General features: G+C 44.8%; 1 protein-coding gene across 1 annotated transcript; it reads left to right on the forward strand.

Moving 5' to 3' along the window:
• The first annotated feature begins 21,493 nt into the window (after window positions 1-21,493).
• Window positions 21,494-23,236, forward strand: LOC308250339 (C2 calcium-dependent domain-containing protein 4A-like). The gene is made up of 2 exons (XM_080672811.1): window positions 21,494-21,586; window positions 21,776-23,236. The coding sequence occupies exon 2, from the start codon at window positions 21,816-21,818 to the stop codon at window positions 22,908-22,910; it is 1,095 nt and encodes a 364-aa protein (XP_080528937.1). The 5' UTR covers window positions 21,494-21,586; window positions 21,776-21,815; the 3' UTR covers window positions 22,911-23,236.
• The last annotated feature ends 48,853 nt before the right edge of the window (window positions 23,237-72,089 follow it).

Raw genomic sequence — 72,089 nt, forward strand, 5'->3', positions numbered from 1 at the left:
AGTACCCCCGAGACCCATAGAGAAAGCCCTCTTTTCTTCTTGTTTATCTCTGCACCTCTTCCAATGGAACAGAAAAGCCGGGATGGGGTCTTTGAAAGTATATGACATTACAAAGGGTACCAGCATATTGCAGGGAGAGACCATGCCCAGATAGAGGAATAATAATAACAACAGCTAACACAAATAGATATATAACAGCTAACTGCACTAAGCATTCCATATATATATATATATATATATATATATATATATATATATATATTGAATTCATTTTACGTGCCCCACATAGGTAGGTACCATTATTTTATTCCCATTTTACAGTTGAGGAAACTAAGAAACATATTTTAAGTAACTTGCCCAATGTCACACAGCTGGTGTGATAGCAAGCCTTGAACTCTGGCAGTCTAGCTATAGACTCTGAGCTCTAATGCCTGCAACTCTCCATGGTGACCGGGAATTTCTCTGACAAGACTTGATACCCATCCGTTTTTTTCTTCATTTTTTTCTTCCATGGCATTAGTTTAGCCGCTGAAGGCCACCCTCAATCCTGGGACAAAATTTTCTCTCACTTTTCCATCCCTGGTTTATTCAGTCAATTCCTTTTTACTTGGCCTTTACTCTGCTTTCTCCCCAAACGTGAAGCCTTGCAAGCATCTTTCTCCCCCCTTTCTTTGGAGAGTTGAGAAAATGTCTGGTGTGACAAGACAGCCCACGCACAAGGTCAGAGAGCCCCTGTGTGGTCAGCAGGGTCTGAGCTTTACTGCCTGAATTTGCTCATGCCTCTGGCTTCTTGGAGGGCAGGGAGGGCTCTCTGATATTCTCTCCCCTCACCTCTCACTCTTTGATCACACTGTCTTTCATTGCTCTTTGTATTTACCCTGTTAAAGCATGAGCATGTGTATTGCATGTGCCTGTTTATACGTCTCCCTGATTAGACTTAGCTCCCTGAAGGCAAAGATTTACTTTCAGACGCACTTCCTTTTCAACAGAACACAGTAAAAAAAGTTTGCTTTTGGCATCCTTCCCTACCAACTATTCTCTGCCCACATCATGCTGTGAAATGTTGCCTACTTTCTGCTCAATTTGGGGATGCCACAGTCACAAGCACTATCTGCTTCCTCCTTCAAATCTCAAGAAACTTGGGTCCCTTGGAGATGTTTCTTCTGGGGCTTCTCATGACAAACTCTGTTTTTAGTAATCCTGGAGGAAAGTGAGGTTGGGAGAGGTTTTGTGGAGTCTTTCTGATAACCATCTTGGTAGGAAACTTAGATGAAACCAATCACGTCAGTAACCCTTCCCTCCAAGTGGCACCATATCTCATTCTTGTCCTTCCTCTCCCAGTGCCCGGAAAACATACTTGTTGAAATGTTTCATTCATATCTATGTGTATATGTTTGTATGTGTGTGTATATGCATATATGCACATTATCTAAATGTATCTACAGATACTTCTTATACATACACGCATTTCATTTGTATGTATATATGTATAGGAATTACAGGGTAGGGATGGGGCTATGAGTCCTGGACTACAGACAGTCCTCTGGCTTTTTCTGGCTACATCTGAGCGGTGGTGAGTTTGGGCCATGGGCTCGGTTCTGAGAGGACCCAAACAAGTTCTAAACTTCTTCACATCTGAGCTGTGAAGTTTGGATATCCTCTTAAAGGAACCTGTCTGCTCTAGCAGCTGTAGCCAAAGAAACACTACATTTCCTGGCAGAAGTGTTACCCCAATACCCTGTCTGTAGTTTGTTTTTTAAAATTAATATTTGAACACCGTCAGTCAGTTCATATTTCTTTATTTCTTTGCCACCATGTACTTCGACATTTCTGCTGCTGGCTTCACCAATAACCAAAGCCTTCAGCAGGGCCCACTCTGCCCCGGTCTCCCAGCTGGCAGAGGCAGCTTCCTGCAGCTGACCCTGCAACACCTGTCCAGCAGCTGAGCACTCAGGCTCCCCCTCTCCCTTCTGGCAGAGCCGCACCCCGGCTGAGTTGTCCCAGGGACCTCCCTGGGCTGCAGGCCTTTGTTTTCAGAAGCTCTCTTGAACAACTATATGCCACATCTCATGAAGTCAGGTTCCTCATTAAAGTCTTCCTTTATATGATTCTCTTAGCTTTTCTGGACCTTTACTCTCCCACATGAATACTAAGACCATCTTATCTAATTTTGAAACAAACAAAAGGGTTCATGATGAGTAGGTATTTTCAAATCTCCCACCATATTTGTATTTTTAGATCAAGTTCTCCTTGCATGGCGAATAGTTTTTTGGCTCGATACACTTAGCTGCTATGTTGCTAGCTGTATATACAGTTTTTATTTTTTATAATGTACTCAACCTAGCTCATAGTAATACTGCTATTTCTGCTTCCTGGCATATATATATGCAGTTCTTTATTTTCAAGCTTTTGGGAAGCATTTTAAGAGTATTTCTTGTTCAATACCATGTAATAGATTTAAAAGCACATACGTCAATCACATAGTCTTCCTTCAACAGGAAAATTCAGCCCATTCACACTTTATAGTAACTGGGGGGAGGCAGGCAAGCAAAGTGGGCTCAGGTCTGAGTGGGACTCCAGGGGCCCCATAAAGTCCATGGACAGACTGGATCGACAGTTCCCAGTTACCAATATCCGAAACCCCACTTATAAAGATGAAGATGCCTCTTTTAAATGAGTTTCATAAAACAGCACACAAGACAAAACAGAAAGTGGTGAGCACTGCTTCCCATGAGCAGAAGCCCCGTGGACCTGAAGGAACCGCATCGTAAAGGATGTGTGGTAAGGAGACCTGGGAGAGGCAGATGCAAGGATGGCCTAGAAAATGCCAGAGAGACCTCGGAGGGGCCAGGCCCATGGAATTGAAATCAGAACAAATGCCTCAGGATGCTTCAAGCACGGGGCCACACGCTCTGCCAGAGCCTCCTAGTCCCCAGATGAGGGCGAGAGGGACGGCTGGGGTCAGGGGCAGGAACACGCATGGAGGGCCTCTGAATGGAAGAGGGGAAGGGAGAGATTCTTTCATTTCCTGGGAGGACTCAGAGGTGCGAAATGGGCGCATGCCCCGACCCCCTTGATCCGGAAAGTCTGAGGCTGTCCAACCAATTTTAGATTAAGACAGCGAGGCTGGAGGGCTGGTGGGGGTAGGAGAAGGATGTGCAAGTCTGCCTCCCAGTGTTCAAGTTGGAGCTAATCTGGCATCCAGTGGGCCCACGCAGGGCCGTGGGGCTGCCTAGGGAGATACGGAGGAAGCAGCGTGGGAAGACACAGCAGCGGGACAGAGTCCTTGGCTGCCACCCGTCAGCGTCACAGGCACACCAACGTCTGCACCGCGAGGTACCAGAATCCAACTGCAAAGGCGCGTGGGCGGTGGTGGGGGGAGGGGGCTGCAAGTCATTGGCCCGGCCCAGCCCCAAAGCCCCGCCCCCTCGTCATCCCGGGATGCGCCTGCCCAGTTGCCTGGGAAACCGGGCGCCGAAGGTCTGGGTGCGGTTGGAAAGCGTTGGCCACTCCCGCCCTGGCTCCCTCCGTTTGGGCTCCTTGTCACCCAAGGGTGGCCAGAGTCAAGGTCCAGGTGCCCTCACACTGCAGCAGGCCTGCTGGGAGGCTCTGGAGGGTTGGAAACCCCAAAACCTAAACTGTTGCCCGGGACTTGAACTGTAGCAGAGCCATATATTCTTGTGGTGACAGTGGCCTTAGGAGAAAAATTCTGTCTCTAGGAGGATTAGATCAGAGCTACACAAACCCCAAGTAATGTGACTGGCCTATGTGGTGGCCTTCGAGGGGCCCTCTACAAAATGTCAAACTTTAACCTTGGAAGGGGGTGGGGTTATTCAATGGAAATTAAACTGGATGCCGCTTGTAATTACACCCATAGATGCTGAGCTTGGGCTGCCAACGGAACAGATCACTTTAGCTCAAGGCTGAGGAATTTTAGCCAGACTTTCTGATGAGAGGAAAGGAGCAGGCATGCTTTCTACCCTTGGAGGGTCTCCTTGGGAGCCAGAATCAATTCACTGAAGCCTAATATGGCTCACAGATTCCTGTCAGCACCAGACAAACCCAAAGGTTTCTACCATCCAGGACATAACTGTTCCCCTTCTGTTCCTTTTCCCTATCAAAGCCCTCTCACCTCATCTCTTAGGACATAACATTGTTCCTCCCACCCTTCTTACTAGGTAGGAGGAGAATGAATTCCCAAAATGACTTTGAAGTTACTTTGATGTCACTGGAGAAGTCACTTAACAGTTAAGAGTGCTGTTAGGATCAAGGGATTAAACAAAACAAAAGAATATTGCCTTCAGTAAGTTCCCTTTCTAGTGGAAGAATTCACTTTGCTCTCTAATTAGGGCAGGAGTCTGGCTAATAGGTGAAGCCCATAACCTATTAGCTGCATAAGGCTCTAAGGTTTGTGAACGAGACAAATATTTGTGGTGATCCTAAGTTGAAACCCTGGAATGATATTAGACTGAATCTGGGTGTGTGCTCACCAGCGTTGCTGGGCATCATGGGGATGGGGGCCTGTTACTGAAGATGTGGTAATTTCCAGAAGACCAAGTGGGGTGGGACACTCTTAAAACCCCTTTTAAAATAGGTTAAGTTTATATGTGAATGTTGCATCCATGGCAGTAGTAGTAGAGAAGACTTACCACAGTCATTAGGGACCCAAAGGAAAAGGAGGTGGGACAGCACTGGATGGCATTTCTGACTAAGGGACACGTGTGAAATTGGAAACTCCCTTCGCCCTTTCTCCCGAGTTAGTGCCCTCCCTCTGTAAGTGGGCCTGGAAGAGAAACAATCCCGCAGAGATAACTAAACAGCTGGCGTGTAATGTTAAGGGCTGTTAAGAATTTGGGCTCCAATCCTGAGATTAATTACCCTCCTTCTGTACTCAGGCTGGAGAGAGATGTCAGCGCAGAGGAGTCTTAGGCAGGTAGTCACCGTAAACGGCATCTCCATATTCTGTTTAAATCCTCTTCCTAATAGAAAAGATTCTAGATGGAAAATGTCAGTTACACATCTTTGTGCTAAAACGCAAACACTGTTTTTGGTGCTTTGCTTCTTTCTGTACCTTAGCTCACATCACCAAAGTGCTTAAAGTGAGCATGAGCCATTTTGTTCCTAAAGTGAAAACCTGCCCCCTGGTTACGAAACTAGGTGTAAAGAGTGCTGGATTCCAGTGGGAACCTGGGGTTGAATGCAAGTTTTGTCCTTTGGAAACACCAATTGTGAGAGAATCTGGGGAGGCCCCAAACCTTTGGAATACAGATTAGAGCTGGGAAGAGAGGCCTTGCAGAGGTGCCAGGAGATTTTGATTAGATTTTTTTATTAGATAAGGGGGGGAGGGACATGAGGAATGTGTGGTTAGATAAGGGGAGGGGGTATGAGGAATGTGTGGTTAGATAAGGGGAGAGGGATATGAGGAATGTGTGGTAATGCTGTGCAGCAAGGACGCTCTTCCCCAGCCTTGGGGTGCTCGGTGGGGCCTTTGCTGTCACTCATAACAGGACCCGAAGCTGCCTTTTTGGAGCAGTGTGCTGAAAGACAAAGCACCCGTTGTTCCCAGGGTTGGGTAAGGATACATACACACCCTTGAAAGTGTCAGTTCCTATGTTGATGGTAACTGGAAGAACTTTTGGAGTGACCTTGGAGAAGCCAGAGAATGGGTTAGAAAACACATGAATGGAAATTTCTCATCCTTTGGGATAAGACAAGGAGGAACGAGAGTTAATTCTGTTTACTGGGCCCTTGTGCCCTGCCGCTATGGGTGGTCAGATGATACTCTTCTTAGCTATTGTTTCGCCTTTAACTTAACCTTAGATCTATTGAGCCTCGCACTAAAGGAAATATTAGATAGATCTCTGAAATTCAGGAAGCCCCAGGACCTGAAAACAAATACCCTTCTTGTAGGTGAAGAGACTGCCCGTGTCTAAGGGTGAATTAGGGTCTTTGTCGAGGCTGAGTCTGGGACAGAACAAAAACCTTCCAGTTTTTCCCCCTTTGATGAGAGAGCCTCTTTGGGGGAGGTGCTTTTGTGCAAGCCCAGTGTGAGCTGCATAAGGCTCTAAGGTTTGTGAACAAGACAAATGTTTGTGGTAATCCTAAATTGGAATCCTGAAATGATAGACTGAATCTGGGTGTGTTTAAAAACATCCATAGGTCCCGAGTACAGAAAGTTCCCAGATGTGGGCCATCTAAAGGACTTAAGTTTTGTTATACACTAAGTGGCCAGGTTATTATGATCTCTGAACACATAATAATCTGGCCACTCAGTGTATATCCTATATAATAAAAGGCTAATATGCAAATTGTCCCCTCGACTAGAGGTTCGACCAGCAGGCAGGCCGGCCGGCCGCCCATGTCCCCTCCCCCTGGCCAGACCCTACCCATGCACAAATTCATGCACCAGACATTATGATGTGTTCAGAGATCATAATAATCTGGCCACTCAGTGTGTATCTAGGTTTGGGCGTTGTAAAGCAGAAATGGAAGAAATAGCTGTTTTTCTCTATAGTTTGAGGGGAACAAGGTTGATAGTTTAGGACTGGGTCTGGGGACCTTCTCTTTCATAGTTCCTTTCGAAGTCTTTTTCAACTGTTGAAGCTAATTAATGGGAAGGGGGGATGGAGAGCTGGAGGGGGTGTTAAAGTTGCCTGGCCAGAGCCCAAAATAATCTGGAACTAAGTCACTAGCTAGATAGATGCTCTAACCCACAGAGACAAAGCCAGGTGAAGGACATTTGCTCTATTTCTGTTATTTTACCAAACATTTTGAAGAGTGTTTGGTTTGCCAAGGTCCTGTAATGATGAACAGTGCTTTAAGTTGGATAGATATCTTTACTAAAATAATAGTACCACCACTGAAACTGACAAAATTGCCACAGTCCTTGGGTAGCATTTAATTTCTACTGATCTAGCCCAGCTCTGCCACCTCTGCAACAATAGCATGAAGTCACAGAGCTTGCCCATCTTTGTTCTTTACCCAGATGGCCAAGGAGGAGTTGGGAGACATCAAGGATATGGTCAGAAACTCTGTGCAGATTCTGAAATCGCTGGCTGATCAATTGATTAGGGGTCCTCACCCTGCTCTCCCCTACTGGAGGTGTTTCTCTATGACCATTTAACGAACTTCCCAGCATCTTAATCTTTTATCAAGTTTGGAAGTTTGCCTTTCTCCCTCTCACATTTCTCTATAGGTATATGCTCTGCCTTTTCCTATTTTTGGTTCTGCTCCCAACTAACTTGCAGCTTTTTATTTTTTTTACAAGGCCAGATAATTCACAACTATGCTGAAAATAAAAAACCAACATCAACATTTTACAAACTTGTAGGTCTACTACTTTGGGCATCTGGTTTGGTTTGGTTTTCCTTTAAATGGTGTCTAACTTCTGGACCCAAAGCCTGCCATTCTAATGACATGCTTTCTGGTGTCCTTGCCTGGAAGTAATGCTTGGAGAACGAAACTGTAAATAGCATGATAGACTCCAATCTCTCATCTCCCCTAGTCCCCTCACTTGGTTGTCCAACTTTAAAAAGAACTACTTGCTGAAAGGGCTTGCCGTTGAATTTCCCTTGGGTAGCTAGCAAAGACCCTGGTTCCAAAACTGGAGACATCCCATGTAAAGATGTTTTGAAAAAGGGACAAAGACCCTGTGTTCTAATTCTGGTACTGCCATTATTAGCTGTGTAAACTTGGGCAAATCTCCAGATTTCTTTGGGTTGTGGGTAAAATTGGGATATATACCTACCTCCCAGGGTTGTTGTGAGGATTAAATATGCTCTGTAATCTGTCTTGCTATATACTAAATATTTGCAAGTTTTTAGGATTTAAGAGCTATTTTTAAATATTCCCTGTCCACATAGCAGATAATGCTGACATTTCTACCACCAGATCAAGGGATTTTCACTGTCATATACTACATAGTTAAATTGCTGGAGCAAAATTTTCTGTTTCTATGTATATACTTTTGTGGGGAGAGAGTCCCCATAGCTTTCATCAATTTCCTAAAAAGAGGTTCATTATCCTAAAAAGTTAAAAGTGCTTCAGAATTGAAAAGTTGGATTCAGTAACAGGAATAAATGTATTGCTTCCAGAAGGCCCTTCTTAACATGTCTATAGTGGTACTTTCAATGTTTTTAGATACTGAAATTGTTAATGTGGCCTGATGACTGTGGAGAACATTTGAGATTGGGACTGAGAATCTTGGACATATGGTCACAGTAGCCATTAAGATTATCCAATTGCCTACAGTGTGAATGTAGGTGCAAAATGATTAACTATATGGCCCTATGAAAGTCACCTTACCTCATGGAGTCTGTTTCCTCATTTGTAAAGTGAGGGATTTGACCTTGAACAATTCCAAAGTTACTAGTTGGAATTCTGTAGGAAAGTGAGATTAAAGCTGGACTTGGATGGAAATCTATTGTGACAAAAATGAATCGGGCTTTTCTGTGAAGGAGGGAAAAGAGGGAATGTCAAGAGTGAGGAGGAGGGGCGGAGATCCAAGGAGCTCCATCCTCGGTAAAGATGGGAAACTCCATAAAGCCTGCTGAAGTGAAGAGCCAGGTCAGTCAGGTCAGAAAGAGAGCTGGTGGGCTCCTTAAGATCCAAGACGCCGATGGCCCAGAGATACAACCTCCTCCATTCACCAGGGGACTGACTTGCCAGAACACAAGCGGATTCCCTCAGTGAGCAAACACCTCTTCTTCCCCGCACTCACAGAACTTCAGTTCAACTTCCAGTTGTCACAGGAGCGACTCCTGCAGCCTTCCCACTTCCCAGAGCGGGTGGTTTGGCTCCTTCCGAAACTGGCGGCCCTACAAAAGCCTCGAGACACAAGTAAGTTGTAGGGATGGTGAAGAGGCTTTTTGGAGAGGTTAAGAGAATCTCCGAACTCTATTTTAGGGTGGATTGGAATCCCCACCCTCACATGAGGAATTTTTTTTATTTTTTAAATACACAACTACTATTGATAAATTATTGTTAACTAAAGTCCATAGTTTACATTAATGTTCAGTGTATGTTAAATGCTTTTCTGCATCCTCTGAGATGGTTATATGTGTAATCATCGTCGTTTTGAAAAAACAAAACAAAACCAACAACACTAGTTCTGTGGATTAGAGAAAATGGGAACAGAGGGTTACATCTTAAAAATATATGTATTTTTTTATTGATTTCAGAGAAAGGGAGGGAAAGGTAGAGAGAGAAACATCAATGAGGAGAATCATTGTTTGACTGCCTCCTGCATACTCCCTGCTAGGGATCGAGCCCACAACCTGGGCATGTGCCCTGACCGGGAGTCAAACCCTGACCTCCTGGTTCATGGGTTGACACACTCAACCACTGAGCAACACTGGCTGGGCCAGTGGGTTACATTTTTCAGAATAATAATAGCTTTATTTTGTGATTCTCTAGAATAAGGGTCAGTAAATATTTTTGTGGTAAATTTTTCTGACATTTTAGTCTTTGCAGGACACAGAGTGTCACTCTTTTTTTTTTTTTTAACATTTTTTAAAAATATAAACTATCTTTGGCTTACATTAAAAAATTTTGGTGTAGCCACCTGAACTGAAATGATTAAATTGCTTTGTTACGAAGTTGGCTATACAGCTTTAAAAAGAAGTAGCCGCAACAGCGACAAAGACATAAGTGGCCAGAAAACTCAAATTATGTACTACTGGCCCTTTACACAAAACAAAACAAAGCAAAAATAAATAAAAAACTTTGCCAACTCTTATTCTAGAATATTGTTATGAAATATTTTAAAAGGAACATTATATTTTCATATACTGTATATAGCGCAGATTAAATTAAGCCAAAAATGGCAGCTTCTCCTCATCTCTAATACTACTCCCTAAAAGGAATTTTTTTAAAAAAACAAGAGTACAATTATTAAAACAGGTAGCATGAAGAAGCAGCTGAGGATGTCAAGTCTGGAAATTAATTGATGGCAACTATTCTTGATTTCTCAGAGATTGGAAGACTTGGCTCCTTGGTTTGGAAGCAGCGCTGGCTGAGACTTGGTTCTTCTGAAATAAACAAGGTATAGTCTTGCTTGGCTAGGTGTTGTCTTTAAGTCCCCCTTTTAAGTGCATTTAACTGTCGCTTAGATAGCAGTAGTTACAGTCCGAGCCTTATTCTAACGGTTTTATCCTCTGGGGATAATAGTACCTAATAATGACACTATTATAATAATGTCACTAACAGTACCTTCCTCATAGGATCGCTGAAGGGGTTACATGTGGTTAATTAACCTATTGAAGATGTTCATGGAGTGTTAGAGCCAGAATCTGGCTCTTATCTCTGTATCATGCTATTTCTCTCGTACATTGAGTTCTTTCTCCGTTTTCTCTCTCTCCCATCTGGTCGTCTTCTCTAGGTCTTCCAGATTGCCACAATGACTGATGGAAATGAGATGTGAATGGAAAGTCCTATTTCACATCCCCTTCAGTGAACGATGAGATTTAAAGCTGTGTTCCATTTTTTTCTTTTTAATCCTCGCTGAGGATACTCTCTCCATTGCTTTCCAGAAGAGTGGAAGTGGAGAGGGAGGGAGGGAAGGAAGAAGGAAAGGGAGGGAGGGAGGGAGGGAGAGAGAGAAAGAGACATAGATGTGAGAGAGACACATAGACTGGCTGCCTCCCCCTCCTGCTAGTGCCATGTCTGATGGCTGGGAGTGAATCTGCAGCCCAGGTACCTGCCCCTGACCAGGAATCAAACCTGAGACCCTTCAGAGCATGGGCCGAGACTCTACCACTGAAAAACACCAGCCAGGGCAGCTGTGTTCCATTTTCAATTTGTGGTTCAAAACAATGTTGTATTAATCTTCATTTAATATCTCTTCAAGAGGAGGGCCAGAATGTTTTGGAGAGGCAGAGAAAGACAAGAAGCATAAAACCACAGAAACTAAGAATTAGGAAAGCTTCCACCCTTTTCTTTTCCTCTGACCTGAAAACATTTTAAATTTAGAGGTAGTCAAAGAGCTTTCCCTAGTTTAGCTTCATTTGAATCAATATTAACCTTTTTTTTTTTTCAAACGAACCTCTCTGGGGTAATCATTTACAACATGTTATGACACTGATGATTTTTAAAGGTCAAAAAACAACCAAAATCAAAATGGCATGTCACTCATTGTAAAATACCTCCCAAATGTATTATCTTAATGTGCACATCACCAGGGTCATTGGTGTTCTTCCTAGGGAATGGGCACGGATGCGTCTGTCCAAGGCTCAGTTCCACACAGGTCCACACTACTGAGTCCCTCCTGTGCTTGGTTCCTGTGCAGTGACCTGGGCCAGGCCTGGTTTGGTTCTCCCGTAGGTTCATGGTTCTTGGTTTTCCCTTTCTACTTAAATGCATTACTTTCCTATCAAACCCCTAGTTGTATGGCTTTACACAGAAACCAGGTAGTGTTGGTTTCTTTTTGCCTGGTAAGGGGCCCAGTGTTTGACATACAAGGTCAGCAGGGAAAACTACCCTGTTACCAGGCTACAGACTTCACTTTTTCTTGAGTTTTTAGGGAATTCGTGTGCCCTGTGGGGTGTCTGAAGCCTTTTTCTTTTACCCAGATATATCCTTTCCCAAGTACCCAGGCTCTGAAGTGGCAACTTTTAATACACTAACTTCATTTAAAACCTCCATCCTTGTGTCTTCAGCTAATGATGATTCAAATTTATTGTCCATTTAAAGTAGCTTTAGTTCTAACGCTCACCAGAAGTATCTATTTCTTGAGGGGGAGGTATTCTACAGAAATAACACATCTTCATTTTAGTAAATCTGGAAAATACAAATAAGGATTAGAATCATCTATAATCCAACCATCTAGATTCAACTTGCTGCTAACATTTTAGTGGATAGCCTCACAGTGTTCGCCGTATATACATTTTTCTCCCCAGAAATAGGATCACTTAATACAATCCTGTCTTTATAGCCTTTAAATTTTTTTCTAAGTTTATAGTCTTTTATAACATCAATCTTAATGATCTATCACATAGGTATGCTTCAATTTATTCAATCTGCCTTTGTCCACAGATCCCATTCCAGGAGGATTTTAAGGTAGAAGATGCATGATCACCAACTAGAGACACTGGGATCAAGGGCCCTGTGATACGATGTTTGGCTGACTCTTGATGGGGAGGACAAATACGCTTTTGTGGTCAAGTATGGGGTAGATGGGTTCTGTCATATGGAGATTTCTTTGAAATTGTTCATTTCCACTCATGGAACAAAGGGTGCCATTATTTGCCCAGCACCAAGGTATACAAATGTTGAATTAAAAGCTTCTTGAGGTATCTGCTGTCTCAAAATGTATATACTTCAAAGTGATACTAGGGCATTATAATAAAAACTAGGAGCCCAGTGCACGATTCGAAATCGCGTGGTGCCGCCCACCCTCGAGTCGCCTTGGATATTTTCCCATTGATTTTTAGAGAGCATGGAAGAGAGAGGGAAAGACAAAGAGAAACATCAATGTGAGAGGAACACATCAATTGGTTGCCTCCTGCATGAGCCCTGACCTGGGCCCACAGCGCAGTAGCCCCTGCAGCCGCTGCCAGTCTCGCTCCCCAGGCCCTGCAGCCTGCTGGTCCCACCCTGCCTCGCTCCCTGTACCCCACAGCCTGCTGGTCCCACCCTGCCTCGCTCTCTGTACCCCACAGCCTGCTGGTCCCGCCCTGCTTCGCTCCCCAGGCCCCGCAGCCTGCGGGTCTGGCCCTGCCTCCCTTTCCCGCCCTTGAAGCAGCTGCAGCTGCTGCTGATCAGGCCCTCCCCCAGTGCAGGCATGGGGAGGTCCCTGCTGCCCCAACCCTGACGCTGCACACGCAACCTCCTCCTGTCCGGTCTACCTGTTATGGCGTCCTGGCCTAATTTGCATATTATCTCTCTCTCTCTCTCTCTCTCTCTCTCTCTCTCTCTCTCTATATATATATATATATATATATATATACATACATACATACATACACACACACTAGAGGCCCGGTGCACGAAATTCGTGCACGGGGGGGGGGGGTTGTCCCTCAGCCCAGCCTGCACCCTCTCCAATTTGGGACTGCTGTCTCCCAACCACTCGCCTGCCTGCCTGCCTGATTGCCCCTAACCACTTCTGCCTGCCAGCCTGATCACCCCCTAATCACTCCCCTGCCAGCCTGATCGACACCTAACTGCTCCCCTGCCAGCCCGATTGCCCCTAACTGCCCTCCCCTGGCCAGCTGGTCACCCCCAACTGCCCTCCCTTGCAGGCCTGGTCCTTCCCAACTGCCCTCCCCTGCTGGCCATCTTGTGTCCACATGGGGGCAGCCATCTTGTGTGTTGGAGTGATGGTCAATTTGCATATTAGGCTTTTATTATATAGGATAGATGTGCTTTTGATGACATATGAACTGAGAAGGCATTTATTTGCCTGAAACATCTTTCAAAGACAATACAAATTAAATAATATTGAGTTCTATTTGTAACAGATAAGGATTTATTCATGCTACCTTGCCAGGGGATAGGGGAAATGCAAAAATGTCATATTATTTGGAAACCTCATAAAGGGCAGCAAGAAGAGTTCTATATTAATCACTAGAGGGTCTTCCACTATTTAGACTGTATCAGGGCTCTGAGTAAGAGTTCAGGGGAATGTGGGTAACTTTGTTATTTACTCCATTGGTTTGCTTTGAAGATGGATCTGAGCCCCTGTTCAGGGCCTAAAATTTTAAATTTGGGCAAATCTTCTGTGGATCCACTTACCCTGCTGCTCTCAATAACGTGCACAGTTGTGCCTGGTACACAGACTCCCATGAGGACCATGTGTTTTCTCCTTTCCAAGAAAATCCTGAGTAGAGTGATATTAGCCACTCTCTGAAATGGAAATCCCAGCTACCCCAGTAAATCCAGAATCCATCTTTTATTCAACTTGGACAGCTCAACCTTATACCCTTGTTGGGTCTCAGTCATACAATCAAACACACTGACAAAGAAGGGGGGGCCTTCAAACTGGTTTGTCCGCCCTGATCGGTTTGGCTCAGTGGATAGAGCGTCGCCTGCGGACTGAAGGGTCCCAGGTTCGATTCCGGTCAAGGGCACGTACCTTGGTTGTGGGCACATCCTCAGTGGGAGGTGTGCAGGAGGCAGCTGATCGATGTTTCTAACTCTCTATCCCTCTCCCTTCCTCTCTATAAAAAAAAAAAAAAAAAAAAAAAAACTGGTTTGTCCCCACTTGGCTTGGAACATACAAATGGTATCAACTTTCAACCGAGCAGGAAAATATGACTCAAATGTCAAACTACACTCTATAAAGAAAGGGGATGTTTAAGGTGAAGTATCCAGCCCAGCTCAGGGTGATCAGGCGTTGGGGACATATCCATGAATTTGTTTAAGCCTCAAGCAATTTCTAAAAAGCAATGTTAACATCACCAACTTCAGGCTTTTGCATCAGCATTTAGAATCTAACTCTTTAGTTACAGACCAACCATGTAACATTAGGAGGAGTTAAACTCTTTGAGCCAAAATTTATCTTTAAAAATTATGTAGGTGTAACTATGCAGGATTGGTAAAGTATTAGATAAGGGATCTTTTGTAAAGGGCTTGGTTTAGAATAAGTGTCCACTAAAGTTGTCTTTCTTCCATTTTTTCCTTAAGTTCTCACCTGTGTCTAAACATTTTAACCTGAGATATTAACAATGAATGTGGTTACAAAATACTACTGTTACTTTACTACTACTAGCAAAATATAAATAAGATTTACTAAATAAATGCCAGATGCTGTCTTATAATGACTTTACATGGATTACTAATCAGCATACCCTACGATGTAGTTCTATTATCTTCACAGAATAGATGAAAAAAACTGAGGCTTACATAAGTTAAGAAATTTCCCCAGGCTCATGCAGCTGGCTGATGGAGCTGGAATGAGAGAGAACCGAGGCAGTCTGTGTTTTCTGTGACTAATAATGAAGAATCAAAATGAGTAACATTTAGTCCCCAGTGTCCACTATGAAATTAGAGCACAGTTATGTTGCAAGGCAGATAACTATAGGTTTACATCTAATTCTCCAGTTATCAACAGGTGACAAAGTTTGTCAATGTACAGCATTTGTTGACTTGCCCATAATCTTAAATAGAGTTGACTATGGCTTTCAAATAAGGATCAGTCAGTCAAGTGTAGCCAAGAGAGGGCAACCTCTGAAATATTTTAAAGGTTGGGTTATTTTCTAGCGATACCGTATTGTACTTAAGTGGCCAAACAGATAATATGGTTTAAACGTCCATATGATCCTTGAATCCACTTTATAGTATCCCTGCCTCATGATGGTCCAGACTACTTGAATGCCTCCAAAGATGGGGCGGGGCGCACGCTTCTTAAGGAAGCGCTTTTCACCTTTGGAGAACACTGACTGAATATTCTGCTCATTGGTGTATTAATGACCTAAATGTGAATAAGCAAAACTTTTAGTTTAAAACATCAGAAGAAAATAGAGAAAAATATCTTTATGGCCTTGAGGCAGAGGATTATTTCTTAAGCAAGATCACAAAAAACAAACCTGATACATCTGATTACATTTAAATTTTAAAACTATTTTTTAAAAGACTTCATAAAAATATGAAAAGCAAGTCAAGGGAGATGATATTTATAGCACTTCAAAATTACCAAGAAGTACTGTCTAAGGAGTATGTGTCTGAGTATAAACAACACACAAAAAAAAACAATTAGGAGCATCTGGACACTCCTCAGGAAGAAAAATGAAGAGTGTTTTAATTGAGTTTCATTTGTTAGCTTGATAAACATTTAATTGTAATAATATTAGTCTGAAACTCTTTGAATCTCTTTTAGTGTGGACAAGGAACAAGTTTGGTGGTGTTTTTTAAGTTGTTTCATGTTTTTCACAAACTGTTGTCAAAAGCTATCCCTTCAAATGTAAATAGAGATTTAATGTGATTTAGCAAACTAAGCAATTTTGGAAGTATAACATGGGAAACTAAAGTCAAGGAAATTATTTTAGTAATAATAAAATTTACTGAGTCCTATTATGTATCTTGTGCTTTCTATGTCCAATCTGTAATAATCACAAAATGGAAGTAATAGATACTATTACTCTCACTTAATAGGTAACATTGGAGCTCAAAGGGTTTTACTAACTGGGCCAAGGTCACACATAGAAAGTGGTAGAGCAGGATTGTGAACCCAAATTTGAGACTTCCAAATCCACTGCCTTACCTTCACTCTGAAGCAAGATCACAGAAAAAGGGCACATAACCAAGCCTGGGCAGTCATAGAGGGCTTTCAGGAGGAAGTGATGTTTGAATGTAGTCCAAGAAAGATGAATAGGAGTCATGAAGGCAGGTGTGTGTGTGTGTGTGTGTGTGTATGTGTGTGTGTGTGTGTGTGTGTGAGACCGGGGAGTGGGGGACTGGATCATGTGAAAGGGATGAAGTGAGGGAATATATTGCTTCAAGGAACAGCAAGTAAAGGATCAATGGCACTTTACTAATATGACAAAGTACTTGCATGTGAAAGTTCCCATTCTCTCTTCAGAAAGGAATAATCATCTTTCCTATTTTATAGATGAACTAGAGGCCCAGAGCATGAAATTTGTGCACTTGGTGGGGGGGAGCCCTCAGGGAATGTCCGACTGGTGGCTTTGACCCTCTCCCCGCGGACATCTTTAGCACTGCCGTGGAGGTGGGAGAGGCTCACGCCACCACCACTGCACTCACCAGCTGTGAGCCCAACTTCTGGTCGAGCTGTGCTCTCCCTGTGGGAGTGCACTGGCAGCTCCTGCATTGAGCTTCTGCCCCCTGGTGGTCAATGCACATCATAGCAACCAGTCGTTCTGCCATCCGGTCGATTTGCATATTAGCCTTTTATTATATAGGACACAAGACATACTGGAGATGCAATAACTTGTAAAAGGATGCAGAAAAAGTAAGTTGCTGAGTGTCAGCTTTTCTGATGCCAGATCCTGGGCTCCTTCCATAGTGCTGTGGCAGTTACAAATCTTCACTGTATGTTTTCAATTCTAACCTCATTTTTTATTTTATCACATCTACTGTTGCTTTCCTTCTGTTGCAATTATTTCACCTACTTTTTTATTTTATCTGATCATTCTGCATATATTTTTGTAAGCTTGCTCAAACTGACTTTCAATGACCCAGGACATAAGTTGATAAAAACTTCAATACCCACAAAATAGAAATTGTTGCAACATTTTATATTCTTTTCCATTCTTTTTTTTTTTTTTTTAATCCTCACTGGAGGTTATTTTTCCCATTGATTTCTAGAAAGAGTGGAAAGGAGGAAGGAGGGGGAGAGAGAGAGAGAAAAAAATCAATGAGAGAGACACATCAATTGGTTGCCTCCCACATGTGCCGCTACCAGGTCTGGGGAACCTGCAATCGAGGTATGTGCCCTTGACCAGGAATTGAACCTGAGACCCTAAGGTCCGTGGGCCAATGCTCTAACTACTGATCGAATCTGGCTGGGGCTTCTCTTCCATTCTTGACCTTAGGAATCCACATCATTACCAATTGTGATCTTAAGGAATATATACTTTTGTACATTGCTAGTTTCATCAAATGTTTCATCAGACACATGTTTCTGTGTTGTATGGTCTTCTTAATGATGACTTCCCATGACTTTTTCTATAAAGGGGATGTGGCCGTTCCCTCACCACCGGACACTTGGACTGGTTCTGCACTGGTTTTCCACAGCTAATGGAACCTGAGGCTCCTGTGGGACTTCTCATTATTCCAGTCTTCCCACTGGAGCCTCTGGAATGACCTTTACATCGTGTTCTTTCCATTCTAGGGGCATAAGTATTGATATGTGTCAATTTTTTTATTGAGGTAACATTGGTTTATAACATGTTACAACAGGTATACAACATTATAACTTGATATCTGTATACACTATATTATGCTCACCACCAAGTCTACTTCATTCAGGGTTGTTTACTCACCTAATTACAAGTCTCTTCCATTTTCACCATGTCAGGATCTGGCCTTTGGTACATCCCCTGAGTCTTCGTTATGTAAATCACTTTTTGGAACAATCCTATGTTGGAACATGGGATAAAGAGAATGGAGTGTACTTCCGGGGAGGACAAGGATTCTGTTTACAAATGATACTGAGATAGGCCTCTCTTAGATGGATAGCAATGTCCTTTAGTTACTTCTTGAGCCTCTTCAAGATTAGGTTTCCCTCCCAGTACTCCTGGAATCAATGCCTCTGCAGCTATGCCAGTCAATGCCAGCCCAGAGCAGGAACCTGGAGAACAAAGAGATCCACTGTGCGCCTGCTCCAGGAACAACCCCACCCCACCCCCCACTTCTGGCAGATGCCAGTAGCAGTTTGGGGAGCCATACTCTGTAATTGTGTGCTCCCTTGATGCATCAGGCTCCCTCCTTCTCTCTTTTCTTCTCACCCTGTATTTAGTAAACCTCTCCTCTTCTGAATCTGCTTTGCCTCTTCTCTTGATTTCTATTCTGGGGGGGCGGGAGAGAGACAAGGACTCCTCCTCAGGTGACAGCACTGCACTAACATCAATAACTAGTGACTTCCTGCTTATGATAATCACATGCTTTAATCAATTAGATGGGTGTGTAAACAACAAGGTGTATAGTTTCAACTCAAGGCCTTGGGAAAAGGTTCCCTTTCTTATCCAGCTGCCTGGAGAGGAAATGGTTCAGGATAAACAACTTTGAAGGAGGCTCTATCAGAAAGTGGTTATAAGCACAGAAGATGAGGAGCCACGTGGCTCTGGGTTTGAGCCCCAGTTTTGTTCTTACTGGACGTGAGACAAGTTGTTTATTTTCTATAAGCCATAGTTTTTACATCCTGACCTTCTTTAGAGGGTTGTTTAGCAATTAATTTAGACCCATTATATAATGAGTGTTCAGGAAAAATTATTGGGGTAGGTTTTTTGAAATAATTTCAGAGCTTTGAATACAAGATGATGGTGGACCTCATGTGGTCATAAGACACAAAACAATGAAACAACTCAAGTGATCAGAGTTTTCCCATGAAGGGGTTGTTTTTCACTTCTCCCAATGTGATTTCAGAATCAGGAAGGAAACCAGGCCTCTGACTATGGATATGGCCTGCAGCTATGAGTTTGAATGAATGAATGACTGCAGCATAGCCGTGGGTAAGTAATTTTCTGTATCTTACTTTCTCTTCTGTGGAATATTGATTCACGGAAAACTAATGGTTTTGGAAAACCCTCTAGATCGAGACTGTGTTTGTAGCCATGCTCATGTTGTTCTAGGAACATGGAAGTGCTCATAGCACAATAATTCATGTCCCATGTGCTGTGTTCAGTGGTATTTACCCACCAACGAAATGTTATTTGTTCACGACACAAAGACCTTTGGGAGCGTGAAAGCCATTTTCATTGAGATCTAATTTGAAGTGAGCTGGCACATTCAGGACAATGCAGGTGGGCTCTGCTTTAGAGAAGACCATTCTGCCCACTAATTTGCAGACTGGTCTGAAGAATCAAAGAGAAATGATTGGGTCAGAACCCCAGGGACTTCTCTGCTTCCAAGTGAGGCTTCAGCAGGAATGGTTGCTGCTCCTCGGCTGCATATTGATTCAGGCTTGTGCCATCACAAAAGCATATACTAAAGTAAAAGCATTGATTACTAACGCAGGGAAAACATTCATTCTCCTTAAGAGTTTGGAAATAATAATACTTATTCCAAAGCAAGGACAATGGGGAATATTTAATAGCAGACTAGGTTGCTTTAAGAATTAAGATTCTGGTGTAAAGTACAACACTAGTCACACACACAATGCTTGGCACAACAGACAGAAAGAAAAGGGCTAGCCTTGCAATAGACAGTGACTTGCAATGAACTGAGTGAATGGTGGAAGGAAGGGAGGGAGGGAGGGAGCGAGGGAGGGAGGGAGGGAGGAAGGAGCAGAAAACTAGGACTTAATATAGTGCGCTATGATTCATAGTTTGAATGACCCTAAACAAGTCTCTTAACTGAGCCTGTTTCTCATCTGATCAACAGAAGCAATGTCCACCTTACTGGCTTGTAAGAAAAAAATGGAATAACACAGAGATATTTAGTTACACGCGCCTGACAGTCATAAGACCTGGATTGTAGATCAGGCTCAATACAATATAATCCATCAAATGTTTACTGAGCACTTATTCTTTGCCTGGCATTGTATCCCCAGGTGCTGAAATTGGATAAGAGATAAATAAGACAACCTTGCTTGTCCTTAGGTAAGGAAACTGGGTTGGAAGCAAATTCAGGTTCTGGATCAGAACATTTATATATTTTACATATATTCATAATAGGTCCCCCAAACTCCACTCTGGTTGAATTGCCCCAGTCCTTGCCCTCAAGAAACTTGTAGTCTATTAGGAAAGACAAGCTTGTAAACCAAAAAATTCTAAAGCAACATGCTAAATGCAGCAGGTGAAGCATAGACTGTGTGTGTATAGAGGGAATAAGGAGGGGCTGATGAACTGTGGTGGGGCAGTTGAGTAAAGTGTCCCAAAGGGATGATGTCTGGCTGAATTATGGAAAATAAACGAATTCCTGCAGAAAGAAAAAGCAGAGAAAGGGCATTTCAGGTAACAGGAAGTATCACACACAAAGCCAAACAGGAAATTGCTAGTTCCAGGTTCTGCCATTAACTAGCTTTATTTAACCTTTATGGAATTTCCTCAAGTCCCTCTGGACTTCCAGTTTTCTCAACTTAGAAAATAAAGGTTACGGGTGGAAAGAGGCAGCCTAGATTTTCTGTAAGATGCTTTCTAACTGGATACCTCCATGCTGGAGCAGAGGGAAAAGGGCTAGCTTTGCAAAAAAATAAAAATAAAAAATTAAGTGTTATTTTTAGAGCATGAGCCAGAAGCCCCCTCTTTTGTGACAATCAAGATGACAGGCAGAGCCTGTAGTCATTGAGAAAAATTTGCATACTCTAATTCACCCGCTTCACCAATATTTATGCATTGTCTGAGCCTGGAGCTAGGCTATTAAGGAAGCCATCGTCCAGCAGAGGGAGACGGGTAAATAACTAATACAGGAATCCCCTGGAAACCATATTGGTCTATACATGGCAGGTGCAGGGGGGGGGGGGCACTAAAATAGAAATCCCTGGGGCATGTAAGTCACGTTCAGGGTAACAGAATTTAGCTCTTAGCAAAAAGGAATTTCCTGTTTCCTCATCCTGCTTCACCTTCTCCAAGAGGCCGCCTTCGTTTTCAGCTGCCAATTGTCCCTTGGCAGGACTGTGAGGCGCCCTCTTTTCACCTACCGGGCTTGGTGAGGGGCTCGGGGAACGCAGAGCGGATCAGTTCCCAAGGCTGACTACACGGTGCCAGTTCCCGCAACAGCTTCGCTCACGCCCCAGCGCCCGCTGCAGGGCCGCTCTGCGTCTCCGGGAAGGGGTGGCCTAGAAGGCGGGCTGTCCAGGGCCTCCAGGAGTTGGGCTTCCAGCCAGGGGGCGGGACTCAGGCTACCGGTATAAGAGAGGAGCGCCACTGTCCTGGCCACAGTGCTGAAGCTGGCGTCTCAGCCAGGACCTGGAGGCAACGGACACTGAACTTGCAACTCTTGCCCCAGAGTGACTGAGGAATAAGAAAAGGTCTGATTTCCATATGGTCGTTTATTTAGTACCAATGAATGAAAGGCGGGGCTGGTTTGTGAGCTCCACTCAGACTGGCCATGGTGGTAGGCGCGTTGGTTGGAACCCTCCGAGGGTCCGGGGGAGGGGGTCCAGCCATGTCTCCAGGGACCCCAGATGCCCAAACCCAGCATCTTCTCTCTCCTGCAGGAGCGCTTCTTCCCGCCACTCGCAGCCACAGACTCGGAAAATGCGGCTCCTCGGGAAACTCCGCGCCTCGGCCGCGGGCAGCGCAGCTTCGGAGCCGGCCTTCTCCAACGTGCTCACCCCGGGCCGAATCCCCGAGTTCTGCATCCCGCCGCGGCTGTCCGCGCCCTGCGCGCCCGACTCCCCGCCGCCGGCCGCCGCTGTGCCCCGGCGGTGCGCGGCCGAGCCTGACCTGTGGCCCCGAGGAGCCGACGACGGCGCGGGGCGCACGGACTGGGACCCCCGCTCACAGGCCGCGCTCTCGCTGCCTCACCTGCCCCGCGCGCGCACCGCCTACGGCTTCTGCGCACTGCTCGAGAGCCCGCACACCCGCCGCAAGGAGTCGCTCTTCCTCGGGGGCCCCGGGGCCGACGCGCTCCTGCAGCCGCCCGTGCTCCGCCCGCGGGCCCACACCTACGGCGGCGGCGGAGGAGACGTTCCCCTCGGATACCCTGGCGGAGCCCCCGCCCCCGCGGCCTCCGAAGACACCCTCCCGTCCCGGAACACGCTGGCCCCGCGGCCCCGCGGCCACCGCCTCCTGCGCGCCCCCGAAGGGCTGCTGAGCCGCGCGCTGCAGGCCCGGAGGAGTCGTGGCCTGGCCCGCGCCCGCTCGGTGTCCAGCGAGGACGAGGAACGCTGCGCCAGCTCGGGGTCCCCGACCCGGACCCGCTCCGCGTCCCCTCCGTCGTACCCCGGCCCGCGACCCGAGCTCCTGGAGGCCGAGGGCACCGTGGCTCTGGGTCGCGCCGGCAGCGCCCTGCGCCTAGCCGCCGAGTACAGTCCGGCCAGCGGGCACCTCCGCCTCCGGCTGCTCCGCCCCGAGGGCCCGACCGGAGGAGCCTCAGATCCCTGCGCCGTGGGCTGCCGCGTCAGCCTGGTCCTGCAGCCGCCCGGCAAGACGCGCCAGCTGCGCAGCGCCGTGGTCCGGCGGAGCCGCAAGGCCGTCTTTGACCAGGACTTCTGCTTCGACGGGCTGTCGGAGGACGAGGTGCGCCGCCTGGCCGTGCGCGTCAAGGCCGAGGCCAAGGGCCGCGGCCTGAAGCGGGGCCGCCTGCTGGGCCAGGGCGAGCTGCTGCTGGGCTCCCTGCTGCTGCTCTGAGGGCGCTCAGGCCCTGCCCGCGGGGCGCTTTCTGCCCGCTGGGGACTCTCGGACACTTGACAGCCGTTTTGTACCAAATAAATGTTATTTATTCGTTTTTCTATTTATGATCTTTTTTGTTTTTTAGATGTTTGCTTTTGTCATTGTTTATTGGTAGGGAAGTAAAAAATAATGATTCCCTCCTCTATTCACAACATCCAACCCCCTTTTCCAGGCTGGAAGAGAGAAAGGAATTACACCACACCTGCATTTTTTTTTTTCTCCCTGCTTTATATCAATGCCAAATGGTCTGTGGGTTTGAAAATAAAAGGTACTCCTTCAGAATCATGCCCAACGCTAAGATTCATTTGTAGTTTTGCATATTTGTTGAGACATAGGTTCATATCTTCACTCATGGACTCACATGCACTAGAGCGACAGACCTATGATAAGGTTACCTTATTGGGAAAAGAATTCCTTTCCAATTAAGAACAAGATTCTTTTGAAAGTGAATCTTCAAAAGTTGCGGAGGAAAGGGGAAACGAAGTGAAGGATCTTACAATGGATGGCATTGTAGGGAATACATATTCCTGGCATCCCCTCTTCCTTCTCCAGAAGGAGCCCTGGGAAATCTTGCTATTTCAGAACAGAAATCTTTTCTTGCCTCCATAAGCAAGTTGATATTTTTGTGGCATTATTTCCACCTACCTATGTATCTCAATTACATAGTAATTAATGGCTTTGCTATAGCATTTCCCAGATTAGTTGAAATGTAAACTCTGTTTTTCAAACACTGAGTTCTAAGAAAGTGTTTTTAAATCCAACTTACTTTCATTTGTTGATTCAACAGATAGACCCAAGTCCACTAGAAATTGATTACACTCCAGAGGGGTTGCCCTTGACTATAGGCATCTATGAGTGGTGTGGTGGAAAGCCCAATGGGTGTATGGGTGTAGGTGGGGAAATATGGACTCCAATCTTTTTTCTGCCACTTGCCATTGTTTGAACTAGGGAAAATCAATTAATCTCCCAAACCTCACTTCCTTACATCAGTGAAATGGGAGTATTAATACCCACCTCACAGGGTTTTGTGAAAATATGCCTTAATAGTCAAATAACCCTAAATACATATGAAATATAACAGTATACCTCAAAAGGCTTGAACTATACTGGTGAATAGGTGCTCAATCATGTTCCAGAAAATGAACTCCCTCACTTCTTCATTTCCAATTGTTTCTTCCTGCTCCTACCGTGGATCCTGGCATAATGGACGGTTTTAGAGACTGAGGATTTAGGGGGGATAGGAGTGGGAATATAGAACTCTGTAGGATATCTGTGGTAAATGTCCTCCTAAAAGATAATTTGCACTCATTCTGCATCAGAAAGGCCTTCAACAGTGTTATTACTGGAGTGAGATTTTGGGTTCAAATTTGGTTAAGACAAATTAAAATCCTGAATTTTAAACATATAAAATGGACAAATGAACTCGTAGAAATCATCTAATCAAACAGCTTCTGAAATTGAGAAAATACCACAGAGGTGACTTGCCCGAAGCCATATAGCTGGTGGCTGGCTGAGCTCAGGCAAGAACCAGCTATCCTAACTTCTCCAGAGGACTGGCCTACCCTTTGTTCTCTCAGTCAGCAATTATTTGTTGAGCCCTTACCCTGTGCCAGGCACAATACTACGCCCAGGGGATGCAGCTATGAACAAGACAGTCCCTGCTTTCCCAGATCTTTATAGTGGGAATAGCTAAACAATAGCCAAGCTTTGTTATTATAGAATGTGGTGACCAGCATGAAGACAGTAAACTAAGGAAGGTGACAGAGACTCTCTGGGCAGAGGAAGTGGCAGGTGGGATGCTCTCAGGGATCAGAAAAGGTCTCCCTAAGACCTGAGGAAGGAATATTCACAAGAGGAACTTAATTTATCCAAGCAACCACTTTAATGTGCCCAGGTGACTCCTTAATTCAAACCAGAATTCTTGATTTTCCCCTCCCAAATCTCCTCCTCCCTTCGTCTTCCTTATTTCCGTAAATGGCACTATCATTCTTCCTTTTATGCAATCCAAAAATCTGGAATTATCCTTAACTTTTCTCTCACACGCTCCTCTTTTCTCAGATGTAAATGTCTCCTCCTTAGAGAATCTTTCCCTGACCATCCTATCCAAAAACAGGATCATTGTCACTATCACTGCTTTAGTCCTCTTCATAGCACTTATCACTACCTGACATGATATTATCCACTTATTTTGTTGTTTTTTCTTTGTTTATTTTTCTCTTCCACTAGAATGTATGCTTCATGCAAATAGGAACTCAAATATTGATTGAGTGTTGAATGAGTATAAGAAGAGATGAAATAAATAGAGAAGAGTAGGGGACCTAGGACCAAGCCTTGGGACAAACCAGCCTTTAGGAATTCAAGACTAGAGGGAAAGTCAGTGTAGGAGACAGGGAAGCAGCAGACAGTGGGGCAGGGGAAAGGCCAGGGGAGTGTGAGTCATGGCAGCCAAGATAGGAAAGTATCTGAGAAAGAGGGGATGTTCTACCCACTTAAATCCTGCAGGGAAGTCAAGAAACATGAGAAGAAATACCTACTGGCACGGGTAAGATGAAGGTTGGCAGTGGACCTGTGCAGAGCAGTTCTATGAGAGTAGTGACAACAGCAGCCAGACTAGAATGAGTTAAAATGTGAATGGAAGGTGAGCAGGTATAGACAGAAAGTTTTGAAAAGGGGAAGATGGGGAAAGGGCTGTAGCTCGAAGAGAAGACTAAGTGAAAGAGATTTATTTTGTTTTAATGTAAAAGAATCCAACCTATGTTTGGAATAGCCAGTATAGAGGGAGATATTGATAACGAAGAGAACGAAAACCAGCAATAACTGTAGGAGTGGAGCCTTTGGGAAAGCAAAAGAGTGTCCAGAACATATTCTTGCAGGAACATGGGTAGAAGCAATGATCAAGAACCCATGTTCCTAATCCGTATCTTGTTCCATATCTCTACATATCATCCACAGCATCATTCCATCCTGAGGTGGGTCCCTCTTGTAGTCTACGATGTTGGCCAGCAACAGCTGTGACTATCCTATGACTTCTCCTTAGAGTCTAAGCTGGAGAAAAGGCTTTGTTTCTGCAAGTACTCCTATGAGATTGAGGAAGAACTTACCCAGAAGGCCCAGCAAATTTCTCTATATACAGTAGTCCCTACTTATCTGTGATTTTAGTTACCCAGGGTCAACCATAGTCTGAAAGTATTAAATGGAAAATTCCAGAAATAAACAATTCATAAGTTTTAAGTTGCATGCCATTTTGAGCAGAGAGCGTGATGAAATCTCCCATTGTCCTGCTCTATCCTGCCCAGGATGTGAGTGAATCATCCCTTTGTCCAGCATTTGCATGATGTAGATGCTACCTGCCCATTAGACATTTGGTAGCTGTCTTGGTTATCAGATCCACTGTCACAATAATGAAGTGCTTGTGTTCAAGTAACACTTATTTTACTCAAACATGGCCCCAAAGCACCAGAGTAGTGAGGCTGGCAAAGACAAGCCTTAAAGTACTTCTTTTAAGTGTAAAGGTATGCCTGTATAGGGAAAAAACATCATATATATATATATAGTTCAGTACTATCCACAGTTTTAGGCTTCCACTGGGGGATCTTGGAACATATCTCTTTGCAGATAAGAGGACTACTATATTTTATTGGCTCAAATTGGGCTCAAATTGGGCTCAATCACGAACCATTCCCTGCAAGGGGAACAGTGCTAGTCTTACAGTATGGGGCCTATCTGTAACTGAGTGCAAGATCAGTGTCTACTGAGGCAGATGCTTCTTAGGAAAAAAAGGGAAATGAGATGGAGTTTCAGAAAGAGCAGGAAGTCTGAAATAAACAGGACCTAATTTCAAATCTAGACTCTGCTATCAAGTATGATCTTAGGGCAAATGCTTAACTCCTTTGAACTTCAGTTTTGCTTTTTCTAAAACACTAGGTGTGAAGATGGCAAGAGTTAAATAAGATAATTGCATTTAATCAAAGCAAGATTCATAGTAACAGGAGTAGGCACCCTTTTGTTTTCAAATATAAATTGAACATCCCCTCTTCCGCTCATGCAGATGAGTATAATTTTGCTGAATGGCTTCTATGTACATCTGTGGTTCTTGTCTTAAGCCTGTACAAAGGGCACTCTACTGGGAACATGTTTGGGTGACTGCACTAAATGACACAAACACAAAGAATTGCATCTTTCCATTCCACTGGTTGGACAACTTCGGACTCCATCTGCCATGTTCCAGAAAGAGGAGAACAACAGCTCAGCTGATGTGTGCTTCTAAAACCCAACCATTGCTATGAGAAGTTTTTCATCATTTGTGAACATTAAGGCCTTGATAAGATATCCTTATGTGACCAGACGCTAATATTTATTCTCACAGGGAAAATCCATATTTTATTTGGCAAAAAGAATAGGGTTTCTTTTCTTTTTTCTTTTTTATTTTTTTGGGCGGAGTGGGGGGGTTGGTGTGTGTTTGTTTGTTTCCCAGATTGGTCACAGTTCATGATTTTAAAAAGAACCAGTGTCTCCTTTCTCCATCTATTTGCCAGGAGGTGGTGCTTCATTTGTCTGAACTGTCGGAGCAGCAGCTGGATCTTTGTCTCTTCCTCCTCCTGGTCACCTGGACCAGAACCACCATATCTTCCTCCTTTATTCAGTCTGCTCTGCACTTCCCTCTTCAACATGATCAAGTTTTATTACTTTTAAATAACCTGAGATTCATAGAACAGTTTTCAAATCAGTACAAATACCCTTCACCCAGAATCTATAAATGTTAACATTTTACATAGTTGTTTATATTATAAAGTTCCTTTATTTAGCAATAAAAGGGGCACTTCAATGTGTTCTTCTAAAAATAAAGATATTCTCTTCCATAATCCTATATAATAAAAGCCTAATATGCAAATCGATCGAACTGTGGAATGACCGGTCACTATGACATGCACTAACCACCAGGGGGCAGACGCTCAATGCAGGAGCTGCCCCCTGGTGGTCAGTGCGCTCCCACAGAGAGAGCGCCAGTCAGCCAGAAGCTGGGGTCATGGCTGGCGAGCACAGCAGTAGTGGTGGGAGCCTCTCCCATCTTCGCTGCAGGCAGGTGGTAAGGAGTGAGGGGTCCCGAATTGCAAGAGCCCCAGACTGCAAGAGGGGGGATCAGGCCTAAGCCAGCAGGCGGACATCCCCCGAGGGGTTCCAGACTGCGAGAGGGTACAGGCCAGGCGGAGAGACCCCCTGAGTGCATGAATCTCATGCACTGGGCTTCTAGTTCCCTAATAAAAATTGGGGAATTAGACGAGGATCCAAGATGGTGGCATAGGTAAACACATAAACTGCTGCCTCGCACAACAATTTCAAAACTACAACTAAAAGACAAAACGTCTATCATCCAGAACCACGGGAAAGCTGGCTGAGTGGAAGTTCTACAACTAGAAGGAAAGAGAAAAGAGCAGTGAGACGTGCACAAGCGCTGAAAAGCTGAGGTACGGAGGTGCGCGAATCGGGCTGGCGGCGGGCGACTGGGAGCGCTGCTTTTTTCAACCCGAAGGGAGACAAGACCCGATTACTCTGAAATCCAGTTTCTGGGGAGACGCGGGGGACCAAAACTCCTACAGGGAGAAGCTGGACTGTCTGCCATCAGGTCGGAAAGGGAGGGTGGCTTGCTTGCAGGGCTGCATGTAGGAATAATTGTTTACTGTGCTGGGGGGTGTCGAAGATGCAGAGCCGGCTAACAGGCAGCCATCGCTGTTTGCCACGCCCTAGCCTAGTGACACCCTGAGACTCTGCCCCGCACAATCTACAAACCCACCCAATCTCCAAGCAGCGGCTTTAGCAGATGAATGGCCTGCCCTATCGCAGCTTAACATAGCAAACTTGCAGCCCCGGTCAGACAGCTCCAAAACCTCCAAACCCCAAGCAAAGAGAAGAAAACTGTAGTTCTTGCTGCAGCTCCTGCTGGTGGCCTCAGACAGTAGCTGACCTGCACCCCATTGGAGATCCAGAAGCCAGTGTACCTAGTGGTCAGTGTGAGACACCAGATTTCAACTCCTCACATCCATAAGTGACACATTCAAGAGGCAGACTCAGTGAGCACCAAAGTCCCACTGAAACAAGTCCTGCACCATAAGCATGTCTCCAGCGCAGCAGTTCTTCCATTATAGACACAGCGGGTCCTCACAGCCAATTGGCCTGGAGGTCAATTCCTCCCAGTGTACCAACAGCAATCAAGGCTTAACTATAGCAAGACTTTGCACTCAGCCCACAAAGGGGTGTACCAAGAACATCCACCTCAGGTGATTGGGGAGGCTGAGCTACTGGCCCTTATTGGTCACCTACCACACAAAGCCACTCCATCAACACAGGGAAGCAGCAAAATGAGGAGACAAAGAAACATGTCATGAATGAAAGAAATGGAGGAAAGCAAACTACTGGACGACATAGAGTTCAGAACCACATTTATAAGGTTACTCAAGAATCTTCTAAAAACCGCCGAGAAACTTGATGAGACCTCCGAGGAGCTTAGTGAGACCTTCAAGGACCTTAATGAGAATGCCAAAAAAATGGAAAAGGACCAGTCAGAAATTAAGCATACACTGTCTAAAATAAAGAATATACAGAAACTCAACTGTAGATCAACGTACCCCAAGAATCAAACCAAAGATCTGAAATATGAGAAAACAAAAAACACCCAACCAGAAAAACAAAAAGAAAAAAAAGAATCCAAAAATATGAAGATAGTGTAAGGAGCCTCTGGGACAACTTTAAGCGTACCAACATCCGAATTTTGGGGGTGCCAGAAGAAGACAGTAAGCAAAATATTGAAAACCTATTAGAAGAAATAATGACAGCAAACTTGCCCTACCTGGTGAAAGAAGTAGACTTACAAGTTTAGGAAGTGCACAGAACCCCATACAAGAGGAATCCAAAGAGGACCACACCAAGACACATCATAATTAAAATGCCAAGGGCAAAAGACAAAGAGAGAATGTTAAAAGCAGCAAGAGAAAAATGGTTAGTTACCTACAAGGGAGTACCCATACAACTGTCAGCTGATTTCTCAACTGAAACTATGCAGGCCAGAAGGGAGTGGCAAGAAATATTCAAAGTGATGAACAGCAAGAACCTACAACCAAGATTACTCTACCCAGCAAAGCTATCATTCAGAGTTGAAGGTCAGATAAAGAGCTTCACAGACAAGAAAAAGCTAAAGGAGTTCATCACCACCAAACCAGGATTACATGAAATGCTGAAGGGTATTCTTTAAGAAGAGGAAGAAGAAGAAAAAGGTAAAGATAAAAATTATGAACAACAAAATGACATCAAATACATACCTACCAACAAGTGAATCTAAAAATCAAGTGAATAAAAAATCTGAAGAACAGAATGGACTGGTGAATATAATAGAATCAGGGACATAGAAAGGGAGTGGACTGACAATTCTCAGGGGGAAGCGGGTGTGAGGGGTGAGGGAAGAGATTGGACAAAAATCTTACACCTATGGATGAAGACAGTGGCGGTGGGTAAGGGCATGGGGTGGGGTGGGGAATCAGTTGGAGGGGAGCTATGGGGGGGGAAAAAAGAGGAACACCTGTAATAATCTGAACAATAAAGATTTATTTGAAGACATTGGGGAATTAATATTGATTTAATACTATTAGATAATCTACAGATTCTATTCAAATTTGTTTAATTGGCCAATAAAATTTTGGCCTTTTTTTTAGGAAAAGAAAATCCTCGATCACAAGTTGCAATTAATTGATTTATGTCTCTTTAATCTTCTTTAATCTCAAGCTTTTGTGAACTTGACTTTACATGCATGAATTCCGTTCATCCCCACAACAATCCTGTCCTTATGAAGTGGGCATGGAAAGAAAAATAAGGCTCAGAAAATCAAAGACTAGATTTTCAAGTGAGCAACTGCAGAGCTAGACCTATAACCCAGGTTGTTCAAAGCCATGGTTAAGAGCATGAATTTTGCAATCCAATTGTCTTTCCTCTGTTTATGAGCCAGGTGACCCTCATAGATTTACTTTTTTCTCTGTGCCTCCATTTCCTTTTGGAAATAGAGATGACATATCATCTACTTTGGAGAATAGTTAATTCTTGTGAGGTTCAAGTCAATTAATGTGTAAAGTAATAGCCTATTCCAGGCCTTTTTATAGATATCAAATACCTGGTCATACTATTCCCATTACAACAGGATTGAGATGAAAAGATCTTTGAGGAACCCAGAGCCAGAGTAGGAACTCATTTTTAGCTGGAAGTCTAGATGCCCAGCTCTTCTGGATGACCTGGCCCAAGATGGACTCCTGTTCTGGTCCCTGACCTTGTCCCAGTGTTGACCCCCACCCTGATTGAGGTAACTCCAGATCTGCTCTGCCTGATCCTGCCTGCTGTGGAGAAGTTGAGCACCTAATTCTGTGCACCTGGCCCTGGAGTGATCACCTGTGACACGGACTGCAGGTCTTAATTACATGAGTGAGTTATGAGGAAAAAGCCGCCATGTGCTCCTGAAGCTGTTTGCATCAGTACCTCAGGTGACAGGGGTGGGGAGCCATGCTGGGAGAAGAGAGGGGGTTGCTGGAAAAAAACCCTGAGCTAGGTGAGGGGGCAGATTTCCATCTATGGAGGGTGTGATTTAGAGATAAGAGACCATATTTGCCCCTCCTCAGAGCAAATAAAGAAGAATCAGTGATGGGGGAACTCATGTACTGACATGAGCTGGTTTCTCCCCGGCATCTCAACAAGGAAGTCTTGGACTCTGTCCCATGTGGTAAAAAGGCCAAAGCTTTTTCTGGAAGTGAGGTCCTCTGAGAAAGAGAGCAAGGGCAGTGCAGGGTCTCTCAGATTCCCAGAGCAGAACCAGCCCTGGCTTCAGAGGATCAGGCTTACAGTGTATCTCACTCCCCTGTGCCAGGTAGGAAGCCTCTATTGAGGTCTTGTCAAATCCCCCTGGGGCTGAAGGCCTTAGGTGGTAGGCATCTTTCGGGATGGGCTGTAGGCTTCCTAGTGAGCTGGGCAGGGAAGGCCACGCTGCAGCTGGTACATGTAAACTATACGCAGAGCTGTTTGGGATCAAAGAAAGGCAAGGGAGCAAGGGAGCCAAGGGCACTGACAAAGGAGTGGGTGGTCAAGTGGACAGGGGAGTGAAAAGAGGAGGGTGACAGGCAAAGTGAAGGAGCCTAGGGGCAGCTTTGTCTGCCTGAGACTGTCAAACGAGGTAATTGGAGTAAGGGATGAGAACAGGAAGGAAAGGGAAGTGTGATCAGGGATAAGATCAGGACTCTGTTGAAATGGACAGTTATTGGCACTGCTTTTGGAGGTATGATCTGGGTGGGGTGCTGCAATTTAAAAAAGTATCATTATTATTTATCAATTCATTCTGAGTACAAGGCATTGTTATAAATGCTCTGAATTTATTAAGATAGTTCTTCCTCATGGCAACCTATCCCTACTTTGCAAATGAGCAAATTGAATGATAGTGAAATCTAGTAACTTGCTCAAGGTCACATGACTAGGAAGGGGCAGAGCTTAGGTTTGAAACCAGGCATGCTGGCATGAGAGATCAAGCTCTTAATACCAGCTCATCTCTGTAGAAGACCAGATGGGAGGGCTGGGGTCCTGCAGCTGGCCAGAACAGGTGAGTTGGGGAGTTGAGAGACAATGAGATGATAAAAGAGAGGGAATTTGAAAACAAACTCCATCCATCTCACAACCTTTTTCCAAGCACAAGCCTGAACAAGTGAATCCTGCACAAATCAGGCCTAAGAGAGACTGTCCTAATGCAGTTTACTCTGCACCGGGAACCAAATAGAATCTTTTCTGAAGATGGATATCTTAAGGGCACTTTAACATCAAATAAGAAGAAGCTACATTCTTTGAAAGGGGACAAATAACACACCAGTGAGCAGAAGAAGAGTAAAAAAAACTTGAAGAGCCCTGAATGGAACATCTGATGTGAGGTTGTTTCCATGTTGATCACGTGACAGGAAACTCCAAACAGCTTAATCAGTTTTGTTCTTTGTGTTTCCATTCAGCATAATGTGGTCATGGTCATAATGTCAGTTTTGTTCCAATGAAAAGAAATACAGAAAGGGAAAGGTGAGGAAAATAGGAGAGGGTGGAGGAAGGGGAGGAGGGGAGGTTTTCTGATGTTCTCAGCCTCCCACAAAGTGTGCTATAGCCTGTACTGCAACAGGCCACTGCTGGGTTCCTACTCTCCAATAGAGGAGAAAATGGGGTTCCTCCTCTTTTAAAAAAGGCGGGAATGTTTATGGAGCATTAGAGAAGGTTTATGGGGCACTTACTCTGTGCTGCCTTCAAGGAACTTAGAATCTTATAGGAGAAAAGGCATATCTACAAGGCAAGATGAAATGGAAGCTGTCCAATGAGGCAGATGTGAAGATGAGGAAGGCTGATTAGCTCTGATTTTTAAGGGCCCCCCTCAAGGGCTAGGCTGTTCTGCTTTCTCCCTCTTGGCTCCCTGAGTGGGAACACAGCACCTGGGACTCGCCCTGATGGGATTTAGCTCAGTTCACAGGGTGCTTCCCTTCTGCACACATTCAGGGCATCATGAGGGAAGGTGACACAGGTAGAGAATTTTATTTTCATAAAGGTGCACTGGGTATGCTCAAGGCATGGGGAGGCCTGGACTGACAGAATGGCCTGTGATAACCTGTATGTGCCTGGGAGGCTGGGCCCAGGCCAAGACTGAGGATGCAAAGAAAGGGGTCTCCATCTTGTTGGAAGGCTGGCTTACTGGGGCTGGAGAGGGCAGATTCCGTCTCAGGGTGTGAGAAACAAGGAGAGCCTGTGAGCAGGAGGGTTGGGGGTAATGCCTCTAGTAGGATCTGTGCCCGCAGAACAGTTAGTTGCACCAGGGCTGCTTCCCCATCTCCCCCAGCCCAACTCCTCAAGGTCTGTTCCCAGAAGCTTCTATGGGAACTGAATATTTGTGAAATGGATTCTATTTTTACACCTTCCTGTATTATGTTTCCTGAGATGTTTTTATCATTGCTGCTTGGTCCTCAATTGTGTTTCCACAAACTTTAGCTTTAACAAACCTCTATTTATTTAGTTTTAACAAACTTTCTCTATTTCTCTCTAAGTTTGCTTTTCTTTTCTTTTTAAATTTTGCTTTTCTTCTCATAGATTTTCCTACTTATTTTTTGGGAGGTAGAGTGATGTCAGCCCATCTGAATCTCATTAAGGCTCATCCACTTAATACCTGTGTGACCTCAGGTAATTTACTCAGATTATATCAACCTCAATTTTCTCACTTGCAAAGTGGGACTAATAATAATAACAATAATACCTACCTAATTTAGGATTGCAACGAGAGTTAGAGATAATACATGCAAAATCCCTGGCATAATGCCTGGCACAAATTAAGCACTTAGTAATGGATAACTACTTACGTTGTCTTTAACAAGGTCCTTTCTGTACTTTTTAACACCCTGGTAAACAAACCACAGGACAATACTAGGAATTTGTAATTCTCACACCGTGAGAATTGCTCAGAGCTTACAAAACTTTCAGGAATGTCCTGTTTTGGGGGTGGAAGGCAGAGTTTAATATTTCATGGGTTGTTTAGATGTGAGAATCAAAATAAGGTCAGTTTTCATTGTGAAATGAGATCCTGCTTATTGTTTGTCTTAACACAGTAGAATCAAATTTCCACAAGATCAGGATTCATGCCTTGTCTTACTGAATACTGTATCTCCCCACCTAGAATGGTACTTGGAAAATAGTAGGCACTCAATAAATATTCCTTAATTGGTAAGTGTATGATCAGATTATTTCTAGTAAACTGTTTAAGGAAGCATGTCTATATCTATAGATCCATTCTTTTTAGATCTCTGACAACATTGGTAATCACACTCAAGGTAAATAAAAGAATGCCTCATCGTGGGGCCTGCATGGGAGGACACCAGGCTGAGAAAAGAGTGCTGTGAACCAGGGGGAAGCCCACTATGTGGGACATGGCCTGAGAGGCACAAGAAAGAATTATAGAATTCTCATGGCAGCCAAAGAAGGGCTCAGAAGTAGCTGAGAGCCAGCTGGTTCACCCAGAAAGGCCTGGTATCAGAACCAGGGAGAAGCAGAGTGAGGGGACCCAGGGGCCAGAAGCCATGGTGAGGCATGACCATCCACAGTGAGGCTAGTTCGTGTAAACGATGACTAGGTGAGGACCAACCACGAAGCCACTGCTCAGCAGATCCAACTGCTCCTGACAATGGCTCTTGGCACAGACACCTCCCCATGGGAAAGGGAGATGAAAGGTAAAGAAAGGTGGAAAATCATGAACTGACTGAGTTTAAACTCTGAATTCACCATGTTTAAATATGGAATTACTGAGTTACCTTAAACCCAGCACACACTTTTTGTAGGAAACAGCCAGACAAAACAACTTTTATGATATCTAAAGTCAAGTGTTTAAAATCATGTGATTTAAAAAATAACATGGGTAACAAAACAAAATCTTAAAACATGTGCTCTCTAAAATCTTGTGAATTGGTCTGTCCTGGCAGGTGCCAAGGTCATAGTTCATTTGATAACTAATTATTTATCAGAAATGCAGCTGCTTGTTGGAATTATAACCAGATTGAACTTTGGTCTGAGTTGGCAGTTTCTAGAGAAACAGGTGGCCTAGGTAAAAACCTGGGGTTGGGTTACATAAGCCAGTGTCTGGCTTTGTTTTCATTGGGGTATTATGTCTTTGAGGGCAATGACATGCAGCTGCTGCAGGTGTCACTTAAGCAGGTTTCTGATGGGTAACATGAGACACTTGGATCTCAATGGCTGCTGTATCTTATCATTTTGTTGCTCTTGTTTTTCCACAAGAGCACCACAAAATGTGTTGTTCAGCTGTATGCAGAGCATGTCGACGGGGAATCTGGGTTTGGGGGCACTTTGGAGGTCTGGAGGAAAATTTGGTGCCATGAATAGGAGGAGGCTGAGAATGAAGGAAACTTCTAGGCACCAGAGTCAAATGGGAAATATACAGGAGATGAGACCTGAGCAAGAATTGGGGTGTTCCAAATGCCAGCAGCAATCAGACCTGGGGCTAAATTAGCTGCTAAGATGACTTGATGCTGAACTCCACAAGGTGTGGCTGGTCTGGTTAAGTGTTTTCACATTGGGTCAAAATAGGGCATTGAAGCTTGAAGGAAGGTTGACTCTGCTGGTGCAGGTCCTGCAGCTTTGGCCTGGAAACAGGCCCTGTCTGAGAGTCTGGTCCAGCATCTGCTGCCTTGAATTACAATGTAACAAGGTGATGAGTCCCACATGCCTGTGCGTTCTATCACTCCAAGACTGGTGGTCAGGGACCATGTTGCATACTTCTTTCTATTGAGCACATCACTCATCTTTTTGTTGGTACTCAGGAAATGTATGTTGCAAATGGATGAGTCTCAGTTCCTTCAATTTATAAAAAAGATTGAAAAGATCGCCTTCTAGGTAGTTTGCTAAAATCATATGATTTTAAAAACTTGACTTTAGATAGCATAAAAAAAGAAGTTATTTTCCTGGTTTCCTGCATATCAAATGACAAGAAAATAATCATGGAGCTGGAAGCTGGGTCTAGAAGGTGTCACTGGGAAAGGGAAGTATATGAGACAGGGTGGCTCTCGGTCAAGTCAGGGAGCATTAGGGACACTTTGGAGATACTCTTACTCTTCCTTGCCATAGACTCCCACGGACCTGGATTCCTCTGGAAGATGGATCTAAAGGCAGTGCTGGACTCCAGGCTCTGCACCACTTCTCAGTTACAGTAATGGCACATGTGTCTTTCATTTAAGGTTTTGCTCACCAAATACTCATGTCTTCTATCTCCCAGAAAGCCCATGCTCAAGGACCTCTCTCTCCACTGGCACTTCTGAATCCACCAGCTTGAGTGCATAGGACAGGCCAGGAGTCCTTCTTAGCTCCCCATGATTGTCATTGTAAGGAAGGTCTAGACTTCCTTGTCATCATTCAGAGACAATGGGAGAGATGTAGAGATTCTTCATTTGGGCCCAGGAAGGCCAAAGTGTTTAGTGTGGCCTCCCCTCTGAAGCTCCTGTAGGGACCACAGCCAGAAATTCCAGAGCAGGGTTGGGGAGGTTCACAGGAGCTGAAGGGCACCAGAGTGCTGGAGGCAGAGGGAGCCAGAGAATGGATGTGTGTCTCAGGGAGAGCCTGAGGTCCCACTAAAATCAGATTGAGGGCTGGAAAGGAGGGTGGGTCAATCAGATGAATTGGCTCAATTCAAAGGCAAAAGGTAGAGGGAGACACCAAAGCTCTGTCGGACAAGATCATGATTCACTTTTGAAATAATCCTTTCTTTAGAAGGTGGAAAGAACCTATATGAAGTCTCAGTGCACAATATGAAAAATAGTTTAGATTTACACCTGAGTTGATTATTTTACTGTTTGTAGCCTCCATGTTATTGCCATGGTAATATCTACCTACACTCAGTGTGCAATGTAGAGAACCCTAACCAGGATTCAAGGGCCTGGTTTCTTCATTGTAAAGCCACTGATCTCTCTGATCCTCCGTCTACTTATCTATAAAATCCTATCTAATAAAAGAGTAATATGCAAATTAACCATCACTCCACTACACCCACAAGCCAAGCCCACAAGCCACGCCCACCAGCCAATCAGGAGCGAATATGCAAATAAACCCAACCAAGATGGCTACGGCCACAGAGAGCAGGAGGGAGGCTTGGGTTTCCCCAGCAAGGGAGGAAGCCAAGCTTTCCGCCTGCCCTTGCCGGCCTAGGCCTCCACTCAAGGCTACAAAGTTTCAATGATAGAAGATACATAAACCCAAACAGAAATGGCAGAAGCCACGGAGCTGGAAAGTGCAGGAGGCTAGGGTTGCCCCCGGCGATGGAGGAAGCCAAGCTTTCCGCACACCCTGGCCGGCCCAGGCCTCGCTTAAGGCTACAAAGTTTCAATTATAGAAGATACATAAATCCCAATAGAAATGGCTGCTGCCATGGAGCAAGCAGAAGGCTTGGCTCCGCTCCAGGCTACAAAGTTTCAATTGTAGAAGATAAATAAACCCCAGATACCAGGGCCTCCGCTTGGGTCACCAGGGTGTGTGGCCAGCCTGCAAACCACCACAGGCCCCTCGCCCAGGCCGCCCCACACCCCAAGGGAACCCCCACCCTGATCCGGGACACCCTTCAGGGCAAACCAGCTGGCCCCCACCCGTGCACCAGGCCTCTGTCCTATCTAATAATCTAATAAAAGAGTAATATGCAGATTGACCATCACTCCAACACACAAGATGGCCGCCCCCATGTGGACACAAGATGGCCGCCACAAGATGGCCAGCAGGGGAGGGCAGTTGGGAGGGACCCTGGCCTGCAGGGGAGAGCAGTTGAGGGGGACCAGGTCTGCAGGGGAGGGCAGTTTGGGGGGATCCAGGCCTGCAGGGGAGAGCAGTTGGGGGAGACCAGGCCTGCAGGGAAGGGCAGTTAGGGGTGACCAGGACTGCAGGGGAGGGCAGTTAGGGGAAAACAGGCTGGCAGGGGAGTGGTTAGGGGGTGATCAGGCTGGCAGGCAGAAGCGGTTGGGGCAATCAGGAAGGCAGGCAGGTGAGCAGTTGGGAACCAGCAGTCCTGGATTGTGAGAGGGCAGTCGGACATCCCTTGAGGGGTCCCAGATTGGAGACGGTGCAGGCTGGGCTGAGGGACACACACCCCTATGCACGAATTTCGTGCACTGGGCCTCTAGTAGGATAATAACAGTGCTCTCAATATACTGTGAGAATTAGATGAAATAAAGTGAGCAAAGGTATTTCTTAAGCCTAGGGGCCAAAACAATTGTAAGAGCAAGAATTATAATTATTTCTTTACCCAGCTATGGAAAGATGTGGATCTGGAGGGGTTGTTATGCACAGAAATCACTTACAAAATTATTTCACTTGTTGTTTTGTTTTTTTCTTTCATGTGAGATAATAGTAGGGCCTCTGAGGTCAAGTTTTAAAAGGGAAAGAAAGACATCAATGAAATGTGGGAGCTGAACCCAGTCTTTTGGTAAGATATTTACATTTCCACTGGATATTAATGGACACGTGTCTTAAAGGAAAAAAGGCTTTCAGGTCTTGGTAACAAGTTACCTGAACCACATTTCTTAACCAACTCTCTTTCTGCTTGCCCAGAGAAACAAGGGCTCTGTTGCTATTGGTTCCTCTTTTCTTTCTTTCTTTCTTTCTTCTAAATACTAGTATCTTGATAATCCCAATACAATTCCACCACTCTTTAGTATTTTGTAAACAGTATCTTCATGGGATACTTTTAATTCCAAAGTTTTCAAAGAATTTTGATGATGTAGTTGTGCAGTGTTAACAGTGTGGACCTGTATCAAAGTGGAGATTTGTGATGGAATAGGGATTTTGGGGGCTTAACCACAAATTGTCAAAATAATAAAGAGAGTGAAAGATGTCTACTAATGAAAAATAACAATAGTTCTTAAAGAGATGGGTTAACCTGAATGAGGAAAGTTTTTAAGTGTGACACCAGGGGGAGGGCTGATAAAACCACCAGGAATCCTAGTAAAATTTTTAAGAATAAAGATAGCAATAGTGGGAATAATGACCAATAGAAAAGCTAAAGAAATAGAATCATAAGTTTTGGGGTCCCCAATTATAAATAATATGCATTTGTTGTACTGTCTTATAAAAAATAACTTACTGAGATTATTTCAATTTGAAGGCTATGCTAACATTTCAGAAAGTTTAACATCAGAGGCGCTATCTACCTACCACCTTACCACAACAGTTAGAATCTGTTCATATTCCCTTCCATCTTTGTCTCTTTGCTTAGTTTTCAAAATTACAGTTGTACACTTCCTATAATGTCATACATTTTCACAATCTTCATAATAATAGTTTTAAAGAATATATTTTATTTTTTGCTTTAGTCACTGGTTTCTTCCTCTTGTCCTACAAACATACTCAGATTTCTTCATTATAAAAAAAAAAGTCTTCTTAAGCTCTTTATTTTAAATAAAAAGATTCAGTATATGTTTCCAAGTGAAATAAAGCAAAGCTAAGGGGGACAAAACAAACATGGAAGGCTGCTTGCTCTTTAGTAAAATTAGACATCCTCTTTGGGTGTAGCGAGTATTGATTTTTGAGATTTCTCTACTTGGAAAGGGTTATAATCCTATCAACAGCAAAGCTTTTGTGCTCTTTTGAGCAATTCTTTGGCAACTTTCTCTTCCCCCTAGGAACTCTTGTCTTCCCCAAATTGCTTCTTAATATAATGAAAAGTTATTTCCATGTTATGCCCAAGGAGCCAAATTTACTAAGTCATAGCCTCAACTTTCTAATTCAACATCTACTAGGTACCCATTGTTAGAAGATAAACTGGGGCATATTAAAAATGTTCAGAGCTGCAGTGGAGAGAAAAAGAAGACAAAAGGCAGGGGGATCTTATTTGACCAGCATTTATCTGATTTTAGTTTCCTCTGACTTGGCAAGTGTTTAAGGACCGTTTTCTCTTTTGTGGATTTCTTGCTGGGGGGTGGATATGTGTCTTCTGGCTGGTCACTTGGTAGCTCCTCTCTCCACCCCTCTGTCTCTCAGTACAACTTCAGCCCTCATTCTTCCAAGGCTACTACTCTCTGGGGTGAACCTCCAGGTCTTGGTAAGCCCTTTCTGTCAGGGCCCCCATCTGGACCTGGGCAAACACCAACACTTCCTTGGACCTCCAGGAGGTTCAGCCCACTCTGCTGCCCCAGGCTGTTCCTGCCAGCCTCTCCTTTTCAGCTGTCTCTCCCACAAATAGAAGCCCTTTGAGCAAGCCTTTCAAGCCCCTGAGGAGAGGTGGTGGGAAAGAAACCCGCCTTCCCTCCCATCCACCCACATCCCTTCCTCTTTGGAGTGGGGGCTGGGATTCAGCGCTGGCAGAGATGCTCAGGTCTCCAAGTTCCCTCCAGCTCTCCAACTTCAACTCGGGTTTGCAAGTGCTAACAGGGTTTCAGCCACCTCCTTTGAAAACAAAATCAACACTTTGCCCTGCTGCTGTTTAAGTAACAGGCACATGATTTTTTTACAGTGGGGGTTGGGGAGACCAAACCAGGTTGCACTGGGAGATAAGACAAAAATAATCATCTCACTAAGTCTGGTTCTAGTCCCCTCCATAAACAAAGCCTTGAACTTCTCCAGTAAAGATAGGTTTCCAGCCTCTGTAATCCCTTCTTCTCCAGACGGGGGTGGGGGTGGCATAGGGTGGGGGTGGGAGGTGGCGGGCCGGGAGGTGCTGTCATTTGACTTACAGACTCTAGGAAGAACTTTACCTTGACTTTTGCAAGGCTGACATCTGAACTTTTGTTATGACTTTGAGGCTATCATAATCATGTGGGGAAAGTCGCTGCTTTCTACCATGACAGGCTAATATAATGGAGGTAACCTTGCTAACCCTGAGAGTGTTTTTCGCCAGTAAATATGTACCACAGATTTAGTTTTATTTTTTTATTTTTGCCAGCCCGTCCTTCTGAAGTCTAACTCCCTTGAGCTCCTTTAAAAGCAAACTTCTTTCCTTTCCTAAATGCTTTTGTCTCTGAATCTTCTTTTCTCAAATCCCACATAGGCTGTCTAGTATTTCACTTTGGAATGTGGGAGTAATGGTACCTATTGTCTTGGAGTTTCAGCCAAAACTGAGATTGGCATCACTCCATTGTCATTCCTGGCCCACAAGTCTATGCAGGACTGGAATTCAGAGATGGATCATTTGAAGCCAGTCCATTTGCTGCCACACTTTGGTCTCCTGGCTATCATGGAGGTAAAGTGCCCTAGTTTCTCTTCTCAGTCCGGTTGTGTTCAGACTTTCATCTCTCCTGGAGCAATGGAAGGTGTTGTCATCATTGCCTCCATTTCCCTTAGGTGACCTCAGGGAAGAAGACTGTGGCAGGCTGTTGTCCCAGTGTCTCTAAAATTCCATCTTGGAAGAACATTGATTCTAAGAAAAGTAAGTCAACACGAACCTCATTTTACAAAGGAGTTTCAGCTCAGTTTGAGATTATCCAATAGTGTCAATACCTGGGTTCCAGCTTCTATAATTTGCTCTCCTTCCATAATTGGTGATCATTTAATTCCTACACAGAGGACTCACCTCCCTCCCTCCCCCTGTCACCCCCAATCACCTGGTCCAATCCAAATGGAGGCAGGTGATTTCCCACCAGCTTCAGTCCTGTGTTCTGGGCATTGAGAACCCCTTGATAAGGAAGTGCACTCCCCTTTCCCATATACCCCATTCTTATCACTGAGCCTTGACCTTGGTCTCCATACCTGAACCCCTCTTCTAATAAACTGCCCATTACACTGTTCTCTCCAAGGGGCTTTGACTTGGAACTAGAGGAGAGATCTCTTCTGCCTGTCTCAAATTTTAGCCCGGTTTGTCTCTGGGTTCCACTCACTGGGTGGCATGCCCTAACAGTGTCATGTGAGCATCCCCATTCTCCTCCATTGCCCACATTTGCCTCTGCTGTGCCAGATGAACAGCATACCTACACACCAGGTGCAGCCTCCCTGGACACTCAGTTCTCATAGGCTCTGCTCTGCTGATAAGAAGCCTTTGTCTCAAGTACTTATAGCAAGTGCCTCCATGATGTCTCATTTTCTGAGTGACTGGCAGAGACATTTTTTTCTTAATATGGAGATGAAAAAAATGTTAATGACTTTCCAGTTACCTGGCAAGGTGGGACTGATTGCTGTTCCACTTTGTTCCCAATTGGCTATTTCTAAAAATTGTTTAGTTTCCCACTCATTTGTTGCTTCCATAACTTCAATAAGGGGTTAGGACAGGCCACTATACAAAGGGCAAATTGAAGGGATTACCAAGAATCATAGTGTCCTTTCCTTTCATCCAAGTCTCTATTCCCACCTAATAGATTTATCTCCCACACATTGCTTCTTAGAGCCGTGAGCTGGATGGAACAGAACACCTTCAAGCTGATGTGCAGTAAGTGTGGACCAGAGAGAACATCTCCCAGTGGAAAGGCCCCCATTAGACCTACTGAATCAGGCAGACTGCCTAGCTCTTCCTTTTCCAGGCCAGGTGCTGTCCCATCACTGTCTTCTTAGCATTGCCCATCAGCTCTGCCATTTTTCAGTTTGGGCCTCTCCCCTGCTTACTTCAAGATGCCTCCTGTCTCAGTATTGCCCTTGCACCTGTGCTTGGTACCTAGTGCCCAGGTTTACCTGATGCACCTCAGTATGTCTCTGTATACCTACTCCATGCACCCTATCCTACTGAGCCTGACCTGAGGGGTTGTGAGCTCACTATTGTGCAGAATTAATCCTATAAAAGGCTAATATGCAAATCTACCGAATAGCAGAATGACCAGTCGCTATGATGTGCACTGACCACCAGGGGGCAGACGCTCAATGCAGGAGCTTCCCCCTGGTGGTCAGTGCACTCCCACAGGGGGAGAGCGCCGCTCAGCCAGAAGCGCTCACAGCTGGCGAGCACAGCAGTGGTGGCGGGAGCCTCTCCCACCTCCATGGCAGCGCTAAGGATGTCCGACTGAAGTCAGTCAGACATCCCCCAAGGGCTCCCGGACTGCGAGAGGGCGCAGGCCGGGTTGAGAGATCCCCTGAGTGCACGAATCTCTTGTACCGGGCCTCTAGTATTAGCATAAAAGCCCTAGTAAGTTTATCTGGCCTCATGCCCCTCATCCTCATTTTTTTAAAAATATGTCCTAAGCATCAACAGTATGCTAGGCACTATGGAGACCTGAATAGCTCACAGTCTGGTGAGGGGAGCGGACTTGGAACCAAATAATTGCCATTCAGTGTGATAAACTGAAGTCAAGTTCATTCATAAAAATGGACAGTGATTTTAAGGTGGTCTCATTCCCAGGCAAAGCATTGGATGATGTCAGGCACTGTGCTAAGTGCTTTGGTTCATTCAATATGAGTATAAATGGGCACCATGACAGTTGTGTGTGTATATTACACGTGTGTGCACTCACTCACAATCTCCTAGGGCTTATCAAAGCCAGTTTTCCTTTCTGTGATATCAAGTGTAGGGCCAAGCCCACAGGATTTAGTCAGAAGCTGTAAATTCCCTTCCAGACTCTGCCAGATCTGGGAAAGGCCATTTAAATTCTCTGAGTTTCGATTTCCTCATCTTTGAAACAAAAATCAGATCCTGCCTCATGGGTTGTTGTGAGGATAAAGCGGTAATAGATATGAAAAGAGCTTTGTAAACCCCAAAGCGTGGAACACATGTGATTTGCAATGACTTCAGCCAAGGGTCAAAATGCTTATTAGAGCAGGCTGGCTCCCCAGCCAGCCTCGTAAATGCCTCTGGCTCTTGGAGAACTCGAGGAACCCGCCTCGGAGTCTCCTCCCACACTTTGTGTCCTGCACACTCCTGGGTGGAACCTGCCTGCCCTGCTGCTCAACTTGCAGGGGATGTTGGCTGCTGCTGGGAAACTGAGAGGAGGCAGTGAAGAAGGGGCCGCAGGCCAGGAAAAATAGGAAGTTGGTGCATTTGGACAATGATGGGGATTTTTTTTTTGGCTGTGAGATAAGAGTGTTTTTGTTAGCTTAAGGGGAGCAGGGGGTTCATGGCAGTTATCTGAACGGACCTTGTTTGTGGATGGCTCTAGACTTTGAGACCTGGCAAATGCTGGCACTAAGCAAAACTGAAGTGTTTTTAACACAGAGGACAATCCTCAGTCTCCTGACTATGGCTATAGTGCTAAGGTCTGCAGAGGGAACAAGCTCCCAGGCCTGGGTGTACCCACTTGAGGAGGTCACAGGGGTGCACAGGCCCTGTCACTTCTGTTGGGCTTTTGCTGAGATAAAATCTGGAGGGAGCCCTGAGAGTGCCAAAGTAGAGGTCTGTTCCTCTCTCTAGTCTGCTGTGAACCACCCCCAACAACTAATCAGGGAACAAGGTAAGGGCTTGTCATGGCCCCAAGGCTTCAAGGTGAATTTTCAGACACAGACTCTGCACCCCTCTTGTTGATTAGCTCCCCAATCCAGGGGCAATGTCCTTTGTGAGCTAGCCCAATCCAACCCTCTCTCAACCTCCTGTCCATCATGTGCCCTTCACTCTCTACCATTCCCTGATCCTTCAGGTGCCCTTTTCTGTCTCCACCCCTTTGCCCCTGCTTGGCATACCTTTCCCATCTCCTAAGCCTGTTGACTTTCTCATGTGTGACCCATGCGTGCTCTGAAGCCCGCTCCATGCTCCCATGGGGACTTACTGGCTTATTACTCAGATATTGAGACTCCTTTTAGAGGGCCACCTGAGTAAATTAGAAGGATCTCAGGCTTAAAAATATAAACAATTTTATGTTTGCATGGTACATGAGGATTCGAGAGTGAACTCCTGAGTATGATTGATTGCCTGGGATGAAGCAGAGAAGGGCGCTTGCTGCACACTTCTGGTAGTTATCACAATTATGCCCAGATAAGCTCTTGACAAAGGAAGTGCTTACCTTAGCAATGACCAGCTCTCCAGCTGTGCTAAGTGCTCAGTGGAGCGCTGCCAATGCTGGGAACTCCGGATGCAAATGTTTTATGTGCCCGAGCGGGAATAAGCTGCTCTTTCCCTCTAGGGCGCCTGCACTCTGTCTAGCTGAGAACACAGCTGGTTGGGTATAAGTGTCAGGTGTCTTCTGGCTTCCTTAGTCCTACTCCCAGCACTCGGGGTCAAAGGTAGTGAAAGGCAGCAATAAAGTACCCTTGGGTTTTTATTGAAACTCTTGTCATAAGTACATGCTGTTTGTCATGAGGTCTGACCCAACATAAATAACAGCAAAATGCATCATAGTGAAACTGCAGAAGTGGGAGGATACAGAGACCTTCGAAGGGGTGAATGAGACGAGAGGCGACAGAGACAGGTGATAACTAGAGGAGGACTGGGAGAAAGCGATTGCTTTGGTTTTGTTTGTGGGTTTTGATTCTGAAGATCAGAGTGATTTGAGGCTAGTAATACGAAGACTTTAAACATTTTAAAAGGTTTAAGATAGAGAAGAAAACTTCTCCAGAATCTCACTGATGACCATAACTTCAATAACCATTTAAGCTATTATTTCCAAGCCTCTCCTTCAAGATCCATATTTTTAACTACCTACTTAACTTTAGCCTTATTTGTAGTATTTTATTTTCTTAAACAGAGAATTCATTAGTGTGGTGAATGAGTATTTGGAAATTAATTTAAAACCATGATCCTCAGGATAGGAGGAAAGCAAGTTCTTTTATTTATTTTAATATATTTATTTATTTTTAAATATGTTTTTATTGATTTTAGAGAGAGGAAGGGAGAGGGAGAGATAGAAACATCCATAGGCTGCCTCCTGCACGCCCCCTACTGGGGATAGAACCTGCAAACTATGTGCCTTGACCCAGAATCAGGCCGGTATCTCCTCATGCTCGGAACAATACTCAACCAGCTGAGTCACACTGCCAGGGCGAAAGCAAATTTTTTAAAAGAATCAAGTCCAGAGCATAGATGACATAAGGATTAATCTTGCACTGAGAGGAGTGAGCAGGGTAATCATGAGTAAGGACAGAAGGAAATTAATATACAAAAGATAGCATCTTCCTCTGTGAAGCCGCTTGCCCATCATTTCACCTGCTGGGCACCGTGAGAATGCCTTTTTCAAACCTTTGCAGATCTGGGGTAAAGGTGGGAGGGGGAATATTCTCAGCCTTCATTGAAAGCAAGTGTGACCAGGTCCCATGCTCCACCTATTGGTCACTTGAACTTGAAGAACTGGTGCTATGTAGCCATCTCGGCTAACTCCTCATGCTGAGTTCCACGAAAGCAAGCCTCTTCTGATCTGAGCCTAGCAAAGCTTCTCACAGCGAGGCTTGCTTTTGTGGACTGGCCGAAGTGTAATGCCTGAGTCAGTCTACTTGGCCTAAAGGACTAGGAACAGTGTGGACACATGAAGAGAAGATAAGCTGCCACGTGTCAGGGAGTGTGGGACAGAGAGGGGCTGAGGATGGCGTGTCATGGAGAACTTGCTGACCAATGAACTTAGAATAATTGCCTATTTCACTGAGGCCCCAACTGAAGTTCTTAACCATTCTTCCCACATGTAAATGGGAGATAAGGAACAATTTTCAGTTTCATTTTACCTAAAATATCGCAACTTCTTTAACTCGTAGTACTACTGAAAAATGACTATATACATCTGAATTTTCCGGGGACACATGCATTTCCAACAGCTTGCCTATGACATTAGTGACTCAGGAACAGTCAATATTTGTACTGTGGTACTTAAGGTTGCACATCATTGTCAGTAAAATACTGAAAACGAAGCAGTTTCCTAACCCCCGAATATGCTTCTTTTTCTGCTATTGAAGCCTTTATCTTTGTCTTTTTGTTGAGAAAGAAGCCAACGTGCAACAACTACCTCATCATGGTGACTAAGAACACAGTTTCTGGGGGAAACTCTCAGAGTGTAAATCCTGATTTCACTATTACAGCCATGAAAGCCACTCCGATTCTTTGGGTCTCAGTTTCTTCATCCTGCCTAGTGTGAATAAAAGTAGCATAGGTCCCACAGCAATGTTGTGAGGATGAAATGAGACAATCAATGCAAAATATTTGTCAAGGTGCCAGAAACTAGTAACTACTGAATGCATCCTGGTCATATATAATATGCATATTATACATGTTAAAAGATTCTGGGTAGCCCAGCCAGTGTGGCTCAGTGGTTGAGCATCGACCCATGAGGTCACTGGTTCAATTCCCAATCAGGGCACATGCCCGGGGTTCCATCCCCAGTAGGGAGCATGCAGGAGGCAGCCCATCAAAGATATTTCTCTCATCATTGATGTTTCTCTCTCATCAATGTTTCTATCTCTCTATCCCTCTCCTCTCCCTTCCTCTCTCTCTAAAAATCAATAAAAACAATTTTTTTAAAAAAAGATGCAGGGTAGCCCTAGCCGGTTTGGTTCAGTGGATAGAGTGTCAGCCTGCGGACCAAAGGGTCCCAGGTTCGGTTCCAGTCAAGGGCACATACCTCAGTTGCAGGCTCCTACTCGGCCCTGGGCCCTGGTCAGGGTGTGTGCAGTAAATAACCAATTGATGTGTTTCTCTCACATCGATATTTCTCTCTATCTTTTCCTCTCTCTTCCACTCTCTCTAAAAATCAATGGAAAAATATCCTTGGCTTATAAAAATATCCTCGGGATTAAAAATAAATAAAAAGATGTGAGGTTGTCCATGAACTACTAAAAATAAATCAGTTTAGAACTTGAAAGGAATGCTTGAGATTTATAAAAGGATGACAAACATGTAACACACTTACCATCATTCTTTTTCACTAGCATCCATGACAGACATCACTAATCAACTCCAGAATTCTTTCCTAATGCTACACTGTTGATTAGTGTCAGAGCCTGAACAAAAATACAGTATCTGGTTGCATTGATGATTATACCCATTGCTGTATAATTTATAGCTTTATATAACATAAACTTTTAAAAGGATCTAAAAAATAAATGCTCTTTGAAGGAAAAGGTTATTTAGAAGAAAAATTTGTGGGCTGAAGAAAATGGGAAATTATTGTTGTCTACATTTTAACTCTTTTCTTTTTTAAAAATATTTTTAGCTGAAACCGGTTTGGCTCAGTGGATAGAGCGTCGGCCTGCGGACTGAAGGGTCCCAGGTTCGATTCCGGTCAAGGGCACGTACCTTGGTTGCGGTTACATCCCCAGTAGGAGGTGTGCAGGAGGCAGCTGATCGATGTTTCTCTCTCATCGATGTTTCTAACTCTCTATCCCTCTCTCTTCCTCTCTGTAAAAAATCAGTAAAATATATTTAAAAAAAATATTTTTATTGGTTTCAAGGGAGGGAGAGAGATAGGAACATCAATGATGAGAGAGAATCATTGATTGGCTGCCTTCTGCACACCCCCTACTGGGAATTGAGACCAAAACCTGGGCATGTGCCCTGACCTGGAATCGAACCTTGACCTCCTGGTTCATAGGTCGATGCTCAAACACTGAGCCATGCCAGCCGGGCTATATTTTAACTCTTTTCAATCTTGATTATTGGTCATGGTTTGGTTAATGAAAGAAATTAAGCTGACTGCAGCCCTAGCTGGTTTGGCTCAGTGGATAGAGCATTGGCCTGGTCAAGGGCACGTACCTTGGTTGCAGGGCTTGTGTGGGAGGCAATCGATGTGTCTCTCTCACATTGATGTTTCTCTCTCTCAGTCTCTCTGCCTCCCTTCCACTCTCTAAAAACAAAAAAATCAATGGGAAAATATCCTCGGGTGAGGATTAACAAAAAATTAAGCTGACTACAGAAACCATATATTCTGCACCTTTCCAAGGGACTTTGCTTACTGATTCAACAAACCTATTTGGTGCCAGCTTTATACTAAGCATTGAGAAGATAAAATGGTCATAATATGACCTTCAGCCAGGGGTCCTCAAACTTTTTAAACAGGGGGCCAGTTCACTGTCCCTCAGACCATTGGAGGGCCGGACTATAGTTAAAAAAAAAAAACTATGAACAAATTCCTATGCGCACTGCGGGCCCGGGACGAGTCGGCTGCTAAGCAGGACAGGCAGCGGCACCCGGCGGGCCAGATAAATGTCCTCGGCGGGCCGCATGTGGCCCGCGGGCCGTAGTTTGAGGACGCCCACTTTCAATAAGCTCAAGAAACAGTAGGGGAGACAGACATGGACAAACTGGTTGCACCCCAGCGGCATACAGGGAACTGCAGGAAACCAAGTGCTCAATTCTGCCCACAGGGGTGGGAGTCAGGAAGGCTGTTTGACCTGAATCTTTAAGGAAAGAGTAACCTCATAACCAAGAGATTTTGGAAAATGTTAGTAACCACTACTAGAAATCAGAAGTGGCGTTTTTGGATGATGGAATATGTGTGGATTTGAATTTACTTTGTTAAAAATTGCTTTTAATAGCCCATATGGGTTTGTTAAGGGAAGGCCAGAGTAAACATTGTTTCCTGCTATAAGACTAAGGGCACAAAACAATGTTTGCCACAGTTTTATTTTCAGGAGCAGATTATTTTATATATTTGCCTGAGGGGCAAATATACTTCCTAGTCTAACAGACTCTTCCTTGTGTGTCTATAGGGCGGATATCAGGGAGTTCAGAGTCTGACACTGGCTGAACCAGTATGGCTCAAACCTGCATGGAGCCACATGCAAGACCAAACTGACGGTTTACCCTGTTTGACGTCATGGCCTTAAAATCAAATTTGCTTACCCTCATTCTTTTATTGTTAAGCACACTCTGGTTATTGTTCTGCTGTTTAGGTAAGAGGGAAAGATAAAGAGCCTCTATCCTGAAAACTCTGGGTTATAAACTAACTCATGGTAGCTACAGACCAACCATCCAAATGCCCTTTGGCAATTGGTGACCAATGAAACCCAGGGCCAAGCAGGTTGTCCAACTTGTTAAGGCTAATGTTGGTAGACCTACTTCTTAAATTGTTTTTCCACTCTCTTTGGCAGGGGTGAAAGGGAATGCGTTCATTTAGAAAGGTCAAGAAAATCAAGCTCGCCTGGATCTACACCAATGTATTCCATGGCAAATTGTCATTGACCTAGATTCTGTGCTGAATCAAGATGATTAAGAGTTGCTGACCCAGTTTCCATGTTGCCTTTACTTTCTCTTTTTACATTTGAATTGCCTAGGTTACTGCAGATGCTAAGAAACAGAGGTCCCATTGGGTAAAAAGACTTGGTGTGAAATAGCCCAAATGCTCCATGAAGAACCCTTGAAATGAAATTTGTGGCCGAGCCTGGGATATTCTTGTGTAGTATCAGATACAGATTGGACTTTTTTTCCTATCGTAAGGAAATTTGGCTAAAACAAATGTCATTGTACCCAGTGGTAACTCTGAGTGCCTGAAACCGTTATGGGGTTGGGGGCACGACTGGAAGTTAAAATGGATTAGGAATGGCTCATTGTAAGCTATGGTATGAGGGAAGGGGCAAGAGTGGACTGAGGTGAATGGGCACCTTCGGCAGGATAACAATTTAAGCCCCTACAACAAGTTATTTTTTAAAAAAATACATTTTATTGATATTTTACAGAGAGGAAGGGAGAGGGACAGAGAGCTAGAAACATCAATGAGAGAGAAATGTCGATCAGCTGCCTCCCGCACACCTCCCACTGGGGATGTGCCCGCAACCAATGTACATGCCTTGACTGGAATCGAACCCGGGACCCTTCAGTCCGCAGGCCGACGCTCTATCCACTGAGCCAAACCGGTTTCGGCTCAACAAGTTATTGAACATTCATTTAAAGAAATTGCCTGTGAAACTAATACAAAATAATACTGAATGTAAACTGTTATTGAAAAAAATTTTTAATTAAAAAATATATATAATAAAGCAGCCTGCCTGGGAGAAGAGAAATGAAGCAGATCTATCACCACCAAGAGCCTCTGCTCACTGGCCTGGGCTGGTCAGCTCTGGATCCAAACTCATAGACCTTACTTGCAAGCAAAAATTGGAAAGTAGCTGAGGTTCTTATTATCTGTTGTTACCAGAGCACACCCCTTGGTGTATATAGCATCTTATTACTACACTAGAGGCCCGGTGCACAAAATTCGTGCATGGAGGGGGAGGTGTCCCTCAGTCCGACCTGCACCATCTCCAATCCAGGACCCCTCGGGGGATGTCCGACTGCCTATTTAGGCCCAATCCCACAGAGATCCCTGTGGGATCAGGCCTAAACTGGCAGTCGGACATCCCTCTCGCAATTCGGGACCGCTGGCTCCTAACCTCTCATTTACCTGCCTACCTGATCGCCCCTAACCACTCTGCCTGCCTGCCTCATCACCCCTAACCATTCTGCCTGCCTGCCTCATCACCCCTAACCACTCTGCCTGCCTGCTTCATCACCCCTAACCGACTCTGCCTGCCTGCCTGATTGCCCCTAACTGCTCTCCCCTGCTGGCCTATCTCCCTGTCCGGAAGGACGTGCAGAAGATGTCTGGTCTATCCAGTCTAATTAGCATATTACCCTTTTATTAGTATAGATACAGTACTGAGAGGAGTTGCAGTAACTACGATGTTCTCCATATTACTGCATTTCTGGTGGGGCTTCAGCACCCCTAATGGATGCTGCCCTGGGAAAACAACTGGCTGGCCCATCCATGCTGTACTGAGGGGAGAACCAATAATGCCAGGGAAGAAAAGCCAGATGCCTGCTCTGAGTCTGCACGTGGGCTCAGTGGCCAGGGAGATGGAGTCTCTGAGGGCACATAGGGCCAGCTGAGCATGGCTGGGCAGGGCTGAAAGCTGAGTCTTGAGAACAGCAGGGCGGCCAGGAGGTTGAAGCAGCCAACTCTGGCTCTGAGGCTGGCTCACCAAACAATGGTCCCATTGTGCTAAGTGCTGTGAAGTACAACATTTTAAAACATAATAAAAATCTTAATTTTGAAGACATGTGAGCCTTGACATTCGGAGCCTCTCACATTAGTGACAAACTCTTGTGTGTTGCATTTTGGACTTTGACTCCATGCCATTTTCCTATTTTCCTGACCCTTTCTCCCTCATTTATCCACCACATGTTTATAGAGCATCCACTCTGTTTCAGCACAATTCTAGGCACTAGAAGTGGGACGGTGGGGAGGAGAAACCCATGCCCTGCTCTCTTGGACACTATGTTCTACTGAAGAAACAGACAAAAACAAAGATGTAACTATATACTATATATTGTATATTATGTTATAATATATTGCATATCCTATATAATAAAGAACTAATATGCTAATTAGACTGGTCAGTGGAACAACCTTCTGGAACGACCTTCCAGAACTACCAGTGGGTAGGGGGTGGGGCCATGGGGCTGCAAGGCAGCCGGGGCCATGAGGGCCGAGGCAGCTGGGGCTGTGAAGGCCTATTCTTGCATGAATTTCATGCATTGGGCCTCTAGTCTATATATATAAAAGCTTAAGTGACTGAATGACCTAATGACCAAATGACTGGTCAACCGGTTGCTATGACATGCACTGACCAGCAGGGGCACATGCTCAATGCAGGAGCTGTCCCCTGGTGGTCAGTGTGCTCCCACAGTCAACCTCCTGCGGCCAGCCAACCTCCTGCGATCCCTCCCCTCAGCCGGCTGCCCCCTCCCCCTCCCCCCAATCAGCCCCAATCACTGGCCAGGCCAAGGGACCCCACCCATGCACAAATTCGTGTGCTAGGCCTCTAGTTACAATATAATATACAATATATTGCATTATGTTTACATATTTTTAAGGTGGTGCTGAGTCTTCCCAGGGGACAAGGGAATAATGGACAAGAGAGAGGTGTCCCTTGCATATTGTGCCCCTCAGGCTCAGAACATGGGCTAGGGAATCAGTGTTCCCTTCAACAGGAGCAATGCAGGAAGTGTGGTGAGATCGGAGGGGGACACTTGTGCCCTAGCTGAGGTCACTGCAGTGTTCCTAATCCCTCAAGCTGACCTTATATATCCTGAAGACCCATTTCTTTCTTTTTGTAATTGATTGAGTTTTGTTTGTGTTTTTTTTTTTAAGAGAGAAAGGAAGGGGAAGAGAGAGAGAGAGGGAGAGAGAGAGAGAGAGAGAGAGAGAGAGCGAGAAACATCAATTTCTGTTGTTCCACCTATTTATGCATTCATTGGTTGATTCTTGTATGTGCCCTGACTGGGAATTGAATCCACAACCTGGGAGTATGGGGACAATGCTCTAACCAACTGCACTGCCTGGACAGAGCCAATCCTGCAGGCCTAATTTTTGAGCCTGGCTAGACTGCAGAGAACTGTGCCAGCAGTGAGAGGCAGCTCACACTCAGGGCTTCCTGGCCCTCTCCGAGGGCTTACATCCCGGTGAACTCTGGATATCAGTTGTAGCAGCATGGTGGGACTTCTCCATCAGAGATGACATTGTGCTGGATGGCAGAGTCACCCTTATGGTTAGTGAAAGGACAATAACTCCGGTCTTGTGCTCAGTCAGAGGGACTCATCTCTGGTGACCTGGCTGGTCACCTGGGGATGTAGAGAGAGGGGAGATAGGGTGAGGAGGAGCAGACATGTCTAGATGGGGTTGACACACAGCAAAGGGACATAGGGAGAGACTGCTAAGAGGACAGAGTTACTTTGGGGAGTGATGAAAATGTTCTGGAATTAGAAAGTGGTAATGATTGTCCAACTTTGTGAATATATAAAAACCATTGAATTGCACTCCTTTCAAGGGAGAATTTTGTGGTAATTACATCTCGATAACAAAAACTTCTCCAAATTCAGCAGAAAGTAGTCATCTGACTTCAGTTGTTCCCTTCTTCCTGTCACACCACAGACACCTCTTACTGATGTTACGTTTGTTACCCTAGCTTCCATCAAAGGAAAACACCATAAATCCAAAGCCATTTGACTAATTCTGCCCAAGCGTTTCCAGGGACTTTGGGTTCCACTTTTGCTATTGGCTCCATCATTTAATCCCAGTTCAGGTAAAAATAAGAGCAGTGCATAACAGGAAGTCAGGGCCAACGCCTGTACACAATAACACAAGTGTGAATTACTACAAGAACAACAGGTTTCTGAATCATTGTGATGAGTAAGTGGGAAGAAGGCAAATCAGGTCACAGTACTGATGAAGGTGAGAGCTAAAATATGTTTCCCAAACTGCTGAATTCTGGAGTGGCCTGGGATGGACTGAGATTAAAGTCAACACATCACGACAGAACTAGCTTGGTAGGAGAGAGAAGGGAAGGAAGCACATTGAGCAGAAGGTGAAACTTTTGTTGGGAGGATGAAAGGGTCTTCTCACTGCTTCCTACAACCATGCCCACGCGGCTCCTACACAGAGATACATCGAGTCCTTAAGCCCACAGACTAGGTGTGGGCTTCAGGGTGGGAGAATTCTGCAGTTGAATAGCTTAAAGCAGGGGTCCTCAAACTTTTTAAACAGGGGGCCAGTTCACTGTCCCTTAGACCATTGGAGGGCCAGACTATAGTTTAAAAAAAAAAAACTATGAACAAATTCCTATGCGCACTGCGGGCCCGCGACGAGTCGGCTGCTAAGCAGGACAGGCAGTGGCACCCGGCGGGCCAGATAAATGTCCTCGGTGGGCCGCATGTGGCCCGCGGGCCGTAGTTTGAGGACACCTGGCTTAAAGTTTTGTAGAACAGAATTGAAGACACTGAGGTCACATATCAACAAAACAACCTTATTTTTCTTTTTGTACTTCACTAAAATAATAGCAACTATACTATTACTAAACCATCAGTAATATTTTTGCAAACATTAAGTACTAATCCTATCTAATAAAGAGGGAATATGCTAATTAACCATCACTCCATCACAAATATGGCTGCACCCACAGCTGAGGCCAAGTTCCCATAAGGAGCCTTAACAAGCAATCAGCAGGGACCTGAGGCTACACCCTCCCCGGCCCCTGGGGCTTGACAGGGGACCTCAGGCTGGCAGGGCTTGACAGGGGATCTCAGGCCACGCCCCCCGCCCAGGGGTTACCTAAGGCTGCACTCCCCTGCTGATGGGGCTTGACAGGGGACCTGAGGCTGTTCCCCCCTCCCGGTGCCGGGCTGGGGCACCTGAGGCTGTGCCCCCCATCCTGGCACCAGGCCAGGGGACCTGAGGCTATGTTCCCTGCCCAACGGGGCTTGACAAGGGTGGGACTTGCCAGGTCTGGATCTATCCCAATGAGGTGGGGGGGGGGGGCAGGCGGCTGGGTCTGGGTCTCACACAATTTTGAGGCGCATGTGGGTGGGCGGGGACTTGATTCTGGGTCCCGTGGTGTGCCCCAGACTCTGATAGGAGGAAGGTTTTCAAATACATTTTACTAATTTTCTTTCATCTCTGACACTTTTATTATAGAGAAAGGGCAAATAGCAATATTAAATTATTTCCTCTAATTAATCCCCTTTCAATGTGCACGAATTTCATGCACCGGGCCACTAGTTCCTTATAAATGTTTTAGAATCTGCCTCCACTGCAGTTTCAATGATAGGCTTATGTATACATTTACTTTATACACATAACTAGAGGTATTTGGGTTTCCTTGTCTGATTTTATGACTTGAAGCTGGTGACTCTTGTCATCAGTACCCATCTTGTTCCAGAAGCCACTTAAATGCATGCCTTAACTCACTTCCTTCTCACGAATGAGGAAATGCAGATAAATGACTTGGCTTACTTTTCCTTGTCATTCTTTATCTCTCCCCAGGATGCTTTGCAAATAATTTTACTCCTGCTCCGCTATGTGAGCTATCATCCTTTTCTCTCCAGCAACCCTTTTGTTTTTCCTAATTATATCCAAAGCAGTGATGTGATTCTCTGTTTGCTGAGAAGGTGTATAGAAGGAACTATGCAAATCCCAAAATTTGGCAAAAGGAAAATGCATCACTAGGATGTAATTACCTTAATTGGGAACGAGATGGAGAAATGCTGATTGAATTATGAGCAAGTTAAATACTAGAATCTATCTCCTTGCTTTCTGAGAATAGGGCTGTGATTTATCCAGCTTCCTATTTCCAGTGCAGGGCCTGGTTCGCTGTAGACTTCCTAGTAAAAGTTTGTCCCACAGATGAATCAACAAATACATTTGTAAAACAGTCAGGATGACTAAAGTGCAGGATGAACTTAGGCTTGAGGAACTCTAATAATGACTGTTGTTTTTATTTTATTCAAAGCAGGAAGAACTGCAAAAGCATGAGCCTATTGTTTGTGGTGGATGATGTAATGTTTACAGGTGACCAAGAGGAAACACAACTGTTTTTTAACTTTGCTATTCTATAAAGGTTAGCTTGATAGAATCTGCAGACTGAAAAACATGGAGACCAGGAAATGGAAGCCCAAGATTAGGGAAAGGAAAGGCAGGGAAACACCTGATTATTTTGAGTAAATTCATATCCTGTTTCAGGCAACTCACATTCAAATGGACTCGAATGCCTGTCAGTCGTCTTTGAGATATTATGGGAAAGAGGAAAGTCCTAAAGGATTGGAGACAGGAAGACTCTGTCCTAATTGTCAAAAAAAAGAGAGAAGGTGGAGTCCAGAAACTGTGCAATTAAGTGTTAAATTAATGCTTTGTGAACTCAGTCCAGCGAGTAGAAATTCATCAAAAGCCAGAAGTGTTTCACTGTAAGTCATGCCCAATGAACTTTATTTCCTTTTAAATAGGACTATGAGAATGCTTAGCTTCTAAAGGAGAAGACTATGGGGAAAAAAGAGAGACATATTCATGAATCTGAATATGAAGGTCATGACTATAGGAGAGTGAGAGGCAGCAGCAGGGTCAGGGCAGGGAGGACTTGCTTGAGATACTGGGAATCTCACAGAGCAGGGATATGGCCAGGCCATCGTGACAGGACCAGGCTCCATGGTAGCAGGGACTGGAGAACCAGAGGCATGGGCCAAACTGAAGTCTGGAGTAGAACTAGGTCTGAACTCAGGGAGGTCAGTATAAAACCAAGTCGGGTGGGGATGGGGACAAGGGGTCATGGTACAGGCGATAGAGCCTCTCACACTGCTGGAGTCCAGTGGAGATGGGACCAGAGCAAAAATGAGTGGGAGCAGGAGAGGGTGTTGGGTACAGTCTGGGCCACCTTCTGGGCTGAATGGATGGGTTGCATGGATGGTGTGCTAGACTAAAGGACCAACAGTGGGACAGACATCCATAGGGAGAGAATGACTGCTGACCAAGAGATACATATCAGGGCCTGCTCTGTGTTAATGTGTGTGGGTGATGGCAATTGAAAGGATGAGACATAAGGGAGTTGCAAGTTAATTACTACTTGACAGTCAAGTAAGAGAAATGAAGTAACCCCTGGGAATGGAGATGGTGACTAGTGCTCACAAGCTTTGAAGCCAGAGTGACTCAGGTTTGAATCCTGGCACTGCCACCAGTCAACTGTGTCCTCAGGCAGGTTTATTTAACTCTTTGAGCCTCCCTTTCCTCTCTAGTGTGAAGGGGACAATGATACTGACTCTCATGTTGTTGGGAGGACCAGTGGATTCTTGGGTGCCTTGCTTCATATTATCCTTTCCTCGTTTTCATTTATTTTCTCCACTGCAATAGGCTGGTTGCAGCGGAATGCAGGGTCAGGGGCAAATACTTCTACAGGAAAATCTGACAAAGAGGATGGAGCCAGGGTTGACAGCTCCATGGCTGGCAGGGGGTCATGGCCAACAGCTGTCCTTCCAGGGCCATTATTGCAATAGATTATCCCCTTGTTCAGGGGATGGAATATAGTCTCCAGTAACATGGTAGTTGTACTTAACAACTCCCTTCCCCTCAAGGAAATGACCTAGAGCTCCTGGGAGTTCAAATAAGATTTGTCTGCATTTCCTATTCGCAGGTCAAGGTGTCTCTAGACATTAACCATCTTCTTCTTTTTAGCAACCATGTAGGCCAACTTTCTTGCCTTTCCAACATCCCCTTTCTTCTCAGACTTGGTGTTTATACAGATCTCCCTGAATTCAGACCTAGTTCTTCTCCAGACTTCAGGCATCTATTCTGCTCTCCTCATTCATGAATATTCTTGGTTCAGATTTTTGGGAATGCCTTGGAAAAACATACACACCTTTTCAAAATAAATAAGCATACTTTTGAAATGATGGAGAAACTAAACCATAAATCCAGATGCACATGTAGTGGTCACCCCTCCCAGCATGAGAACACACCACAGCAGTACCTGTAAGCATCGCATTAATGATGCAAAGCTTCCTTCTCATCCTATACAAGTTTTTGGTCTTCCATTTTGGGGGCAATATAGAGCTAAGATACCTTGTACATGAAGTCATAAAATCACCCTCAACAATGATTAGGCAAGCTTTTAAGAAATAATTTAGAAAAGCTAATAATTTAGAGAAGCTAATTGGATTTTAAGCAGCTTGGACATTCCCAGAGCCAAGAGTGCAGCCACAGTCACCTGGGGACATCAGCACGTCCATCAGCCTGACCCTGGATGTGTAACGGTGAGCTTGGGCTCTGGCTGGGGGCAGGACCTGAAGCACTGGTGGGTGGATATGTTACAGAAAACCAGAGAAGAACCAAGCAATACTTAGAGAGATGGAGTTACATTTATTACACGTGGGTCCAGAGGAAAATGTCTCTCAAATTCTGGGCCCCATCATGGAGGAATTTCCCCTATTTATATGTTTTTACCTTCGTTGTCTCCCAAATATGGGGTGTTTCCGGCCCCCTTTGCAAGTTCTTAAAGAGCCCGTATGTGCTGGGGCCTTGAGACCTCAACCAAAGGCTTGGCCTGGTGCCAGCACTGATAATTTCATCCAGGGAAGGTTTAATGGCCTCTCTGAAGTGGGAGTAGTCTTATTTTCCTTATTATTTAAGCAAGCAAGCATTTACAGAAGCCAAATAGCAGGGTTAAAATTTCAAACAGCAGTTTTTACATAAGATGGATGCTTCAGATGTATGCCACTGTTTGACCACTTTCTCTACAAGTCGCAGACCTGACCATTGGCGTGTCAGTTATGGGTCATTGTTAGACAGAGCCATCCCTATATCACACTTCCTCTAACCTTCCAACACAAGCCACATGATGCTCCTACCAATGTGTCTCCTTAAATTGTTGAAAATGCACCTTGTTCCCCTAGGTATGTCCTGTCTCCTCCTGAGCTCAGCTTCCTAAGAAATATCCCAGTTCCCTCCCAGTATAGTTCCTGGTTTTTGTTAAGCTAGTTGGAGAGGGTTTCTGAGCTTTGCTCCCACATTGCACAGGGATAAAATGACAGCATTTGCTGGGCGGAGGGGGGTCTGACGAGAGAGGAAGGTGCACAGTTGCCTCCTGAGCCCAGGGCAGTGTGAAGGTGCCTGTGGGAAGATAGGGACAATTGGTTTCACTGAGGCAGCACAAGAAAAGCATTTTAAATAGTTAAGGTGTGAACAAAGGTAGAAGTTATTATTACTATTTTTTAATTTTGCCTTTTTTTAAATCCTTACCAGAGGATATTTTTTCCATTGATTTTTTTTTTCAGAGAGAGTGGAGGGAGGGAAAAGGGGAAGAGCGAGAGAGAGAGAAACATCAATATGAGAGAGACACACATTGATGGTTGCCTCCCACACACGCCCTGACCAGGGATGGTGACCAAACCCGCAACCGAAGTATGTGCCCTTGGTTGGCAATTGAACCCACGACCCTTCTGACCACAGGCCAACACTCTAACCACTGAGAAAACCTGGCTAGGGCTGGAATTTATTTGTTAATTCAGTTTGATAATTGTCCGTTGGTTCCATGATTAGAAAATGTGGGCTTACCCTTTGAAAACAGAGCTTCACAGCTACTACTGGAAATGCTTTGTATTATATTATCATGTTTACCATGTCTCAGCTCAGCAGGGAGAAAATAGAGCTCATTGGTGACTTTAATATTAACACGTACAGAGAGAAACATGAATAGTGTTTGGCTCAAAGCAGAGAACACACAATAATGAGAGAAATGTGAATAAATTACTCTGACAGTGACTCAGTAATTCTGATGCCCCAAATGAATCATTTGTAGAGGCCAAACAAATATTAATACACAGACATTTTCCCAAACAGAGGGACAAATCTGACATTCTGTAATAGCTCTCTTTGTTATTTATGGTAAAAAACACATGAGCTTTGGAACATGTAATTTTACTGCTGAAATCAATGAAAGCTGGCCTCGGGCCAGTGCTTAGAATAGCTGTGGCAACTATCTGGCAGATGGAGAGATTATCGCCGCATTGGCCCAGACTCAAACCTGGCCCCCAACACACCACCTCCCACCCAGTCCATGGGGCATCGTCCTTTTCCTTCCCCACCTTTACTGAGGGGCTTCCCCAGTGCAGACCCAGCATCTGCACCCCTTGGTGCGATGTATCTTGGCTTCTGTCTTTCTCAAACACCAAACCAAACTAAAAAACAAACAACAAAAACCATTATTTCTCCATGCTCCACCGCACAAGCTGAGTCATAAAGGCCTCCAGTCACTCTGGGACTGGCCTCTCCCGTGTGGGAAAGGATTTTGTGCTTGGCTGCTTGCTGGTGTCTTACACTGCCTTCACTGTGGTATGTGGGAGTCTCCTGGCACCGTGGGGTGGTAGTAAGAGCACTAATAGAGGAGGCTGAAGGTTTGGGTTCTCTTTGTGGTTCTGCTGCTAATGGGCTGTGTGAGCTGGGCAGGACCCCATGCTTCTCTGGGCCTTGTTTCTCCGTCTGTATCGGGCTGGGATGGGTAGGCATCAGGAGCTTTCCAACCACTCTGCAGAGAGGCTTCAGGGGACCTGCAAGCTCACTGAAATATTCAAGTGTCTTTAAACAGTAAGAAGACAGCAAGAATAATCAAATAGACTGTATTCTAATTTTAACCACAGGAGAGATGAGCCCATTAACTTGTAGTTCCATGTGAGCTTGTTCTGTAGCCTTGGAAATCTTGTCTGGACATCTCCCATGCATACATTTCAATATCTTGTAGATGTGCACTGACCTGGAAGGCTGCCAGTGCTCAGCGGTCTTGTCTTAAAATCAGGGCTGTGCCTAAGCAGAGCTCCTGTGTGCCTCCTTGGATCCAAGGCCTTGCCAAGCTCAGGTGCATCTGCCTGGAACACACTCTCAGTGCAGAGTAATTCTCACTTGTGCAATGATTAATGAATGCCAAACTGATTTCGATGTACAAATATTATGTTACAGGTCACGTAAGCAATGATTGTGACTTCTGGGTGCTTATTGCCACATATATAATCTTCAAGCTTTAAGGACAGATTTATCAAGGCATCTCCTAAGATTGACAGAAGATTGTTGAAAGACTGGAAACATTAACAGGTACATGTGTGGCTGGGTTTTCTTGAAACTGAGGAACCGAAACAAGTTATTGTAGGTGCTAGAAAACGTAACTTTCACCTGATGTTCCAACTCCAAAACAGTCTCTCGTTTATACATTTTTCAGATTATAATGAACAGAAATGGTAAGTTTGAATTAAAATATATGTATATTAATAAAAGATATGTATATGTTTTATAAACATCAGGATCCAAGGTAAGATTTAGTTTGAAAGACGAGAGATCTTTCCTACTAAAAATGCTTGCGGTCCCCTGGGAGAATGGACCTTATGCTTCTGCCATTTCAACTGAGGCCACTCTTGTAAGAGGGAGACTCCTATTTGGTGTGATTTGGGGCCACCAGAAGGGTCATTGCTGTTGATGTGGCTTTCTTTACCAAGAGGCAAAGCCTTTCTTTTCTACAATGAGATTGAATAGTTATCATGCCATGCATTTGGAAGAAATGTCCAGAGAAGTAGAAATTCACATGAGGTGGGAAAGATTGACATTAGCACTTTCCCAGAGAGTTGGTTTTGGCTGCTGTGGAGGCTCTGGGTACAAACATGGGACAGAACGGGAATTTCAAGGACAACGTAAACTGGAATTTTCTGATATTCCTCATGATTTTGACAACAGAATTTTTGTTCTAATTCTAGAGAAGATAATTTCTTGGCAATTGAGGTGGGGGCCTCAGTATTCAGAGTCCCAACTCTGAACTCACTGTGCTTGGGGACATTGTCACATGTATAATCTCTTCATCCTGGTAACAACTTTGCAAGGTAGATACTATTATTTCCAAATTACAGATGAGGAAGTTGAGATGCTGAGAAGTTAAATAATTTGCTCTAAGTGCTCTGCCTGGTAAAAGGCAAATGGGGATGGAAAGCCTGGTCTTGCTTCCCATTGCACAGTAGGCACAGGAGAAAGCCCGCAGCCTCTCTTCCTTTTGCTCCAACTAGAAGGAGACTGTGCTTGCCAGGACACCCGAGGTGTGTGCTCCCAGCCAAGAGGGACAGACACCGGACGAAACTGGAGGCAGCTAGGTATTCACTGTAGGGCTGAACTCATTAGTGCTCAGGTTTGGTCTTCACAGGGAATCACACTGCACCCTGAGCTGATTCCCATCTTCTGGTTTTTCCCTGGAGAAATGTGAACTAAGCTCCAGGGAAGGAAAACTTGAGGGAGAAAGCAAGCTGAGTCTGAGTCTCTGAGCCTGTCCTTGTGGAACTTCATGTTTGTTACTGATTGATAACACTCACAACAACTCCTTCTTGCATCTGGCTCCTTCTAGTTACTGATTTAACCAGGGTGTGGTAACCTGATGTGGCTGCTCTTCCATCCACAGGAAGAGCACGTCCTGGTGGGCAGAGGCTGGCCCATTCAGCACGGTACCCACTCCCAGCACCTGACACACCAGTGCTCAAGCACAGTTACCCTCTGCAGAGATGGGGCCAAGAAAATGCACTAAAAACAAAATCTCTACTGGTAATTTTGTTGTAATATAATCAGAGTTGAAACTCACTGACTTAGTACCTAATAGGCAGTTAATTTACTTTTCTTGAGCAGCCCACAGGAAGCGTGGTCTTGTGCAAACATGGTGGTGAATATAAAGAGGCTGCAGCTGCGGGCACCAGCTAATTATCCTCCTGCCAGCGGGAGAACTGAGAGGCACATTTCCATGGTCACTGCACGTTCAATCTTTATTATTTAACTTGTGGTTGAGTTTTGGGGGCCCCCTCCAATTTCACATCTGAGGCGAGTCCCAGCTCAGGGATACCTGCTGCTTTCTGTCCAGTATTTATTCCACTCTTCCTTGGCAAAGTTGCCTTTGAAAACAACCCCTCTGTCTCTATTCTTAACTATGTGGTTTGAGTGGAACTAACCTACCCCCAGCTCCAGAAATGGGTCGTGATTGGCTTAAACCAGACACACATCCCTTCCCCACAGGATGGTTGGTTCAAGGGGTGAGCAATTGAGCTGGTCCAAGAAGAGTGAACCTAGGGTTTAAGCTGGGATGCGGGAATGCAGACACTTTCTTCTCCTTGGGTTTGTGGTGTGAGGATGTGTGGCCAGGAACTGCTGGGACTACTAGACTTGAGCTTGATGCTCTAGGCCGCCCTCTGGATCCCACCATAAAAGGAATGCAGGGATGGATGCAGGTTCTGTGAGGTCTGGAGCTTCCACAATTTCAGCACTTTCTTTACAAACGTGAACACATAATTACAAATACATAAGTATAAATGTGAATTAACTCAATTGAGAAAAGAAGTTGTAACAAATTGAAAAGACCTGACAAATGCCCCAAACACAAAATACAAGTAAACAGCAAACCATTTTATTAATATCTGACACCTCTAAAGTACTTTTTCCATGTTTTGGCTGCATGATATTTGATCATATCTTTATATTGCAATGATTTAGCAATATCATTGTTATAGAGAAGAGAAAATGATAGCCTTTCCTTTAGTATGGGTGATTAAAATATTTTATTATCGATAGTGTAGAAAAGTTAGTTTCAGTGTCATTGTTTATTATTGGTAATGTCATGTAACATTTTTAGGATTACTACTGTCAAATATGGGCAGTTTGAGCTTCATTAGTTTCGTGGCGATTTGATCTCTTACCTCTTATCCCATTCATTTCCCCAACATAAACTACATATTAGATAATGCCTCCCTGCCTCTAACTATCTATATAAGACTTTGGCAGATTTATAAAACATAAAATGCCCTCTCCAAGGTTTCTGGAATGCCTAGGAAGGGCCTCATATACTCCTGGTAGCTATCTTGGGGTAGCCCAGCATCTATTCACCCTATTTCTACTGACAGTGTTTGGGGTCTTCCTTCCCCTCTCCTATTATGTAGTTGAATGAGATCCACCTCTGCATTTCCAGGTTGGAGCACATGTCCCATACCCAAGACCAGCAATACTGGAACATTGCATTCCTCCTGGCCAACACCTTTGGCCCTGGGATTGGCATGAGACTCAGCGTTCTCCACACTCAATTAATCTTTTTTTGAAACTTGGGGAAGAGGCATTTGCTCTTGCCTGAGAAGGTGTGAGGTCTGAACAAGTATTTAAAACGTCCAAAGGATTGCAGGAGTATGTGAGCTAGGTTGGAAAGAGGGAGAAATTGAGCTAAATTTGCCTTCTCTGGTCCTTTTGGGAAAAGGGAACTAATGTTCCATTATTACATTGACAGATGCCAAGGTTGCTGCCAAAGGAAAGGAGAGACAGGAAGGGAACTGAAGAAGATGAATAAAAAAATGAATTTGATTATCTTAGAAAGGGGAAGACATCCAGCTTCTTAATCTTTAAAAGTAAATGATGGGCCTAGCCAAGGGCAAAACAGCATGTGTCTTTATAGCCAAAAAGGTTACTAAATATTAGCCAATGGCCCATCTACTTCAAGCCACATAGAATGTCTAAGTTGGGAGGGCCCTTCTTAAAAGCGAACATTTTTAAATACTCTGATTTCATTAGTAAAAAATAAATTTCATATTCAATAGGAGTCTGACTTGTAATTTGTATTAATCTTGCTTCTCAAACTTCCCATGACACGGGGAATCCCCATCTATATATAGAGATCAAGGAAATTCAAAACAGAATTAGTCATGCAGCCTTATGATCTCCCATGGTACTTTCCAATCCAGTCCTTTGCTCAATCTATGTTAGTATGTTTATGGATCTATCTTCCCCACTAGACCTCAAGCTCCTTAAAAAAATCTTGCTTATATTGCATGTTCCCCAACAATGCCTGGCACATAATGGGCACTCAAAATGAGCTAGGCAGACTTGGGTTTAGAGTCTCAAAGTTCTTTCACTGGCCGAAGGGATATCCTTGGACAAATTTTATTTTAAGCTTGTTTCACTGTTATTTTATTTTAGTGAACTATATTAAGCTTTTAATTTGGGAAAAAGATCTCTGCAAATCATTAGTCTCGGAATCAGGTCCCCAAACTGCTAGCTCTCTCTAACCAGGACTCCTTATACTTTACTAAAGTGGTGGGGCTTATTAGAGAGAATCTTTCTCATTTTCCAACTGCTTCATTTAAAAACTTTTAAATATACCTCCTCTCTTTAGTCTAAAAAATGTGTCTCTCCTCCTTTCAAAGGTTATCCTCTCTACCCATGCTCTTAATCTCATTTCCTCATGGACAAATTATTTTAACCTTTATGAAAGCTTCCAGCACACACTTGTAGTTGAATGGGATCCACCTCTGAATATGCACTCTTCCCTCTGAATGAATGAAAGTAAGGAAAACATTGATAATTTCCCAATAAACTATTAAGGATAGGTGTGACAAGAATCCATAACTTTCTACTATTAGTCCAAGAGTCTGATGTGCCAATTTTTATTAATCAAGAGGAAGCTATTAATGGAATTTGTCTGCCAAATCCAGCTTTCTCATAGTGGACAGGGGAGCTGTAACCCATAGAAACTCCTAGCCATGGCGGATAGAACTCCATACAGAAGGAACCCATGCACAGCTGATTAAATATTTGATCAACTCATTTTATAATGTGACTTCACTAAGTGCCTACCTATTGCACCAAAGCTGTTGGCAATTAGAGGGCTCAGAAATTGCCTCAGAATGCAAAGGCACATCCTTCACTGCTTAAAATAGAAAAATCACTAATGCTCTCCCGAAGGACGCAAATAGAGATGTTGGGACAGATGCCATTTTTAAATGACTCAGCCAGAGACAAGTTCATGTCAATGTGACTTATCCGAGGTTGCCCAAATGTTACATGACAAGCACTTGTAAAGCATTAATTTAGAACTTGTGCTCTGGTAGTAAAACCCAATGAGTGTAGGTAAGCTTGGAGTTTTCATTCATGTTAAGCTCTTGGAGAGCTTTTGAGTTGTCCACAGCTGCCTGACTTCCTCTGACGTCAATGAATTAGGCAGACTTCCTTTTAAACACATTTTAAAAAAGAATCTAATGAGTGAGAATTTTCCACTCAACTGGAGCATGTTGGGTCATGACCAGGGCTTTATTTTTTAGGAAATGGAATGGAATGGCATAGAATAAAAAATATGAGCATCCATCACATGTAGTAAGAGTAAGGGATGTTCCATGCAACATTTTGTTTTCATTTCATACATGAAATGTATCTATACTAATAAAAGGGTAATATGCTAATTAGACTGGGAGACCTTCCAGGAGACCTTCCAGACATTCTTCTGGACAAAGCCATGGTGGCGGGCTTGAGGTAGAGGTGGTTAGAGGCCAAGAGGGGAGGGCAGTTGTGGGTGATCAGGCTGGTGGGGGGCGGGGCTGTTGGGGGTAAGCAGACCAGCAGGGGGGCCAGTTGGGGGCGAGCAGGCCGTCAGCTGGGGTCAGTTGGAGGTGATCAGGACAGCGGGGTGGGGGAAGTTTGGAGTGAGCAGGCCAGCAGGGGGGCAGTTGGGGCTTAGCAGGCCAGTGCGGAGGGAAGGTGGGAGCGAGCAGGCCAGCAGGGGGGGCAGTTGAGGGTGAGCACACTGGCACGGAGGGCATTTTGGGGTGATCAGGCTGGTGGGGGGCAGTGTATTTGGGGGTGAGCAGGTCGGCAGTGGGAGGCAGTTGAGAGCGAGCAGGCCGGTAGGCAGAGTGGTTAGGGGCAATCAGGCAGGCAGGCAGGCAGGTGAGCAGTTAGGAGCCAGCAGTCCTGGATTGTAAGAGGGATGTCTGACTGCTGGTTTAGGCCCAATTCCTGTAAACCGACAGTAGGACATCCTTCTAGGGGTCCCAGATTGGAGAGGGTGCAGGCCGGGCTGAGGGACACCCTCTCCCCCCATGCACTAATTATGATATAAATGTATTACTTATTATGAGTCATGATTAAAAAAAATAGGAAGCCACTGAGTTTGAGGACTCTTCTGTTTTTCAGGCAGTTTAACCAAATATTTGTCTTCATCTATTGCCACAAATATTTCAGTGAAAATTAAATACTGTCACAATTCAAATACCTACTATTTGTTGGATACCTATTACATCCTGACAGTGTGGAAGAGGCTAGATATCCCTATTTTAGCATTGAGGAGTCTAAAGTTTAAAACTGTTCATTGAAAAAAAAACCTGTTAATTTATCTGTACAACATCACACCACTTGCAAATACCTCTCTTTAGTCTCCATCTCCCTTTCTTTATGCATGGCATTTTAATGAAAAGACAATTGAGGCACTCTTAAAAATCTGTTGATTTGGGTTTGGAAGAGATATGGACCCTTTTGTCTTGGTTATTGGAAATTTGCCCTGCACTCACAAAGATCTGGACCAATTCGGAGAATGCTGGGAAATATAGGGGCAAAAGAACAGATGTACAACTGCCTAAAAAACTGACTCAAATGATACAAGAAAGATAAAAATCGGAGACATTTTGCATCAACTCTGAACCCAGAGAAAAGTACCCCCTACACGTATGCTTCGAGGAATTTCTGTCATATAAAATCACACAGGCCAACTCATAGCTTTATTTACTGAGAAAGCAGCAGTATATCGTGGAAAATCCTGGCATATCTCCCTTACTAGCTCCTACATTCCTTAATTTAGAGCAGCAAATTTCAACTAGTGTTCCTCAAGAATTTTTAAGACATGCAGTTAGTATCCAACTATTTAGTCAGGGGCACTGACCTCTTTTCCCTTAGAGTCTAATGTAAATATCTGTGTTTTCCGATGGCCTTAGGAGACACTGTTAGCGGTTCTCAACCTGTGGGTCGTGACAGGTTGAGAACCGCTGCTGTTGAGCCTAAGACCATCGGAAAACACAGATATTTACGTTACGATTCATTAACAGTAGCAAAATTACAGTTATGAAGTAGTAATGAAAATAATTTTATGGTTGGGGGTCACCACAACATGAGGAACTGTATTAAAGGGATGCAGCATTAAAAAGGTTGAGAACCACTGCCTTAGACCCGTGGTCGGCAAACTGCAGCTCATGAGCCACATGCGGCTCTTTGGCCCCTTGAGTGTGGCTCTTTCACAAAATACCACAGCCTGGGCGAGTCTGTTTTGAAGAAGTGGCGTTAGAAGAAGTTTACGTTTAAAAAATTTGGCTCTCAAAAGAAATTTCAATCGTTGTACTGTTGATATTTGGCTCTGTTGACTAATGAGTTTGCCGACCACCGCCTTAGACTATCAAATTAAAAAAAAAAAGACAACAGCCAACACAATAATAGCCATCTGGTATGAATGAATCAAAATTATACTTTTTTTTGTCAGATTGGCAAAAAATATATTTTTTAGCCAAAACCGGTTTGGCTCAGTGGATAGAGCATCGGCCTGCGGACTGAAGGGTCCGGGGTTCGATTCCGGTCAAGGGCATGTACCTTGGTTGTGGGCACATCCCCAGTGGGAGGTGTGCAGGAGGCAGCTGATCGATGTTTCTCTCTCATCGATGTTTCTAGCTCTCTATCCCTCCCCCTTCCTCTCTATAAAATATCAATAAAATATATTAAAAAAAATATATATTTTTTTATTGTGCCACAGAATTTTAGTAATTAGTTTTCCTGTGCCATAAGATGAAAAAGGTTGAAAATTGCTGATTTCGAGGGTTGATAAGCTACCATCTCTAGCTCTAATCTCTCTACCTCCTTATCAACACATGCCAAGAAACACCAGGGGTTGGCCTATGCTGGGCTTGCTTGCTCTTAGGATGTTTCCTTCTTCTCTTCCCCTTCTTAGCTCTGTGTCATTGGGGAGGAGGGTCACAGAGAGCAGAGTAGGCGGGCCAGCAAAGGTAGCTGACCTCTGCAGCTTTGTTTCTCAAGTTCCCACATCAGCGGCTGCTACCAGTGGGAGGTACTGGTGGAAGAGATTGGCGAGTAGAAGGGAGAAGCTGGAGTATTTCTTGGCCTTCCTCTAACTCAGAGGGCATCTCCAGCAGCAGCTCTATTTCCTCTGTGGCTCCAGCTCCTATTGCACAGGCCCACCATAGTTTCAGTTTCTCCTGTTTGTCCTTCGTCTAGAGGTCAGAGTGCTTGCCTGCTGTAGCTAATCTCTGAGTTGCCTCACCACACTTTATTGGTTCTTTGCTTTTATAACACTTGTGTAATTTGTTCCCTGCATTAAAGTCCCATGGTTTCTATTTTTCTGGTTGGTCCCTGACTGATACAGTGGGGTGGGTTGGGCACAGGCCCAGAGCCATGGTCTGAATCCTAATTAGGTTCAGTTAGAAGATCACCTTGCTACATGTTTACCTGATATAAATAACTACAGCTGAGTGAGTGGGTAAACAAAGTGTCTGAGAAACTACTGACATTCGGGCTCCATGGAGAACACAGGCTCTGGATCTTGGATGACCTAATTCTGCAAAGCAGCATCATAACTGCTTCCAGCTCCAGTTCTGTGCAGTGGACTGACGTCATTGCCTGGAGCACAGGGCTAGCTGGGCCTTGCTAACAAAGGGGAAGGAAGGGAGGAAGCTCCACCATCCCATGCATATTTAATTGCTGTGCAGTGACTGTGGCCAAATACAGGTCTTGCCTGGTTGTAAGAAAGGATACCCAGGGGTTTCCAGCCAAAGTGTATTCTTCACCTGGCCTTGGCAGCTTCTTTCTTCAACTAGAGGCCCAGAGCACGAAATTCATGCATGGGTAGGGTCCCTAGGCCTGGTTGGTGATCAGGGCCAATCGGGGCCTTCCAACTGCTGTCCGGGGCCTTCTTTTGTTCTGCGCACCCCCCCACCCGCAGTGGTCAGTGCATGTCATAGTGAGTGTTCGAACTCCCGGTCTCCCGGTCGAACTCCTGAGAGGACACTTTGCATATTAGCCTTTTATGTATATATATAGACTAGAGGCCCAGTGCACAAAATTCATGCATGGGGGTGGGGGTTGGGGTCCCTCAGCCTAGCCTGCACCCTCTCCAATCTGGGACCCCTTGGGGCATGTCCAACTACCAGTTTAGGCCTGATCCTAAACCAGCAGTCGGATATCCCTCTAGCAATCCGGGACCTCTGGCTCCTAACCACTCACCTGCCTGCCAGCCTGATCCCCCTAACTGCCCTCTCCTGCCAGCCTGATTCCCCTAACTGCTCTCCCCTGCTGGCCTGATCACCCCCAACCACCTCTGCCTCAGCCCCACTACCATGGCTTTGCCCGGAAGGACATCTGGGGATGTCTGGTCTAATTAGCATATTACCCTTTTATTAGTATAGATGACATATGTGCTAAAATAAAATTCATAGCTAGTAAACCTACCTACGCTTATAACTTAAAAAAAGGAATGTAACACCACAGCTATAATATAATGGAGAAACAAAATAAATGCAATAATGATACAATTTATTTTAACATGTAAATGTAAGATAGAATTTCACCAGAAGACATCAGGAATTGGTCAGAAGGTTGCACCTGTGCATAATAAGTGAGATGGGCTGTAAGAGAAGGAGCCACATAAAACCCCACTCAATATTCAGGATGTAAAGGGGAGAGAAAGACCAGTAAAGGACACTGAAGTAGGAACTAGTGTTAGGCTACATAATAAAAGCAGACCAGAATTATTTTTCTGTGATAAGAGAAAGAGGGAAATAACCTTAATTGACGTAGAGATAACATGCCAAGATAAAGTACATACTGACATAGTAGAGAAAATGAGGAAGCCTCACTAATGAGCTGGGACTTATTTATAGCTGTAGTATCAGTTATTGCCCTGGTTATGAGGTAGACTGAGAAGTGACACAGCTTTGTGGAAAACACACTTCCTATCTTGAAGTCCTGCCATGTGTGTGGTTTATTTTTAGTCCATCTCTAATCTATATATAAAAAGTCAGTGACAGGAATGCCATAATGACTGGTCACTATGATGCCCACTGAGGCCAGCAAACTGGCCCGATTGGGGGAAGGGGCTGGCCGGCCAACCTCCCGGAGCTCCTCCCACTGATTGGCCTCTCCCACCCTGATCAAGGGTGGGGTGGCCGGCCAACCCCTCGTGGCCCTTCCCCCAGGCTGGCCCCACCCCTGATTGCCCCCCTACCCCAATAGGGGGCGGAGCCAGCAGCCAACCTCCTTCAGCCCCTCCCCCCTCCTGGCCCCACCCCAGATCAGCCCCCCCACCCCAATCAGGGGCAGGGCCAGCCAGCCAACCACCCATGGCCCCTCCTCCAGGATGCTGGCCCCCGATCAGCCCCCTCTACCCCATTCGGGGGGGGGGGGGGGTGCTGGCCGGCCAAACTCCCATGGTTCCTCCCCTGGCTGCTAACCCCCAATTGACCCCCCACCCCAATCGGGGGTGGGGCTGGCCAGCCAACTTCCCGCCATCTTCTCCTCTCAACAGGCCCAGCCCCGATCTGCCCCCCCATGGGCCAGCTGGACCACCCCACAAATTCATGCACTGGGCCTCTAGTACACAAAGGATTTGGGGACCATAAACTTCAATAAGTGATAGAGAATAAAACGTGGACAGGAAAAAAGAGCAGTGACTCAGGAGTGG

This window comes from Plecotus auritus, assembly GCF_963455305.1.
Source record: "Plecotus auritus genome assembly, chromosome: 1".
Taxonomy (NCBI): Eukaryota; Metazoa; Chordata; class Mammalia; order Chiroptera; family Vespertilionidae; genus Plecotus; species Plecotus auritus.

Bases quoted from the DNA above. Each gene is read 5' to 3' on its own strand.
- LOC308250339 (XM_080672811.1), top strand. From the start codon at position 21,816: ATGCGGCTCCTCGGGAAACTCCGCGCCTCGGCCGCGGGCAGCGCAGCT.